Source organism: Sarcophilus harrisii, chromosome 3 (assembly GCF_902635505.1).
Source record: "Sarcophilus harrisii chromosome 3, mSarHar1.11, whole genome shotgun sequence".
In the NCBI taxonomy this organism is placed as follows: domain Eukaryota; kingdom Metazoa; phylum Chordata; class Mammalia; order Dasyuromorphia; family Dasyuridae; genus Sarcophilus; species Sarcophilus harrisii.
Window position 1 is genome coordinate 236046911 of NC_045428.1, and position 72089 is coordinate 236118999.

The window sequence follows — 72089 nt, forward strand, 5'->3', positions numbered from 1 at the left end:
AGACTCATTTTCTTGAGTACAATTCTTTTCACAAACACTACTTAGTCTGTGTGATGCTAAGCAAACTATTTAACTTTTTTGCCTCAGTTTCTTCATCTATAAAGAAGATGGAAAACCACTCCACTTTCTTTGTCAACAAATTTTTAAATGGTATGACAACAATTTAGACAAAAATGAAAAATGGTTGAACGAGAAATCTTGTCTCATTATCTTCCACCACTTTGTTATCATCAACCAATCTGTAGATTTGTGGCATAACACAAGTGAATGTTTGACCACAAAAAGAAAAAAAAACTATACAAGAGAGTCACATACAAAATATGAACATTGTTATGAGATTACTCCTTGGATTGGCCCTGTCTCTTCCTGCCAACTTCACAGTATGTCCAAATCTTAATACTCACTTTGAGATGTCTTTTTTCCTCCATGGGAGTAGTGAATCCAGAAATGAAAAGATGCTTTTTGTAAAATCCTCAAACATTTAAAGTTTCTAATCAACTCAATTACGTAGGGAAACAGAGCATTTTTGCTGCTGAGAAACTGGCTACCTGCCTTTGGAATACTAGGCTCCTTAGGCCAATCTATCCTCAAATTCATATTCTTCAAATTAGTCTTTGGGATGAAAAGTAGAGCTTGGAACTCTACGTGGCATCTAGTATGTGACTACTACATTTTTCATTAATTGAAAATATTTTTAGATGTTCAGCAGAATGATTTCAGAAAGTCCTGGAGAGACTTACATGAACTGATGCTAAGTGAAGTGAGTGGAATGAAGAGAACATTGTAAACAGCAATAATAAAATTATGTGATGATGAACTCTGATGGACTTGGTTCTCAACAATGAGGTGATTCAGGTCAATTCCTACAGACTTGTGATGGAGAGAGCCAGTTGCATCCAGAAAGAGGACTATGGGGGCTGAATGTGGATCACATGTTATTTTCACCTTTTGGTTGTTGTTTACCTGATTTTTTTTTCTTTCTCATTTTTTTTCCTTTTTTGATCTGATTTTTCTTGTGCAGCATGATGAATGTGGAAATATGTTTAAAAGAATTACACATGTTTGACCTATACTGGATTACTTGCTGCCTAGGGGAGGGAATAGGGGTAAGGGAGGGAGAAAAATTTGGAACAAAAGGCTTTGCAAGAGTGAATATTGAAAATTATCTTTGCATGTATTCTAAAAATAAAAAGCTATTATTACAGAAAAAAGAAAATTGTTTTCAGGCAGTAGAAGAAACAGTATAATTGCCATTAGTGATGGATCTTATCCCTCCTACTGGTTGTTAGTACAAAATAGTGTAAAATCCATTACCATATATTGCTGGTAGGCATTATTTCACATTGAAAAAAAACATAAATATTTCTGTATATAACTTGGATTTTTGAACAAAATTCTGTCAGCAGCCATACTCTATTGCCTTTCATGCAAAATGACTGGCTGAAGTCCAAGTTCTATCTCTTTTCTTTTTGTTTAGTTACACTCTCCCAATTAATAACTCTTTAGGGCTGCCTCATGAGAGGAACTCTGAGGATATTTCTTATATCCCCAACCATGAACCCAGGATGGAACACACAATGGGGAGCTGGTTTCTGCTTTATCAACTTTTGGAATAAGTGTTGGGTAGATGGATTCCATCAAGAGGTACTTCACTGCAATCTCAACATCAGTCTGAAATTTGTGTGAATTTTTATGTCACTTGAGTCTCAAGGAGCACTGATTTAGAGAGACAGGATTCCATAGCAAAGATAAAGTATCAGATGTCCAGGGAGGCTAGTTTAATGGAAGGAGGACAGTGACATCTGAGAGAGGCCATAAAACCTGGGTAGAGCGCCAGTCATATTAACAATATACCTCTGGCAACACTATAATCATTTCCCATTACAGAAATGAAATTGTGGCAGAGCCTTCTCAGAAAAAAAGTCATCCTGATCATTATGAGTAGAATGTGGGAAAAGGCATGGAACTTATAGGAAACAAAGGCCATGCTTTCAATAAAAAGTGGCACTGGTATTATAAGAGAATAAAATGCAGAAATAAAATTTTAGAATTGTATATGGAAATAAAGCCATTTCTGAAAAGAAATTGGGAAAGATGTCACTTCATTGGTAATAATGCAATGAAACAAATCTGCAGTGACACAGAGAAGTCATCAAGGTTGAACATCTGTTCTTGATGAAAGGCTGAAATCCAAGTAGAGAATAGTCAAGAAGAAAAAGCAAAATTTTCTAAACCAAGGAAATATGTTTATTAGAAAGTCATAATACATGTCAATAATAGTGTGTGAGAGCTGAGTCAACTTGTTAGGAATGAGATGTGGGACAAGTCTCATTTATGACAGGTGACATTCTGCATCATTTCCCAGAAGAATGTGTCCTGTCAATTCCCTGCCCTGAGGGCTCTGTGAGGATTCCACGACTCTGTTATCCTAGCTTTCCCATATCATCCAGATTCAGAGGCATATGCAAAGTAATGTTCTTTAAGGCCATGAAGTTATCACAAAACAGGGAAGGAAAAAGATGCCATGGCAGCCCAGCATCAAGGGACATTTCAAAACAATCCATATGAATAATATCTTCCATAGCAAAATGGGCAGCAGCAGCCATAGCCACCATAGCCCAGGCCTCCACAGTCACAGTCTCCATAGCCATAGCCTAAGCCAAAGAGGCAGCCATATCCACAGTCATAACTACAGGTATAGCCATAGCCCAGGCCCCCATAGTAGCTGTTGTTGTAGCACATGGTGTCGGGATTCACTGGGTTAGTTGGTTGTTAAGGGTAAGTTATGTGAATTCATATAATACCATCTGCTTTTATAAACCTTTCAGCAGGAAATGTGGTAGATCCAGGATGAATTTGCCCAGGTAAAATCATATTCTTGCAGTTGTTCAATCCTTGACAATACTACCATTACATTAAGGTATTTATTTTATTCCTCTGCATTCATCATTTTTCTGAGCAGACTACCACAATCTCAATTCAGTAAAGTGAAATGATTATAGTGTTGGCAAAGGAATGTTGTTGATGTGACTGATGTTCTACCTAGGCTTCATGGAACTATTCTCTCAGACATCACTGTCTTCCATTACACTTGCCTCTCTGTCCAATTGATACTTCATCATATCTATGGAATCCTGTCTCTCTAAATTAGTGCTTCTTGAGTCTTAAGTGACAAGAGTTCACATAAATTCCAGATTGTGGTGAAGCACCTCTTATTGGAATCCATCCACCCAACATCTATTACAAAAGCAGATAAAGCACAAACCCACCTTCACTATGCCCACCACTGGTTGGGGATATAAGAAATGTCACAGAGTTCCTCTTCTGGGCAGCTCAAAAGTCCTAAAACCAGTGAAAACTTGCAAACACAAAGAAATCTGTCACAAATATGGAGACTTGATGGGAGAAGATCTAAGAGGCAGAGATACACGCATAATACCAAGGGAGATGGACAAGATCACATGCCTCACTTTAGTTTCAAACTGAGAATATAATGGACCAGAGAAAGTCAGAGAGAAAGGATGGAAAGAGGAGAATATTCTGGGTAGCAGCCTTTTTGTACACACATGTTTTACATTGTCTTAATGTAAGAAGATAAGCTAGCACTGGCAAGACCATAAAATGTGAGAAAAGAAATAAAGACTATGAAGTCTGCCAATTTGGGAATGGACAACCTAGAGAAGAGGGGGAAGTGCCAGAAAAAAACTATATATTTAAATCCACAGTGAAGAAAAAGAAGTTGGAATTTACAAGACAATAAATGTGGGAACTGAGATTTTGGGGAGTTCTAAGAAAGAGTCAAAAGAATGCCTATGGGAAATCCACTGGGCAACTGACTGGGGAGAAGATCCAGGTGGGCAAACAACTGAGTCAAAGAGACCAATCAGAAGCTCTTCTGGAGAGGTGTTGTGGGGGCCTTGTCTAAGTGGGTATCTTTGTGATTGGAAAGAAGTATTTCAATATCAGTCATGTTGTGAAGGTAGGGCAGATAATTTTATTAAGCAAAGGTATTTGCTGAAGATCTTGGTTTGAACATTTTGTTCCTGAAAGGGGGAGAGAAATTGAGAAGATGTGGGGTGCTTTGCATGAGGAAAGATGAGGAAATCTCCTTTAGGCTTGGGGATGATTTGAGATATGTATTGGTTACCAAGTTGAAATTGTGTATATTAACTATCGATAGTGTGGATCTGGATCTTATTAGAAATGCCATTATGGATCTGGACCTATGGTAATAAGTGACCAAAAGAATGTCTTGGAATGTCTGAAAGGTAAGGAGATTCTCTCTCATTATTCCAGAAAGCACGGGTAAAAGAAAGAAAAGAGGCAGAAGCTTGGGCTTTAGCCAGTCATTTTGCATGTAAGGATAAGATGGCAGACTAATTAAGAGGATCAAGAAAGAACAACCAGGCAGGACGAGTAGGTCAGACATAGCCAGGAAAATTAATTGGCCAGTGGTCTCAAACCCAAAATAAGACCAAGCAGCAGAAAGATTTGAAGAGGCATTTAGGTTTATTCAGGAAGACATCACTGGACAACTTGGAGAAAGCAGTTTATCTTCAAGGTGAGGGTCAATAATATGATGTTCAGGGCTTTCAAAAATAGTAAAAGAAAAGCAGCTAGAGACCCTGAGAATAATAGCAAAGGCAAAGTCTATTTAATTGTGGCAATCCTGGTCAGTGTTGATAACATAAAGTAGGTAGGATCAGGCATTCCAGCCATTGATAGTCTACTGAACCAGTGAGTTTCAGGAGAAATACTGCTTTGAAAATGAATTGGAACTAAATTATTTTAAATCAAAATAGAAAGTTACTGAGTTCATGGCAAATGAGTTTATCACCAGTTTAAAAAGTATAGTAGAGAGAAGAGGAGATTTTGCCTCTCAGGTTGAGGAGCTCCTCAGAAATCCTTCAGTTGCCCAGAAGAAAATGAGCTCAAATTTGTTGGGCATCCAGAGGTGTGTCATCTTTCCTCTCAGATTCTAATCTTCTTACAACTGCACTTTAAAAGTTAAGATAGCCGCCAAAAAATGCCACCTGATAACCAGAAATCCTAATGTGAGATTTCATGAAGAGGAATTTAAGGGATTAGAGATCAGGAAGATGGAGGTGTTAGTCTGTGTAAGCAGCACTGCTCAGTACATAGCAGGTCTTTGGCTAAGCTGAAGAGCAATCAGAGGAATCTAGGCCACATAATAGAAGATCTTGTGGATCGAGACCTAAGTGAGTCATTTCAAGGACCTCAAACTCTTAGGTTTATAGGATACTCAAAGACTTGTCCTTGCTCTCTTAAGGTATTTTAATGGTCATTACATCATATAAGGAGTAGATCCTTTCTGTTTGTCTCTAAGGAAGCTGATATGTATTCAGAGGAACTATTCTTGCCCTTTGAACTGATTTTTGGATTTGCAAACTATAATGAAATAGTCTTTGCTTCATGAGAGGTGAGAAAGAGAGAATTTCCTTTTCACTGAAGGATTTGTATCTATGGAATTGAACTTCAAAGAATGTTTTCTTACAAAGGATTGGTCAACCCTTTGGAGGCACTTTTTTAAAAAAAATAGTGCTTTATTTTCCCAAATACTTGCAAAGATAGTTTTCAGCATCCATCTATGCAAAACCTTTTCTTTTTCAAATCTCTCTTTCTCTGTGTCTCACTTCCCCCTTCCCTATATAGTGAGTAATCTGATTTGGGTTAAACACGTGCTTTCTTCTAAACATATTCCCATATTCATCAAGTTGTAAAAGAATAATCATATCAAAAAAAGAAAAAAGCACAAGAAAAAAAAACACAAGCAAGCAAACAAACAACAAGAATAAGATGAAAATGCTATGCTTTGATCCACATTCAATATTCATAGTTTTCCCTCTGGATGTGAATGGTTCTTTGAATCACAAATTTATTGGAATTACCTTGAATCACCTCATTGTTGAAAAGAAACAAATCTATCTCAGTTGATCATCATATGATCTTGTTACTGTGTACAATATTTTCTTGGTTCTGTTCACTTCTCTTAGCATCAGTTCATGTAAATCTTTTCAGGCTCTTCTGAAATAAGCCTGATCATCATTTCTTATATAACAATAGTCTTCCAATACATTCATATGCTGTAACTCATTTAGCCCTTCCCCAACTGAGGGTCATCCACTCAATTTTCAGTTTCTTTCCACTACAAAAAGGGCTTCTTCAAACATTTTTGCACATATGGGGCCTTTTCCCTTGTTTACAATCTTTTTGAAATACAGACCCATTAGAAACACTATGCAGTTTGATAGCCCTTTGGTCATGGTTTCAAATTACTCTCCAGAATGGTTGGATCTTTTCACAATTCCCACAAAAATAAATTAGTGTCTCAGTTTTCCCACATTCCCCCAAATATCTATCATTATCTTCTCCTCTTATCTTAGCCAATCTGAGAAGTGTGAAGTGGCACTTCAGAATTTTCTTAATTTGCATTTCTCTAATCAATAGTTATTTAGAGCATTTTTTTTTTCATGGGACTAGTAATGACTTAAATTTCTTTTTCTGAAAATTGTCTGTTCTTTTCCTTTGACCATTTACCAGTTGAGGAATGGCTTATATTCTTATCAATTTGAGTCAATTTTCTATATATTTTAGAAATGAAATCTATCAGAAATATTAGTTATAAAATTTTTTTGCCCAGCTTTCTTCTTTCCTTCTTATATTGGGCTGCATTAGTATTGTTTTTACAAAACCTTTTTTAATTTCATGTGAAATTAAATTCACATTTTCCATTTTGCATGCCATCATGTTCTGTAGTTCTTATGTAAACAGACATTTTTTGGGAAAAATGATGTAACCTTTGGGCAGCGGTGGATACCTTCCCAGACAAGCCCTTCCCAAGTTAAGTGCCTTCATTCAATTGGAGATCTTGCTTAAATCACTCTCCTTTGAAATTGAAGTCTTTTGGGGGTGGCCCAGATCCCCTCCAAGGTGGGGGGGGGGGGGAGAAAGCCTTCCAAACTCCCAGTTAAGTGATTTTATTCAATTGGAGATCTCTGTCTGATGGTCCTTTATTAATTAGCCCAGATAGCTCCAAGCCCCAGGCCAAGATTTGTCCATATAACCAGGGGTTTGTTGGCACACTTTTGCCAAATTCCTCATTAGGAATTGCCCGATAAGAAAGCCTCCTTCTTAGTAAATATTAAAAGTCCTTTTTTTGCCACTGATTTCAGGGTTTGCGAATTCTTTCACATTGGACTTGCATTTCCAAGCAGAGGTGATCTCTTCCCCTATTCCCATACCTTAACATTTAGTGGCCCATACGGGGATACCCAAAAAGCCAGCTGAAGTAAACCCCTCTTTTTTGGTGATTCATTCTATAGCAAGATTAGCCCAAACTCATGGGAAATTTTTGTATTGTCTGGGGCTCCACATCCAGCAGAATCTCTGTCTGGGGATGGCCAGGCTGGAATTCCTGTGACTTGACAAAAAGTCCCCTTAATTGGGGAAAGTTGTTGTCATATCTTTCTCTCTCTCTAAGGCAAAATGGAACAGCTCACTTCCTCTATTTCTAAAGATTCTATTTTAGGCTGTCTCTTAAAAAACAGAGACAAATTCAGCTTGAAAGATTTCAAGACCAAAAAGCTCATTTACTTTTGCAATACTGACTGGCCTAAATACATCTTGAAATGGCCTATTAATGACTCAGTTAATTACAGCACCATCCAGCAACTTGATTTGTTTTGCCAGAGGCAAGACAAATGGACTGAAGTTCCTTATGTCCAAGCCTTTATGGACTTATCTCAAGATCCTAAATTAAGACAGCACTGCAAAATGCTGCTGGTACGATTTACTGCAGGGGAACTGAAGGTAGATAATGACCTTCTAGATGAATCCCTCCTTTTCACTCCTTTACCAGCACAATATGATTCTGTTCCCCACTGCAGTCCTTATCAGGAGACCTGCAAATCCCTTCCAAAACCACCCCCCTCATCAAAATCAGGACCTTGGTTCCCACAATACCTGATCCCTCCTGCCTCCTGAACCAGATTCTGAAGCTTCCCAGCTCCCACTCTTTAGTCCTTCTCATACAAGAAGTGGGATCCCTTTTTCTTCAACCTGATCCTTCCTGCCTACTGAACCAGAATCTGAGGCTACCCCGCCCCGAAGCCTCAGTCCTTCTCCTACAGAGAATGGGACTCCCTTTTCTCCTCCCCAAGAGCCTGATTGAGCCACATCTTCTATTCAGGACCCTGATTTAGTCACCCCTTCTAAACTCTGTCCCTTGAGGGAAGTAGCAGACTCTCGAGGAGATACACTCAGAGTATAGATGCCCTTCTCGATGTCAGATATTTCCCAAATTAAGGAGAAACTGGGCCAGTACTCCGCAGACGTCACCAAGTATATTAAGGGGTTTAAAGCTATTGCCCTCCAATTCTATCTTTTCTGGGGAGATATTGATATCATTATCTCCTCCTCAGCTCTACAAGGGCTGTCTTGTAGAGATCCTAAGGAAATATATTAATCTGGACCCCACTTCTTCAGAGGGGACCACTGTCCTCAGCATGCATTTGATTAACCAATCTGCCCCAGATATTCGGAGGAAATTACAGAAGTTAGCTCTGGGGACCCAAACTCCCAGTTTTTAGAAGCAGTTTTTGGAGTTTTTTGCACACAGGGACCTCTGCTGCAGCAGAGGAGGAGGACCAGAGGGCCAGAGCAAGAAACAAAGAGCAGACCCACTTCTTGGCTGCTGCTATTTCCGGGAAACACAGGAGTTTGTGCTTTAGGTGTAATGGGCAGAAACACTGGGCACACAATTGCCCTTGGGAAAAAACCCTGGCCCTTGCCCTGAATGCAACAAGGAAGGGCACTGGAAGAGGGACTGCCTAGAGAAGGGTAGAGCTGCTGCCTCAAGCCTTGCCCTCCAATCTCCTCGGGACTGGGAGTGATGGGGCCCGGAGTTCAGCCAGGACCCTCCTTACTCTATTCCCACAGCTGAACCCAGGGTTACTTTGGATATGGCAGGTAAGACCATTGATTTTCTTTTTGATACAGGGCCTCTCTTTTGTTTTTGCTCTGGCACTTTGATCCCACTCGATCCTCCCCCCATAAGGTAATGGGAATTGAAGGAAAACTTAAGAATTGTTTTGAGACTTTCCCTCTACCTTGACAGCCTGGTGACCTACTGTTTATGTTGTACTCCTTTCTTATAATTCCCTCCTGTCCTGCTCCCTTATTGGGGAGGGATTTAATGGTGAAATTGGGGACCCAATTTTCTCTTTTCAGACCTCCACGTGACCTTTTGTGCTTTTTTTAAAACTCTCCTATATTCTTTCTGAAATCTGGCCCTACCTAACTTAGAAAAGCCTTTCACTCTATGTTAATGAAAGGCAAGGTCAGGCTTTGGGGATCTTAACTCAGACTCTGGTCCCTGACCCCAGACCAGTGGCCTACTTCTCAAAAAAACTGGACTCTGTCTCCCTAAGATGGCTCTCCTACCTTAGGGCAGTGCCTGCCATGGCCCTTTTAATCGAAGAGGCCTCAAAACTGACCTTGGGACAGCCATTAGAGGTTTTAATTCCCCACCGAGTCCAGAGCATTTTAGAAGCCAAAGGGCACCAGGGGCTCATGAGTGGGATGCTTACTAGATACCAGGTGCTCCTGCTAGATACCCCAGAACTAACTCTCGGGGTTTGCCACACCCTTACTCCTGCCACCCTGCTCCCTGACACTTCCCAACTGAGAAAGATTATTTATAGTTGTGAAGAAGCTCTAGATTCTGTTTACTTCAGCAGATCTGACTTAAAAGAAACTCCGCTTGAGAACCCTGATGGTGAATGGTTTATAGATGGGTCGAGCTTTCTTGAAAATGGGGAAAGAAAGGTGGGTTATCTTGTGGTGACTCTCAATGGCACTCTAGAAACTAAGCCATTGCCTCCTGGAACCTTTGTCCAGAAGGCTGAACTCATTGCCCTAACCAGAACTTTGGAACTGGGAAAGGGAACATCTATACTGGCTCCAAATGTGCTTTTTATATTTTGCATGACCATAGGGCTATATGGAAAGAAAGGGATCTGTTGATAACAAAAAAATCTCCCATTAAACATGCAGCAGAAATTCTACAGCTATTGCAAGCTGTCCACACACCCAGGAAGGTTTCTGTCATATTTTGTGAAGGACACCAGAAGAGAGATTCACTTCAGGCCAAGGGAAATAGGTTTAGAGATTCAGCTGCTAAAGCTGCTGCCCATTCACCCCTGACCATGGCACTTTTAATCCTCCAGATCCCTGATTCTTATACCCCTTCCTATAGTTCACAGGAAAAAAGCCCTTGCAGAATAAAGGGGTTACATCTTTTCTCCCTCTAGCTGGTTTCAAACACCCTTAGACCAACTCTTGATACCAGAGGCAAATCAATGGAAACTGATCTTTGGCCTCCATCAGGCTACACACCTGGGGAGAAATGCTCTCCATTCTCTGGTGAAATACATTTTCACTCATCACAAGCTGGGAGAAGCAATCAGACAGGTCTGCCAGGCCTGCCCAATTTGTTCCCAAGTGAATCCTGAGGGAGCCAGTTCAGAAAAGGGGCACATACCCAGGGGAAGATTGGCAAACAGACTGTGCAAATACTCCCTTGCAGGGGATTTCAAACTGCTTTTGGTTTTGTTATGAGAACTTTTGTTCCTAGCATTTTCTCTCCTACTTTTCTCGATTGTCATTCTAAGGCCTAAGCCAGCAATTAACTCCTTAGCATTCGATGGCCCCCTCCAGTAGTTAACTCCTTCTCAGGCTTTCAGCTAGGGAATTTCAGGCTTTAACTCCATGGGCAGTGGGGGCATTCAGCATTGTTGTGTGGGCTATCAGCATCCTTAAGGCAGCCCACAGATGGAACCTGATGTATTTTTTGCAAAGGCCCCATTCCCAAATGTCATCATCTTCACCCTGGATGACACCCCACTTTTAATCTGCTTCTGAGATCTGTTTTTTCTAGGTTTCAAGCTATGAATTCTCAACGCTCCTTCAGCCTGGAAATCATGGGATGATTGATTGGGACATACAACACCACTTAAATGCTGATGCCACTATTTTCAGATCTCACACTTCCCCTCCTGGCTCGGACCCCCAGTGACTTTAGGGACATCTCTATGACCCTTCCCAGATTGAAGCAGCTATTAAAGATGAGACCTTTGCCCCTTCACCCCAAATGAATTTGGGGGGACTGTTTGAGGGGAGAAAATGATGTAAACAGATCTTTTGGGGGTAGTCTGGATCCCCTTCAGGGGGTACCCAGACTGTCTGTTTAAGTGATTTTATTCAAGTGGAGATCTCTGTTTGATAGTCCTTTATTTATTAGGCCAGACAGCTCCCAGATCCAGGCCAACATTTGTCCATATTACTAGGGGTCTGTTGGCACATCTTTGCCAAATTCCTCATTAGGAATTTGCCCACTAAGAAAGCCTCCTTTTAATTCTTTTGCATTGGACTTGCATCTCCAAGCAAAGGGAATCTCTCCCCCTATTTCCAAACCTCAACAGTTCTTCTTTTGCCATAAATTTCTCCCTTCTCCACAGATCTGAGAGGTAGACTAACCCTTACTCTCCTAAATTGCTTACAGTATAACCCTTTATGTCTAAATCATGAACCTATTTTGGTGTAGGGTTTTAGATGTTTGTTAATATCTATTTCTGCCATACTATTTTCCAGTTTACCCAGCAATTTTGGTCAAGTAGTGATTTCTTACTCCAGAAACTTAACTTTTTGGATTTATCAAACATTAGATTACTATAGTCATTGACTATTAAGCCTTGTGAAGCTAACCTATTCTACTCACCCACTATACTCTTTCTTAGCCATACCAAATAGTTTTGATGATCACCACTTTATAATATAGTTTTAAGTCTGCTATGCCACTTACCTTTGCATGTTTTTTTTTTCATTAATTTCCTTGATATTCTAGACCTCTTGTTTTCTTAGTTATATTTCTTAACTTTATAAAGAAATTATTTGGCAACTTGATTGGTATGGCATCGAATAAGTAGATTAATTTAGGTAGAATTGCCATTTTTATTATATTAGCTTGACCTAACCTTTAGCACTTGATAATCTTCCAATTCTTTATTTTTAACTTAGAGGGATTTTTAGGAAGATCTCCATAAAGTGAGGCTGCTGAGGACATTTCTCTTTAAAATTTACAAATACAAATATAAATGTGACAATTTATGATTTTTGTCAATGCATAGTCATGCCTAAGGACAACTTAGAGTAATGGAAATGCATTTGAAGCTAACAAAGCAGGAAAGTAAAAATCTATTATTATTGACATTTCTAATGTTTCCAACACTGCCTGAAACAGCATTTTAATCAATGAAACCTTAGTAAGTACTGCCTATCTATCACATGGAGTGTTAAATATTGCTTTCTTCCAAAGAACTTCTCTGACATACATGGTTTTGAGGATAATTTAGCCTATAGAGTAAAGAAATCTAAAGATTCTTGCCCCAGCTCCTGAGTAACAAGGCAGATGCTTTTTTCCTGGGTGTTTAAGTTTATTGAAGAGTTTAAGTGCTTCCTGGTTATGTAAGATATTTTTGCAACCATGGGTCCACTGTCCTCATGAAGGGAAAATCTCAATTCAACATCAGTATTTGAGATGGACAGTTGTATAGATGTGGTCCACACTGAAGGTACAAGGTTCCATTAAAATGTTCAGACTGTGAATATGACTGATGCTATGTTCTCTGTGGTATGTCATTTGCTCCTGCTTTGGTCCAGATTATCAGATTTCTTGGTGAAAACAAAATGATGAAAGAAAGCTGCACAAGGGTTTTGTTGTTCAGTAATTTTTTCACTCTTGTCTGAATCTTTGTCACTTCATTTGAAAATTTTTTGGCTGAGAAAATGAAGTCATTTTCCATTACCTTTTGCAGTTCATTATACAAATGAAGAGACAAAGAAAACAAAGTATAGTGGCTTGACCAGAGCCACAGAAACTACTTAAAATATGAGGAGAGATTTGAACTCAGAAAGATGAGTCTTCTTGACTCCATTTCCAGCACTCAATTCACTGCTCTTAGACTAAAAATGGGAAGACAATTTCTGAAATCATCAGGGATCAGGGGACAACTTAGCTCTGGAAGTCATAAACCATGAATATGACACCAAAAATATGTGAAATTTTTGAAACTTTGAAGATAAAAGCCCTATTCATTTATGAGCAAAATATGGGAAAAGGAATGGAGTTTATAGTAGACAAAAGCCAGACTCTAGTAAAGGGGCACTAGTACTATTAGGAAATAAAATGTAAATACTGTAGAAGTCAAATTTTAGAAAGACATTTTCCATGGGAAAAAATGCCTTTTCTGAACAAAAATTAGAAAAGGTGTCACTTCCCTGTCAAAAATGCAATGATACAGAAAAGTACATTAAGGTTGAATATCTATTCTTGATGAGAGGCTGAAACTCAAATAGAGGGAGGTCACAAAGAAAAAGTAAAAAACAACTAAGTTTATTAGAACATTTTGATAGACAACCACCTTTAATGTATCAGAGCTGAATCGACTTGCTGGGAATGAGTTGTTGCTGGAGTATTCACGCTTTTGACAGGTGAGATTCTGCATCATTTCACAGAAGAATGGGTCCTGCTCCTTCTTGGTCCTTGCCAATTTCCTGACCTGAGGAATTTACTGGAATTCCCAAGATCCTGGTGTTGTAGCTTTTCCAGGCAACCCAGGTACAGAGGAAGTCAAAATGTGATGTCATAAGTCCATGGAGTTATCCCAAAGCAGGGAAGGACAAGGAATACATGACAGCCCAGTAGTAGCGGGTATTTCAGTAGAAGCCATAAGAATAATACCTTCCACAGCAAGATGGGCGGCAACAGCCATAGCCATAGCCACCATAGCCAAGGCCGCCATATCCTAGGCCACGGAAGCAGCCACATCCACAGCCATAACCAGAGCCATAGCCATAGCCCAGGCCTCCATAGTAGCCGCCGTAGTAGCACATGGTTTCAGGATTCACTTGGGTACTTGGTTGTTAAGAATAGGCTCTATGAGTATGTATGGTGCCACCTGTTGAAGAACTTTTATACCCTCTCAGCAGGAAATGTGGCAAACCCAAGCCAGAATTGCAAAATTCCTCTTAAACAAATTTCTAGGATAAAATCACATTCTTACAATTGTTTGCAACAACACTTGACAATACCACCAGCACATTAAGGTTTTGTTTTTGTTTTTTCCCTCTGGATTTTTTTTCTCAGCTGACAATACCACAATCTCACTTCCGTAATATGAAACAATTATGATGTTGCCTACCAAAGGAATGTTGTCCTACCCATGCTTTATGAGAGTGCTCTCCCAGATGTCACTGTCTTCCTTCCATTACACTTGCCTCTCAGGCCATCTGACACCTACAGAATCCTGTCTCTCTAAATTAGTGCTTCTTGAGACTCAAGTGACAGTAGAATTCACACAAATTTCAGATTGTGGTAGAACATGTCTTGATGGAACCCATCTACCTAATACCTATTACAATAGCAGATAAAGCACAAATAACCTTTCCAGTGTTTGTTCTGTGTCCACTATTGGCTGATGGTTGAGGAGATAAGAAAAGTCACATAGTGCTCCTCCTTGGATAGCTTAAAAATCTAAAAGACAGTGAGAAATATAAACATAAAGGGACCTTACATAAACATGGAGAGTTGATGAATGAAGATATAAGAGGGAGAGACATCATAGGGGAAATGGACAAGGCATTATGCCATAGATCACTTTCAAACTGAGAATATGATGGATCAGAGATAAAGTATTCTGAGCAAGGTAGACAGCTCATGTATCCAAAGGCAAAGAGAATGTACATGTAGTACCTTGTCTGAATGAAAGAAAATAGGTTAGCAGTGACAAAACTATAAAATGTGGGGAAGGAAATAGAGAGTATAAAGATTGCCAATTTGGGAATGGACCAGCTACAGAAGAGGGTGAAATGCCAAATAGAAGTTATCTGTTTAAATTCTTAAAGAAAGAAAAAAAATTGAATTTACAAGACAATAAATGTGGGGTCTGGACATTGGGGAGCCCTAAGGGAGAAGGAGCCAGAAGAATGCCTTTGGAAAGTCCACTGGGAAGCTAACTAGAGAAAGCATCTAAGTTGCCAAATGTTTGAGTGAAGTAGTTCAATCAGAGTTTCTTTTGGAGTGGTGCTATGTGGGCCTTGTCTGAATGGGAACATTTGTGATTTGAAAGAAGTATTTTTATGCCAGTGATTTTGTGAATATAAGACAGACAAATTCATTCAACTAAAAGGATATTTGCATTGATAGTACAGAGTCATGGCTGTCCCTCAAATTGTAAACCTAAGATTGTGGCTAGATATTGTTGCTTCTGAAAAGAGGAGAGAAGTGAAGAGGTAGGGTGCTGTGCATGAAGCTGGATGAGGAAATCTCTTCTAGACTTGGGGTAATTTGAGATACATATTGTTTATCAAGTTATAATTGTGTATGTTGACTATTGATAATGTTGGTCTGGATTTTACCAAAGAGGTCATTATGGATCTTGACTGGTAGCAGTGAGGGACCAAAAGAATGTCTTGAAAATTCTAGAATAGAAAGAGATTCTTCTCACTTATTATTCCAAAGAGAATGGGCAAAAGAAAGAACGAGACAGAAACTTGAGTTTTAGCCAGTAATTTTGAATGAAAGGACAAGGTGGTGAGCTAATTAAGGAGAACAAGAAAAAATAACCAGGCAGGATAAGCAGTATCCAGCACACCCAGGAAAAGCTTTTGGTCAGCAGTGTTAAAGTCAAGGAGAGAGAAAGTTATAGATGATGTGACTTTTTCTCTTCCCCTGTCAAGAAGAAGCTATTATAAGAATTCTCAAATTATTCTGATTGTATAGAGTGATTGTGAGGAAGAAAATTTTTATCTACCCCCATTATCCATCTCTAACCTTTGGGTATTTTTAAACAATCTTTTGAAATATTGATTAGCATATCTTTAGACAGGTCTGAGACTTGGTCTGCCAGGTAATTCTATCTGGCTCCCTCACATGTCTCTTTGCAGTCCCAAATTTGTTTCTCTGGTTTTTCTGAGAAAAAAACCCCAAAGTTGTATTTCCCATGTAAAAGATCTGATTATGATGAATATCATTGCTAAGTTCATTTTAGGACTGAGCTTACTATAAGATACTCTCTTTCTCTCATAATGCCTTTCTTTTAATGGCACCTTTCTTTTAACTGCTTAGTCTAAAAATAGTCAACTATAACAATCTAGTGTCTGACAAATCCAAAGATCCTAACTTTTGGGATAAGAATACATTATTTGACAAAAACTGCTGGGAAAACTGGAAATTAGTATGGCAGAAATTAGGCATGAACCCACACAACACCATATACCAAGATAAGATCAAAATGGGTCCATGATTTAGGCATGAAGCACGAGATTATAAATAAATTAGAGGAACATAGGATAGTTTACCTCCTAGACTTGTGGAGGAGGAAGAAATTTGTGACCAAAGATGAACTAGAGATCATTATTGATCACAAAATAGAAAATTTTGATTATATCAAATGAAAAAGCCTTTGTACAAACAAAACTAATGCAAACAAGATTAGAAGGGAAGCAACAAACTGGGAAAACATTTTCACAGTTAAAGGTTCTCATTTCCAAAGGCCTCATTTCCAAAATATATAGAGAATTGACTCTAATTTATAAAAAATCAAGCTATTCTCCAATTGATAAATGGTCAAAGAATATGAACAGATAATTTTCAGATGATGAAATTGAAACTATTTCCACTCATATGAAAGAGTGTTCCAAATCACTATTAATCAGAGAAATGCAAATTAAGACAACTCTGAGATATCACTACATACCTGTCAGATTGGCTAAGATGACAGGAAAAAAATAATGATGAATGTTGGAGGGGATGCGGGAAAACTGGGACACTGATGCATTGTTGGTGGAATTGTGAATGAATCCAACCATTCTGAAGAGCAATCTGTAATTATACCCCAAAAGTTATCAAACTATGCATACCCTTTGATCCAGCAGTGCTACTACTGGGCTTATACACCAAAGAGATACTAAAGAAGGGAAAGGAACCTGTGCCAAAATGTTTGTGGCAGCCCTCTTTGTAGTGGCTAGAAACTGGAAAATGAATGGATGCCCATCAATTGGAGAATGGTTGGGTAAATTGTGGTATATGAATGTTATGGAATATTATTGTTCTGTAAGAAATGACCAGCAGGATGAATACAGAGAAGCTTGGAGAGACTTACAGGAACTGATGCTAAGTGAAATGAGCAGAACCAGAAGATCATTATATACTTCAACAACGATACTATATGAGGATATATTCTGACAGAAGTGGATTTCTTCAACAAAGAGAAGATCTAACTCAGTTTCAATTGATCAATGATGGAAAGAAGCAGCCATACCCAAAGAAAGAACACTGGGAAATGAATGTAAACTGTTTACATTTTTGTTTTTCTTCCCGGGTTATTTTTACCTTCTGAATTCAATTCTTCCTGTGCAACAAGAGAATTGTTTGGTTCTGCACACATATATATTGTATCTAGGATATAGACATACTTAACATGTACAGGACTGCTTGCCATCTGCGGGAAGGGGTGGCGGGAGGGAGGGAAAAAGTCGGAACAGAAGTGAGTGCAAGGGATAATGTTGTAAAGAAATTTTTTTCAAAAAAAAAAAAAGATTATTAAAAAAAAACTCTGCTTAGTCTAATTTGCCAGTCAATTGCTTATTCCCACTTCATGGGGTATTTTCTTTCTTCTGTTTAATTGTAAGTTCCCCTGCGGACTTTGTATTTTTCTTTTAACTAAATGTTCTCCCAACTCTATTTCATATTTTCCACTCCTGTAGTCTATCGTATGCCTTCGTTTTGTCTGTAACCTATTCCCCTAAATAAACCTATCTTTTGCCAAAAAGAATTGTGAATTTTAAACTAGGAATTGTTATTCAGCCTCATCAGTAGGAAGATTTTAAGAGGCCTTTTAGGTTTATTTAGTAGCACATCACTGGACAACTTGGTGAGAGTCTTTTTTTTTCAGTGTGAGGGTCAAGGAGATGATGTTCAGGGTTTCAAAGACAGTGAAGAAAGAGCAGCAAGAAACTCTAAATAGTTTCCACAAACCACAATAAAAGAAATGTCTATTTCAATATGGGAGTCCTTGGCTATGCTAAAGATTTAAGATTGATGGGATCATGCTTACAAGCCATTAATAGTCTATTGAAATGGAATTCACAGGAAATCCTGCTCTGAAGCTATTGCTAAAAATGGGTTACTTTTTGTCAGAATTAGAAAGTAACTGAGTCCCTGGCAAATGAGGTCATCAGCAACTGAGCAAGTGTAGTAGAGAGAAGAGAATGAGATTTTTGCCTCTCAAGTTGAGCAGCTACTTAGAGATACTTCAGCTCAGAAGAAAATTAGTTTACCTTGGAGCAGCTCTATGGAGCAGTGATTAGAGCCACCCACCCAGAAGTCAGGAGGACCTGAGTTCAAATGTGGTCTCAGACATTTAACACTTCCTAGTTGTGTGACCCTAGGCAAGTCACTTAACCCCAATTGCCTCAGGGGAAAAAATAGCTCGGCTTTTGGTATGTCATCTCTTCTCCCAGATTCTAATCCTCTAAAAACTGCACTCTAAAGGATAAATTAACCCAATAAGATGTCACATAACAACCCAAAATACCATTGTGACCTTGAGATTTCATGAAGAGGAATACAAAGGATGGGAGCTTAGGAAGATGGAAGTGTTAGTCTGTATATAAGTAACACTGCTCAGTATATAGCTGGTTTTGGCTAAACTGAAGAGCATCCAGAAGAGTACAGACCACATAGCAAGATCTCAAAGACCCATTTCAAGACCTAGCTCTCTTAAGGAATTTTAAAGGGCCTCTACATAGTATAAATAGTAGATTCATTCTGTTTGAACCTAAGGAATATGAAATGGATTTAGAAATAGTATTCTCTCCCTATTAACTGATATTTGTTTTTGCTAATAAAATAAAATATTTTCTGCCTAACTGAGGATTGTCTAAGAGAGAATTTCTCTTTTACTGAAGGATTTATTTCCATGGAATTGCACTTCATAGAAAGTGGTCAACCACTTGGAGATATTTTAGGAAGAAATCAATAGAATGAGGCTGCTGATGGCATTTTTTTTCTTGGAGTTTTCATTTTGGGGTTTCTTTCAGGAGGTAATCAGTAGATTTCTTTCAGTGACTATTTTACCCTCTTGTTCTAGGACATTAAAACAGTTTTCCTTGATGATTTCCTGAAAGAATGTATCTAGATCTTTTTTCATCATTATTTTCAGGTAGTCCAATAATTCTTAGATTATCTCTTCTGGATCTATTTTCTAGGTCAGTTTTTTTTTTTTCCAATGAGCTATTTTACATTTTTTTTTATTTTTTTGGTTTTGTTTGACTGATTCTTGATGTATCATTGAGTCATTTAATTCCATTTGTTTCATTCCAAATTTTAGCAAGTTGCTTTCGTCAGTTAGCTTTTTAATCTCTTTTTGCTTTTGGCTACTTGAACTTTTAAATGAGTTATTTTGTTCATTGGATTTTTTTCCCATTTCATAAATTCTGTTTTTCAATGAGTTGGTTTCTTTTTCAAATCTATTTTGTAAGGAGTTATATGATTTTTCCATTTCACTAAATCTATTTAAAGAGTTTTCTTCAGATAATTTCTGTGTTTCCTTTTCTAAACTCTCCTGCAGAGTCCTCATTTCCTTTCCCCATTTTCCTTCTAACTCTTTTTAAGATCCTTTTTGAATGATTGAAATTTCTTTCAAGTCACAAAGATTCCCACTTAGACAAGGCCCACATAGCATCTCTCCAAAAGACCCTGAGAATGTTCTCCTTGATTCAGTCTTTTGCTTATTCAGGTCCTTTCTCCACTCAGTGAGTGGTTCAGTAGATTTTTCAAGGACATTGTTCAGACTTCCTTCCCTAGGACTCTCCAACCTCCCAGGTCCAACATTTTTTGTCTTGTAAATTCCTCCTGCTTTTCCTTCTCTGAGAATTAAAACAGATAGTTTTAATCTGGAATGTCAGTCTCTTCTTTAGCTGGCCCATTACTAAATGGGCAATCTTCATAGCATTTATTTCCCTTCCCACATTTTATGGTCTTGCCAGTGCTAGTCTACCTTCCTTCATTCAGACTGTGCATGTGCCTTCTGTTTGCTGTTGCACAGACTGGCTGTTCATCCTTCCCAGAACATTCTTCTCTCTCCCACCTTCCCCTCTGACTTTCTCTTGACCATTATGTCCTCAGTTTGAAGCTGACCTGAGGCAAAAGCCCTTGCTCATTTTCCCTAGTATTGTGTGTCTTTGCTTCTTAGACCTGCTCCCATCACCTCTCCATGTTTGTGGCAATATCTTTGTGTTTATATGTTCTCACTGGACTGAAGACTTTAGAGCATCTCAAGGGACTCTTTGGACATTTCCTATACCCCCTGGTATGAGCCTGGGGATAAATACCATGCAGAAGCTTGGAGGAAAGGGATAATTTTTGCTTTACATATTGGGTGGATAGATTCCAAGAGAATCTCCACTACAATCTCAATTCCAATCTGAAAATTGTGTGAATTCTTTTGCCATTTGAATCTCAAGAAGTACTGATTTAGAGAGACAAGATTCCACCAGTGTAATGAACTATCAGATAGCCAGGCAGGAGGAAAGTGTAATGGAAAGAGGATAGTGATATCTGGAGGAATATTGCCATGAAGACTGGGAATGGGATCAGTGACATAAACTACATACCTAGGGAAACAGTATAATTGTTTCATATTACAAGAATGAGATTGTGGCAGAGACTTCTGAGGAAAACAAAGAATCAAGATGAAAAAAAAACAAACAAAATTTTACTGTGCTTATGGTATTGTCAGGGACTAAAGAATTGCAAAAATGTGATTTTACCCTGGCAATTTGTTTAACTGGAATTATACAATTCTGGCCTGGTCTGTCACACTTCCTGTTGGAAGGATATAAAAGTTTCTCTGCAGATGGTGCCATACATACTCACAGAACCTACCCTTAACATCCATCCACTTAAGTGAATCCTGACAACATGTGCTACTGTGGTGGCTACTATGGAGGCCTAGGCTATGGCTGTGGCTCTGGTTATGGCTGTGGATGTGGTTGTTTCCGTGGCCTAGGATATGGATATGGAGGCTGTGGCTATGGAGGCTTGGGATATGGTGGCTATGGCTATGGTTGCTGCCGCCCATCTTGCTGGGGAAGGTATTATTCCTGTGGTTTCTACTGAAAAGCCCCTTGCTGCTGGTATTTCTTGGAATCCTTGTCCATCCCAGCTTTGGGATAACTCCATGGTCTTTTAAGATTCCATCTGCCTCTGCATCTGGGTGTAATGGAAAAACTATCACAAGAGGATCCTGGAATTTCCTTGGAGAACTCACAGAAGTAACAGGACCCATCCTTTTGGGAGATGATGCAGAATCTTATCTGTCCTAAGGGAAACTCCAGCAATAGCTCATTCCCAACAAGATGGCTTTACTTTGATATGCTAATGCTATGTCTATTAAGATTTTCTAATAAAGTTGTTTCTCTGGCTTAGCAAAATTGTTTTTAACTGTCTCTCTTGATTTCCTTCTCTTTGAGTTTCAGCCTCTTAGCAAGAAGAGATATTAAACCTTGATGCATTTATCTCTGATATGATAGATTTCTGTCAATGAAGTGATATCTCTCCCAATTTATGTTCTGAAAAGGTATTACTTCCATGGAAATGTCTTTCTCAAATTTGACTCTGATACTATTAATACCTATGGGCCACTTTACTAAAGACGTGGCCTTTGTCTCCTATAAACTCCATTCCTTCTTCCATGTTTTGCCCAAAAATTCTCAGGGCATTGACCTACAAAGTTTAAAAAAAGATTCATATATTCTTGATGTCATATTTATAGTTCATGACTTCCAGACCAAAGGTGTTTCTGATGATTTTGGAATTGTCTTCTCAATCTTAGTCTGGAAATCTAGGTGGAGTAGTGGATTGAGTGCAGAAAATGGAATCAGGAAGACTCATCTTCACGTGTTTCAATTTGTCCTCACACCCTAAACAGTTTGTGTGACTCTGGGCAAGCCACTTAACTTTGTTTACTTCAGTTTCCTCTCCTGTATAATGGACTGGAGAAGAGAATGGAAAACAATTTTATTTCTAAAACAAGGGAATGGCAACCACAGAATCACTGGTGAGAGATATATACAAAATCTGAACAATGTCATGGAACCTTGCACCTTTGATGGGCATGATTTCTAGTAGTCAACTTCATATCCTGTCCAACTGAAACACTGACCTTGAACTGAAGCTCTCTCCGCCATAAGGATAGTGGGCCCATGGTTGCAAGGATTTACTGCACAACCCATGAACACTTTAACTCTCCAGTAAATTTAAACAGCCAGAGAAAAAAGAATCTCCTTGGCTGCTGAGCAACCTTGCTACACTATGCATTCCTGAGCTCAACAGACTAGATTTTTTTCCAAAATCATGTCTCTCACAGAGTCTTTGGAAGAAAGCAGAGTCTGATATTCAACCTGGTACATAGATGATGATCATAAAATTTTTATTGATTAAAATGTCACTTTCAGGAGAATGTGAAACAATAGAAATGCCAGTAACAAAGTATCATTGCTCAGCTACTTTTTATTAATTTCAAATACACTTCCATTAATCTATATTGCTCTCAGGTATTACTATGCATTGACAAAAATATGTAAGATTTTGTATATAGATACTGGATTTTAGGGGGAAATGCATTCAGCAGCTTCAGTCAATTGTGTTCTGCCTTAAAATGCCTCTAATTAATCCTTCATCAAGAGACCTTTTTTGTATGTCAATTCCATTATGTAAATTCTTCAGGAAAAGGGAAATTCTCTCATTCTTCATTAAACAAAGAATATTTTATTTTCATAAGCAAATTCATGAATCAATGAATGCTATCTCTGAATCCATGTTATCCTCCTTTTTGACAGACAGAAGGGATCTACTATTTACATTATGCAGTGGCCTTTAAAATACCTTGAAAGAGCTAGAATTAATCCTTGAATGTGTGGGACAGTTACCCTTACCCAAAATGAAATCAGAGACTCTCAGGGTAAAAAGATTCAAAAAAAGAGTTTATTATGATCTTGCCAGAAAGGGCAACTCCCAACAGACAAGGTGTCAGTAGCAGAGTGCAAAACACAAACTGCAAAACATAAGATCAAATAGACCAGAAGTCATCTCCCAATCTTTTTTCCCATTGTCTGGGTGAGTCCAGCTTTACTCTCTAAACATGGAAGTTTAAACCAGAAACAAAAGGATATTAATAAATAACAAAGTTCTAATTTAAATTTTCTTAGAGAACTGCTATATAAGCAGATATTCTTGGATGAGAGAATTCTGTTACCTGAATTCCCAAGGGCTTAAATACTAATTAAAAGGTGGGAGGGAAATAAGAGGGGAAATGTTCATCTAAGACAGTTGAACACCTGCAGCTTTTTAATTATAGCTCATTTTGTTATTCCAAAGGCTCAAGTCACAATTAGGGCGTAGTTCAACGCCATATTCCCATGAAAGATTTTCACTCAGTTTATCCCATACAATTTCTACAATTCCTCCTTTCTATTTATTAACCTTTGAAGACATTCTCACACTATTCTTTTTTCCCCCTTTATTCCACTAAACTATTCTTTATTTTTTATTTTAATAGCCTTTTATTTACAGGTTATATGTATGGGTAACTTTACAGCATTGACAATTGCCAAACCTCTTGTTCCAATTTTTCCCTTCCTTCCCCCCACCCCCTCCCCCAGATGGCAGGATGACCAGTTAAAATATAAATTAGATATACAATAAGTATACATGACCAAACTGTTATTTTGCTGTACAAAAAGAATCGGATTCTGAAATATTGTACAATTAGCCTGTGAAGTAAATCAAAAATGCAGGTGGGCAAAAATATAGGGATTGGGAATTCAATGTAATGGTTTTTAGTCATCTCCCAGAGTTCTTTTGCTGGGCGTAGCTGGTTCAGTTCATTACTGCTCCATTGGAAATGATTTGGTTGATCTCATTGCTGAGGATGGCCAGGTCCATCAGAACTGGTCATCATATAGTATTGTTGTTGAAGTATATAATGATCTCCTGGTCCTGCTCGTTTCACTCAGCATCAGTTCGTGTAAGTCTCTCCAGGCCTTTCTGAAATCATTCTGTTGGTCATTTCTTACAGAACAATAATATTCCATAATATTCATATACCACAATTTATTCAGCCATTCTCCAATTGATGGGCATCCACTCAGTTTCCAGTTTCTGGATACTACAAAGAGGGCTGCCACAAACATTCGTGCAATACAGTTCCCTTCCCCTTCTTTATGATCTCTTTGGGATATAAGCCCAGTAGTAACACTGCTGGATCAAAGGGTATGCACAGTTTGATAACTTTTTGAGCATAGTTCCAAACTACTCTCCAAAATGGTTGGATTCGTTCACAACTCCACTAACAATGTATTAGTGTCCCTGTTTTCCCACATCCCCTCCAACATTACACATTATCTTTTCCTGTCATTCTAGCCAATTTGACAGATGTGTAGTGGTATCTCAGAGTTGTCTTAATTTGTATTTCTCTGATTAATAATGACTTGGAGCATCTTTTCATATGGCTAGAAATAGTTTCAATTTCTTCATCTGAGAATTGTCTATTCATATCCTTTGACCATTTATCAATTGGAGAATGGCTTGATTTCTTATAAATTAAAGTCAATTCTCTATATATTTTGGAAATGAGTCCTTTATCAGAATCTTTGACTGTAAAAATATTTTCCCAGTTTATTGCTTCCCTTCTAATCTTGTCTGCATTAGTTTTGTTTGTACAAAAACTTTTCAGTTTGGTATAATCAAAATTTTCTATTTTGTGATCAGTAATGATCTCTACTTCTTCTTTGGTCATAAATTCCTTCCTCTTCCACAGGTCTGAGAGGTGAACTATCCTGTGTTCCTCTAATTTATTTATAATCTCCTTTTTTATGCCTAGGTCACGAACCCATTTTGACCTTATCTTGGTGTACGGTGTTAAGTGTGGATCAATGCCTAATTTCTGCTATATTAGTTTCCAATTTTCCCAGCAATTTTTGTCACAGTAAGTTCTTATCCCAAAAACTGGGGTTTTTGGATTTGTCAAACACTAGGTTGCTATAGTTGTTGACTGTTTTGTCCTTTGAACCTAACCTATTCCACTGATCAACTAATCTATTCCTTAGCCAATATCAAATGGTTTTGGTAACTGCTGCTCTATAATATAATTTTAGATCTGGTACAGCTAAGCCACCTTCATTTGATTTTTTTTTTCATTAATTCCCTTGAAATTCTTAACCTTTTGTTTTTCTATATGAATTTTGTTGTTATTTTTTCTAGGTCATTAAAAATAGTTTTTGGGGAGTCTGATTGGTATAGTGCTAAACAAATAGATTAGTTTAGGTAGTATTGTCATCTTTATTATATTTGCTCACCCTATCCAAGAGCATTTAATATTTTTTCCAATTGGTTAGATCAGACTTAATTTGTGTGAAAAGTGTTTTGTAGTTTTGCTCATAAAGTTTCTGATTTTCCCTTGGCAGATAGATTCCTAAGTATTTTGTACTATCAGTAATTACTTTAAATGGAATTTCTCTTTGTGACTCTGACTGTTGGATTTTGTTAGTGATATATAAGAATGCTGATGATTTATGTGGGTTTATTTTGTATCCTGTAACTTTGCTAAAGTTGTGGATTATTTCTAATAACTTTTTAGTAGAATCTCTGGGGTTCTCTAAGCATACCATCATATTATCAGCAAAGAGTGATAATTTGGTTTCCTCATTGCCTACTCTAATTCCTTTAATCTCTTTCTCAACTCTTATTGCCAAAGCTAGCATTTCTAATACAGTATTGAATAGTAGCAGTGATAGTGGGCAGCCTTGTTTCACTCCTGATCTTATTGGGAGTGGTTGCAGTTTTTCCCCATTACATATGATGCTTACTGCTAGTTTTAAATAGATGATACTCATTATTTTAAGGAAAAGTCCATTTATTTCTATACTCTCAAGTGTTTTTAATAGGAATGGATGTTAGATTTTATCAAATGCTTTTTCTGTATCTATTGAGATGATCATATGGTTTTTGTTAATTTGGTTATTAATATGGCCAATTATGTTGATAGTTTTCCTAATATTGAACCAGCCCTGCATTCCTGGTATAAATCCTACTTGATCATAGTGTATTAACCTGGGGATGATTTTCTGTAGTCTTTTTGCTAATATCTTATTTAAGATTTTAGCAACAATATTTATTAGGGAAATTGGTCTATAATTTTCTTTCTCTGTTTTCAACTTACCTGGTTTAGGTATCAGTACCATGTTTGTGTCATAAAAGGAATTTGGTAGGACTCCTTCATTCCCTATTTTATCAAATAATTTATATAGCATTGGGGCCAATTGTTCTTTAAATGTTTGGTAGAATTCACATGTAAATCCATCTGGTCCTGGGGATTTTTTCTTAGGGAGTTGATTAATAGCTTGTTCTATTTCTTTTACTGAAATGGGACTATTCAATCAATTTACTTCCTTCTCTGTTAATCTGGGAAGTCTATATTTTTGGAGGTAGTCATCCATTTCACTTAGGTTATCAAATTTATTGGCATAAAGTTGGGCAAAATAACTCATTACTTCTCTAATTTCCTCTTCATTGGTGGAAAGTTTTCCCTTTTCATTTTTAAGACTACTAATTTCATTTTCCTCCCTCCTTTTTCTAATCAGATTTACCAAAGGTTTATCTATTTTGCTGGCTTTTTCACAGAACCAACTCTTAGTTTTATTAATTAGTTCAATAGTTTTTTTTCACACTATTCTTAATATATTTCCTCAGCCACTTTGTTCTCAGTCTCCAATCCCTCTGGACTTTTTTTTTCTCCCTCTACTGGTGTCCATCCTAATCTAACTGGACTTCTCTCTCCAGCTTGTTCAATCTTTATCTTGGACCATTAATATCTGTACTATCTTTGTTAATTCCTCCATCCTGTCTCCAATCTAGTTAGCATCTTTAAAGACAGATACAACTTTTGAGACACTCTCAATAGGAATTTAGCCTTCACAGACTGTCTTATTACCGTAAGTTAAGAAGTTAAGCTTTCCTAGATTATCTTGATGGCATATCTTTAGGCAGGTCTGGGACCTAGTCAGCCACCTGACTCCCTGACTCCATCTCTTCAGTTTGCACCTTGGCAACACTCAAGGCTACATTTCCCCCATAAAAGATTTGCTTATAATGAAGTTTTTTTTTTTTTTTTTTTTTGCTAAATTCTCTTCAGGACCAAGATCACTATAAGATACTCTCTCTCTCACAGTGTCTTCCCTCTAGTGTCTAATTAGTGTCTAATTCTGATCACTCTGCCAGATAATGGCTTTCTCCTATCTTATGGAGGACCTTCTTTCATATGCTATCCCAACTCTATTTCATATTTACCATTCCTAGTATCTACTGTATTCCTTCATTTTGTCTGTAACTTATTCCCCCCAATAAATCTACTTTTTGCCAAAGAGAATGGCCATTGTGAGTTCTTCATATGACCAAACCCCCACTTTTGGTGCCTGCCATAACCTGGTGACAAACTCACACCATAGATCACATCAATGAGGACAGTCTAGAATGGGATGTGGTCCAATTTTCTGGTGTCTCTGGCAATTTCCTTCACTACCTGTTCATTATCATCAATTTTCACACAGTAGAACTTTAATTTCTCACAAAAATTTAATTTCCCACAAATTCTACCTTATTCAGCCAACAAGCCTGAAGTCTAGTAATAAATCATTGCCATTGTCATGTGGTTAATAATTATTTTGACCATAGTCTGAAGTCCAAAGAGTCTTTTCAGCATACATATTGGGATTGTATACTCCCAACTCCCATCTGGGGGCCGTCTATCACCCCAACCATTTGTGTCCCCAGTAATTAGAATAGGTAACTTTCACAAATAAAAATGTCTATTCAGATGTGGAGCCAAGATAGTGGAGAGGAGACACATTTTTTCTGAGCTCTCTCCATGACCCTCAAACTAACAACAAATCTAGCCTCTGATCTGCTTTTGGAATGACAGAATACATGAATATTGAGAGTGTATTAAATTACCAGCAAAAGATAATTTCTAAGATATCCAAAAAAGGTCTGTTTCAATTGGGCACAGAGGGAGGGGGGGTCAAGCACAGGCAGGCTGAGCACAGACTCCAAATGTAGGCAGTACACAGTCCCAGGGTGGTGTGGGCTCTGTGCACCCAGAGAATCTACCAGGAAGAATCTACAGCAGAGTTGACTACTCTGTCCTGCTTGCAAGCCAGTAGATCAGCAGATTAGTAATAAGACATCCAACACAAATACAAAAGGCAAATCGTGAACCCCTAAATACCAGAATTTGACAGGACCTGGCCATACCCACTCAGAACTGGAAGTTAGTCAGCACTGACCCAGAGCAGCCACTGCAACCTATAGAAGAAGCTTAGACAATCTCCCCTTTGCCCTAAAAGCAGACCTCAACTTTTAAAAAAATAAATGAGCATAAAAGCAAAAAGAACTCTGACCATACATAGTTTTTATGGTGAAATTTGTTTTTCTTTTTCCATTTTGTCAAATCTATTTTTGTAAGGAGTTATATGCTTTTCCACTTCAATAAATCTATTTTGTAAGGAGTTTTCTTCATATAATTTCTGTGTTTTCTTTTCCAAATCCTCTTACAAATTTCTCATTTTCCTTTCCCCATTTTTCTTCTAGCTCTCTTATAAGATCCTTTTTAATTTCTTCCAAGAGAGCCTTGTGCAATGGGTACAAATTTATATTACCTTTTGGGGCTTCATCTGGAGACCTACTTTTAGTGACCATATGGTGTCCCTGATGATTTCAGAATTGTCTTCAGAATAGTCTGGAAAGCTGGGGGAACTATATGTTAAGTGCTAGAAATGAAGTCAAGAAAACTCCTCTTCATGTGTTCAAATGTGTTCTTATAATCTAAGCAGTTGTGTGACCCTGGGCAAGCCATTTATCTTTTTTTTCCCCAACAGCTCTCTCATTTTATAATGAACTGGAGAAGGTAATGGCAAATTATTTGGTTTCCTTGACCAAGAAATACTTAGAGGGGTGGCAAAGATTCAGACAACAGTGAAAAATGACAAAACAACAAAGTTCTCATCTAGCTGTCTTGTACCATTTTGATTTCACCAAGAAATTTCACAATCTTGACCACATTACAAGTGAATGGCATACTACAAAGATCACAGAAAAAAGATACACAAAGTCTAAACATTGTCATGGATCTTTGTATTTTTATGCTGCATCTCCAATATCCAACTGTACATCTTGCCCAATTCAACCCCTGGCCTTGAACTGAGGCTCTCCCCTACATGAGAACAGTAGATCCATGGTTGCAAAGATATCCTGAATAGCCAGGATTCACTTAAATTTTCTAGTAACCTTAAAAAGCCAGGAGAAAAGATTATCTGGTTGGCTGCTCATCAATCTGGCTAGCCACTTTTGAATTCCTGAGCTCTACAATCTAGACTATCCCCAAAATCATGTCCCTTGGAGAGGTTCTTTGAAAGAAAGCACAGCTTGACACTTCATATAATACATAGATCGTTCTTACTAATTTTTTTTCAGATTAAAGTGCTGTTTAAGGAAGTGTAAGAAACATACTTATATACAACTATATATATATATATATCATGAGGGACATTCCTCCAACAATAACTCATTCTCAGCAAGTTGGCTCAGTTCTTATGTACTTTTATATCTTTTATGACTTTCTAATAAACTTGCTTCCCTGGCTTAGTAAAATTGTTTTTATCTGTCCTGTTTGAAGTCCCTGTGCTTAAGTTTCAGCCTCTTATCATGAAGAGATTTTCAGCCCTGATGTGCTTATCTCTAACCCTGCCAAAGATTAACTTTCCAATGCAATTTTGACAACAAGCTTATACCTCTCCAATTTTTTGATTTGAAAAGACATTATTTCTTTTAAAATCTTTCTCAAATTTACTATTGTATATGTATATTTAGTCCATAATAATAGCTATGGCTCACTTTACTGAAGAATGACTTTTATCTTGTATAGGCTCCATCCCTTCTTCCACTTTCTGCCCACAAATGGACAGGGCTTTTATGTTTAAAGTTTCAAAAAGGTTCATATATTCCTGATGTCATATTCATGGTTTGTAACTTCCAAATCCTAGAAGTCACTGATACTGTCAGAATTTTCTTCCCCATCTCTAGTCTGAAAATATTAGATGAATAGGAGATTAAGTGCTGCAAATGGAGTCAGGAAGCTTCATCTTCTTGCATTCAAATCTGTCCCCATACAGTAAGTAGTTTGTGAGACACTGGACCAGCCCCTTAACATGGTTTGCTATTTGTAATGGGCTAAAGAAAGTTATTTCAAAGGACTTTGCTTTCTAGGCAGTGACATCCTCAGATGGGATGATAAAGATTCAAACAACAGTGGAAAAAAAACTGAACAAAACCTTGTATTTCCACTTTGGTGTAACCAAGAAATCTCATGATAAGTGAATAGTACCTCACAAAGATGACAGAAGAGAGTCATATATATTGAACATTGTCATGTAATCTTGCATGTTTAGTGGATTGAATCTCTAGTAATGAAGTATGTGTCCTGTCTGACTTAAATGCTGCCCTTGAAAACAATATCTTTTTAATTGAATAAACCTCTCTGCTCTATCTTTGCAATCTTAACTGACATTGAAATATTTCTTTCCAATCACAAAGATTCCTACTTAGAGAAGGCCCACAAGACATCTCTCCACAAAAGCTTCTTATTGGTCTACTAGATGCAAAGATGCAGGATACTGGGGCAGAGCCAAGATGGCGGAGAGGACACACATGTCTGTCTAAGCTCTCCCTTACCCTCAAATGATTTTTTTTAATGGAACAGCCTCAGAATTCGTGCTTCACTGTCAAAACCCATGAATATTGGGAATACACCACATTACCAACAGAAGATAATCTTGAAATTCGCCAGAAAAGGTCTGTTTTTGCTCACAGGCAAGAATGGTTAGGCTAGGCACAGCATCAGGCAAGTAGGCAGTGAGCACATGGGAAGCAGCAAATGCTGAACAGACCGAAGTGGGGAGGTGGAGTGTGGTCTTCACCAGTGGAAAATTTGTGGGGAGAAATTTACCATAGTGTCAGCTGCTCTGCAGCAAGCCAGTGGATCAGTGGAGAAGTTATAAACATAGGGGGTTAAAAACTGTGACCCCAAAACACTGGAGTCTCTTGGGACTTGGCCACACCCATCCAGCACCAGAAGGGCTTCAGCACAATCTAAGCACACAACCACTGATCACAGCACAGACACTGACCTCAACGCAGATGCTAATCCCAGTGCAGACTAATCCTAGCATATCCATTGCTGTCCTATTCTGCTTCACTGCTACTTCCTGTTGTCTGTAGAGGAAGTTTGGTAATACCACACTGCTCAAAAAGCAGACTGCAATTATTTTGTTTTGGTTTTTTGTCAAAATGAATAAAAAGGCAAAGCAGATGCTTCAAATCCTGAGGAGACTATAAGCAGATTGTCTTCAGATGAAGCCCCAAATGGTGATATAACCTGGTCCTCATCATGCAAGACTCTCATAGAAGAAATTTAAAAGGCTCTTTAAAAAGAGCTGGAAGAAAACTGGGGAAAATAAAGGGAAGCTTTGCAAGATGGTATGGATAAATCATGTTACTCATTAAAAGATAAGAGTGGATAAAGAAATCAACTCCCTGAAAAACAGAATTAGTGAATGGAAAAAGAAAATACTTCCCTAAAAAATAAAATTGGTGAAATGGAAAAAAAAATCCATAGAACAAAATCCCCCATTTAATAACTCAATCGGACAATTACAAAAAGAAATAAAAAAATTTTTTTTTGTTGTCAGGTGACATCTTATTGGACTACTTTATCCTTTAGAGTGTAGTTGCAAGATGATTAGAATTTGGGTATAGAGATGACGTACCTAAAAATGCCCACTTATTTGAGCTCATTTTCTTCTAGACAACCAAAGATTATCTGAGGAGCTGCTCAACAGGAGAGTCAAAACCTTAATCTCTTTTCTCTAATATACTTTTTCAGTTAAGGACCACTTCATTTTCTATGGACTCAATTACTTTCTCATTTTGACATTATTTTGACATCATATCCAGCTCCAACTTCAGACAAGCATTTCTTTCGAACTCATTGGTTTAACAGGCTATCAATAGATTCAATGCATATCCTGACAATTTCATATTGTCAACACCACCCAATCTTCCACACTTAAGTAAACCTTTACATTACTGTGGTTTGTGGAAACTATTTAGAGTCTCTAGCTGTTCTCCTTTCACTCTTTGAAAGCACTGAACATCACCCTCACCCAATCCTCACCTTAAGAGAAATGGCTCTCTACAATTTGTCTTCCTGAATAAACCTAAAGGCCACTTCAAATCTTTCTGCTTCTTGATCTATCTTTAGGTTAGACAATAGTGGCCAATTACTCTTCCTGGATATACTTGACCCTTCTCTTCCTGCCTGATTATTCTTTCTCATTCTTTTAAACTAGTTCACTATCTTGCCCTTTCATACAAAATGACTGGTTGAAGCTCAAGTTTCTGTCTCTTCTTTTTTCCCCCATGCTTTCTGAAATACTGAGAAAGACAAACCTTATTCCATTTCAGAGTTTCCAACACATTTCTTTAGAAACTCACTGACATAGGTCCAAATTCATAATGGTATCTCGGGTAAGATCCAGGCCCACATTATCAATGACTACACAATTTCAATTTGATAACCAATATTTATCTTAAATATCCTAAGTGTGGAGCAGATTTCCTTCTCCTGCCTCATGCAAAACTTCCTACCTCTTCTTAACATCTTTCTTCCTTTTGGGAACACCAACCTGAAGCCAAGATTTTAGGCTTACAGTGTCAAAGAAATCTCTGACCTCATTTTATCAATGCAAATATCTTTTTTAGTTGATTAAACGTCTCTGCTCTACCTTTACAACCTCATTGACATAAAATAACTCCTTTCCAATCACAGATTCCCAATTAGATAAGTCCCACAAGGTACATGTCCAAAAAAATCTTCTGATTAGGTCTCCTCAATTCAGTTTTTTACCCACCTAAATCATATCTCCATTGACCTCCCCCCCCCCCCCGCAATGGATTTTCCAAAGCCACTGAACAAATTCTTCTTCCCCTAAGTCTCCAACCTCCTAGTCCCCAAATTTGTTATCTTTTAAACTCCAAGTACTTTTCCTGTTCTGAGGATTTAAAGAGATAGATTCTATCTGACTTTTCAACCTCCCTTTAGCTGGTTCATTCACAAATTGGCAATCTTCATAGCCTTTATTTTCTTTCCTGCATTTGATGGTCTTCCCAGTGCTAGCTTGCCTTCCTTCCTTCATACAATGCACAGTATGTACCTTCTGTTTGCCCTTGAACAGCCTGGCTGTTCATACTGCCTAGAATCCTCTCCTTTCTCTACCTTTCCTCTGAATTTCTCTGGTCCATTATACGCTCAGTTTGAAACCAACCTGACACATATTGCCTTGCCCATTTCTCCTAGTATCCAGTGCATCAGTCTCTATAATCTTCTCCCATTAATACTCCATGTTTGTGGCAGATCCCATTGTGCTTAAATGTTTTCACTGACCTTAGAACTTTACATCTACCCCAGGAGAGGTACTCAGTGAACATTTTTCATAACCCCAACCATGAGCCTAGGGACTGGCACTTTGCAAAAACTGGGGATGTGGTTTATGCTTTATCTACTTTTGGAATAGATATTGAGTAGAGAGATTCCATTTAGAGCATCTCCAATATAATCTCAATTCCAATCTGAAATTTGTATGAACTCTTCTAAAGAAGCATTAATTTAGAGACAGGATGCCATAGGTGTGATGAAGTAACAGACAGCCAGGAAGACAAGAGTAATGGAAGGAGGACTGTGATGACCATGAGAGGGCTGCCATGAGGCCAAGTATGGCATCAGTCACATTAACAACATTATTTTGGCAACACTATAATTCTTTCATATTGCAGGAATGAGATTGTGGCAGAGCCTTCTCAGAAAAACAAGAAACTGAAAGGAAAAAGACAAAAACAAAACTATAAAGTGTGGTTGGTGTTGTCAGCAATGAAAGAATTGCAAAAATTTGATTGTACCCTTGTAGTTTGGTTAATGGGAATTATGCAATTCAGGCCAGGATCTGCCACACTTCCTGCTAGTAGGGTATAAAAGTTACTGCACTTATGGTGTCATATACACTCACACAACCTACCCTTAACATTAATCTACCCAAGTGAATCCTGACTCCATGTGCTACTACGGCAGCTACTATGGGGGCCTGGGCTACGGCTGTGGCTCTGGTTATGGCTGTGGATGTGGTTGCTTCCGTGGCTTAGGCTATGGTTATGGAGGCTGTGGCTATAGAGGCCTGACCTATGGAGGCTATGGCTATGGCTGCTGCCGCCCATCTTGCTGTGGAAGATATTATTCTTATGGCTTCTACTGAAAAAATTCCTTGCTGCTGGAATATCATGGAATTTGGGGCTCCTCTTGGCTTTGGGATAACTTCATGATCTTGTGAGGACTTCCATTCCATCTGCATCTGTAGTTGGGTGGCATGGGAAAGCTACTACAACAACAGGGTCCCCATGGAGCCCTCAGGGGAGGGAAGTAGCAAGGGACAAGAAGTCACAGGAGCCATATTCTTGAGAAATGATGCAGACTCTCACCTGTCATGAGGGTGAGTCCTCCAAAAACAACTCATCGCCAGCAAGTTAGCTCAGCTTTCATATGGCATACTGTCTTTTGCAACCTCCTAATAAAAATTTTCCCTGCTTAGTAAAGCTGTTTTTAGTTCTCCTTCTTCACCTCCCTCCCCTTAGGTTTCAGCCTCTCATTAGGAAGAGATGTTTAGCATTGGTATACTTATCTGTGTCATTGCAGATTTTCTCTTCACTTAATTTTTCACCATGAAATAATACTTCTCCAAATTTCTGTCCCAAAAAAGCATTATTTCCTTATTAAATATCTTTCTCAAATGTGACATCTACATTACTTCCATTTTATTTACATTTATATTACCTTTGTCCCACTTTTGTGAAAGTATAGCCTTTGTCCCTTATAAGCTTTATTTCTCCTTCCATCATCTGCCCATAAATGGCTCTTTTCTTCGAAGTTTCAAAAAGATTCACAAATTCATGGTTTATGATTTCCAAGATGTCTCTGATGATTTTAGAATTATCTTCACAAACTCTAGTCTGGAAAGCTAGGTGAAGCACAGAATTGAGTGGTGAAAATGGAGACAAGAAGATTCATTTTCCTGAATTTAAATATGTCCTCATTCACTAAGTAGTTAGTGTGGCCTCTGTGCAAACCATTTAATTTTCTTCACCCTCAGTTTCCTCATCTGCATAGTGGGATGAAGAGTGTATTGGCAAAGAATTTCATTTTCTCGGCCACAAAATCCTCAGAATGGTGACAAAAATTCAGACAAAGGAGAATAGCACTTTGTTTTTGCCAAGAAATCTTAAGCTCTGTACCACAGCATAGGTGAATAACACACCACAGAGATCAAAGAAGAGAGTTATTTACACAATCTGATCATTTTTAAGGAATCTTTTACCTTTAGTTGCCAAATCTCTTGTAGATCTGGTACATCCTAACCAACTCAAACCAGAAGTAGACAAAATCAAAGTAGACAGTCAAACTGACATTAGGTGGTGCCCATTAAAGCACTTAAAGAGAGCTAGCACAAGTTCCTGGATATCCTCTAAACTGAAGAGTATATGTTGAAATTAGTCCCTTAGGTCTTGATCTAGAGGACCTTCTATTGTGTCTGAGCTCCTCTGGATGTTCCTTCGCTTAGCCAAAGACCATCCATGTACTGGATAGTATTCCTTCCCATAGATTTATATTTCCATCTTCTTGAGTTCTAATAATGCCTTTTTATGAAATCTCAGAGTCACAGTAAAATTCTGGTTGGCTTCCTTATGTTTTAGAGTGCAGAATAACGTCTCTGGATATTCAACAAATGAGCTCATTTTCTTCTGTGGAACCAAAGAATTTCTGAGAAGTTCAACCTGAGAAGCGAAACCTTCTTTTCTCCACTATACTTTCCATAGTCTCAGGTACTTTCTCATTTTGTTATCAGCTTTAGGTGAACACCAATATTTCTTCTGAATTCACTGGTTCAACAGACTATCAGACTATTAGCTTGAATGCATGACCCTACCAATCTTATATTATCAGCACTACCAAGAAAACCCTATTGAAACAGATATTGCCTGTACTGTGGTCTAACTCTAGCTGTTTTTTCATTAAAAACCCTGAACACCACATTCCTGACCCTTACCTTGAAAAGAAACTGCTCTTTGCAACATACCCAGTGAAGCCCTCCTGAGTAAATCCAAAGACGTCTTCAAATATTCTTGCTTCTTGATCTCTCTTTGGCTTTGACACTGCTGGCCAATTATTGGATATTTTTTTACTTTTCTTGCCTGATTATTCTTTCTTATTCTTCTTAACTAGTTCACCATCTTATCCTTTTATGTAAAATGATGAATAGAACCCTAAATTCTGTCTCTTTAATTTCTTGTAGGTATGCTTTTTAGAAGGATAAGAGAGAATAATTCCCTTCCATTTCAGAGTTTCCAAGTAATACATTTGGAAACTCATTACACAGGACCAAATTTATGATAGCATCTCTGTTAAAAATCCAGACCAACATTATCAATAGGCAATATATACAATTTCAACTAGATAACCATTACATATTTGAAATCATCCCAAGTCTAGAACAGATTTTCTCACCCTACCTGAAGCAATGCCCTCCCCCCACCTCTTCTCAACTTCTTTCAACATCAAGTCAAGATTTTAGGTTTACATAGTCATGGATATTCCTCACCTTGCACCAACAAGAAAAACTGTGAAAAATGACTGAACAATAAAATTCTTTCTAGCTGTTTTCACCATTTTGTTTTCATCAAGAAATCAAGAACAAGTTAATAGCACACCCCAAAGATTATAGAATCATAGTAATATACACAGTCTGAACCTTATCAGTGAATCTTGCACATTCTGTGAGCAGAATCTTTAGTAGCTAACTGTAAATTCTGTCCAATTCAAATCCTGACTTTGAACTGAGACTCTCTTCTCCTACATGAGGACAGTGAATCTATGGTGGCAAGGGTATCCTGTATTAACAGGAAACATGACCCCCCGCCCCAGACAACTTAAATACCCAAGAGAAATAGCATTTACTTGGCTGCTGAGCAGCCTACCAACCAACCTTTGGATTTCTCAACTTCACAGACTAGATCCTCCCCCAAATTATGTCCCTCACAGAGGTTCTTTGGAAGAAATCAGAACTTGACACTATCCTGTAGATAGGCAGTCCTTACTAAATTTTTCTTGCTTAAAATTTTATTTCAGGAAATGTGGGAAACACTACAAGTGCCAATAACTCTGAATCTTTGTCTCCTGCTTTTCCTTAGTTTCAGATGCATTTCCATTTCTATATTGAAAAAGCAGGTAAATTTTTGTGTTTCCCCTGGATTTAAGAGGGAAATGTCCTCAACAGTATTACTCTATGGATATCTTCCTAAAAATACCCCAAAAGGGTTGACCAATCTTTTATGAAGGACAATTCCAGGGATACAAAGCTTTCAATAAGTGAGAAATTCTCTTTTGGTCAACCCTCATTAAACAAAGCATATTTTATTTTCAATAGCAAATACAAAAATCAGTTGATGTAGGACAATGCTGTCTTTGAATCATTGTTATCCTCTTTTTTGACAAACAGAATGGGTCTATTACTTACACTATATGGTTATGTTAAAACATCTTAAGAGAACTAAGACAAGTTTCTGAATATCCTCTAAACCTAAGAGTCTGAGTTCCTTAAAATCGAGTCATTTAGGTTTTGACCTGGAGTTGCTTCTTCCACGTAGTCTGGTCTCCTCTAATTGCTCTTCAGCTTACCCAAAAACTGAAAATTGTCTGTCCACATCCCTGGAACATTTATCAATTGGGGAATTGCTCAGCAATTGTAATTTCCACTTGATAATGCATAACAAAGTCTAGAAGAGATATCCTAATCCTATCTCATGGAAAACCTCTTCTCAACTTCTCTCCTCATTTCAGAAGAAGCAACATTCCTAACTCTGCTCTATCAATGCAAATAGCTTTTTCACAGAATCAGCTTCTCTGGTCTACTTTCAAAACATTACTGACATTAAAATAACTTCCAATAAAAAAGATTCCCACTTAGACAAAAACTACACAGCACCTCTCCAAAAGACCTTCTGAATTGTCTCCTTGAATCAATCATTTGTCCAGTGGATTTTCCAAAATCATTCTTGTGAGTCTTCCTCCCAAGGACCCTTCAAAGTCCCCAAATCCATACTTGTTGTGTTGTAAATTTCATCTACTTTTCTTCCTCTGAGAATTTAAATATCTTCTCAATGTTATTTCACCCTCTTCTTTAACTGACCCATTCCCAAATGGGCCATCTTCAAAGCCTTCCGATATTTTTGGGTCTTGCCAGTGCTAGCTTACCTTCTTTCATTCAGACAATGCCTTCTCTTTACTTTTGTATGTACACTTGTCCACCCAGGCTAAAAAACTCTCCTCTTTCCATTCTTCCCTTTGACTTTTTCTGGTCCATTTTATTGTCAGTTTGAAATTAAGCTGAGGCACATGGTTTTGCCCATTTCCCTTAGTATCCTGTGCCTCTGCCTTTGAGATTTTCTCCCATCAACTCTCTATATTTGTGGCAAGGCCCTTTGTTTTGTTTTGTTTTTATTTTTGGTCTAAGAACATTTGTGCTTCCCAAGGAGAGGAATTCTGTGGACATTTCTTATAATCCCAAACATGAGTCTAGGAGTGGGGGCAGTGCAAACAAGAAGGAGGGGTTTTTTGCTTTATCGATTTCTGGAATAGGTGCTGGGTAAATGGATTCCATCAAGAGGTGTTTCATCACAGTCTAAATAAACTCCAATCTAAAATTTGTGTGAATTCTTTTGTCACTTAATTCTCAAGAAGCACTACTTTAGAGACAGGATTCCATAGCTGTGATGAAGTGTTAGACAGCCAGTATGCAAGGATAATGGAAGGAGGACACTCATTTCTGGAAAAGCATTGTCATGAAGTTTGGGAGGATATCAGTAACAGTGAGAACACAAGTTTGGCAGCATAATAATGGTTTTATATTACATGAATGGGATTGTGGCCGAGCCTTTTCAGGAAACCAACGAATCAAGAGGAAAACACAACAAAAACAAAATCTTAATATGTTGTTTGTGTTGTCAAAGACCAAACAATTGAAAGAATGTGATATTACCCTGGCACTCTTGGTGAATAGAAATTATGCAATTCTGGCCTAAGTCTGTCACACTTCCTGCTTGAAACAGTATAAAAGCTCCCGTGCAGATGGTGTCAAACATTCTCACAGGACCCACCTTAAGCAATCAACTACCCAAGTGAATCCTGACATCATGTGCTACTATGGCAGCTACTATGGGGGCCTGGGCTATGGCTATGGCTCTGGTTATGGCTGTGGATGTGGCAGCTACTGTGGCCTAGGCTATGGCTATGGAGGCTGTGGCTATGGGAGACTAGGCTACGGTGGCTATGGCTATGGCTGTTGTCGCCCATCTTGCTGTGGAAGGTATTATTCTTATGGCTTCTACTGAAAAAACCCTTGCTGCTGGATTACCAAGGAATTCTTGTCCTTCCCTGCTTTGAGTTAATTGCATAGTTCTTTAAGGACATTGCATTCCTTCTGTACCTGCATCTGAATGGCATGGAAATACTCCCACAATCGGACCTAGGAATCCCCAGGAGCAATCATGACTGGCAAAGTGCAGGTACCATGAAGCAGAAGGACCCATGCTTCTGGAAAATGATGCAGACTCTCATCTGTCAAAAGAGAGACTCCTCCAACAACACTCCATTCTCAGCAAGTTGGCTCAGCTCTTATACACTACTGGCTCTTTTATGACATTCTAATAAACTTGTTTCTTTGGCTTAGTAAAACTACTTTTTACTTGTCCTTGAACTCCCTCCACTTGTGTTTTAGTCTCTCATTGTGAAGAGATGTGCAGACTTGATGTGCTTATGTGTGTCATTGTAAGGATTTGCTCTCCAGTGCATTTTTGGCAACAAGCAGATACCGCCCCAAATTTCTGTTTAGAAAAGTCATTGTTTCCAGGTAAATGGCTTTCTCAGTTTTGATTATTACAGGTCTTATATCTTAGTCCATTCAAATATTTATGCCCTATTTTACTGAAGGAGTGAGACATTGTGCTCTTTAAACATCATCCCTGCCCTCATATTTTACCCATAAATGGACAGGATTTTTATCTTCAAAGTTTCAAAAAGATTCATATATTTTTGGTGTCATATTCATGGTTTGTGACATCCAAATCCAAGATGTCCCTGGTGATTTCAGAATTGTTTTTCCAATGTTAATTTGGAAAGCAAGGTAAAGCAGTGGATAGAGTTCCAGAAATGGGGTCAAGATGAGTCATCTTCACACATTAAAATCTGTCCTCATACCCTAAATGGTTTGTGGGATGTTGGGCCTGCCCCTTAAATTTGTAATCCTCGATTTCCTCATCTATCTAATGGGATGCAGAAGGTTATATCAAATAACTTCATTGTCTTAACCATGAAATCCTCAGATGCAGTGACAATGTTTCAGACAACAGTGAAAAATGACTAAAGAACAAACCCCTTGTCTAGTTGTCTTTTTCCACTTTATTTTCACCAATTATCTCCAGATCTAAAGCACAGTACATGTGAATGGCATACCACAGTAATCACAGAAGAGAACCATATACACAGTCTGAACATTGTCAGGTAACCATATATCTTCAGTAAGCTAAATCTCTAGTAGCCAACTGCATATTGTGAAGAACTCAAACACTGCCCTTGACCTGAAGCTATCCCATACATGAAAGCAAGGAACCCATCCATGACTGTAAGGATGTTCTCCATAACCAGGAAATACTTCAACTCTCCAGTCAACTTAAATACCCAGGAAAAGACAGCATTTATAAGGTTGCTCAGAAGCCTGCCAAACAATCTTTTGATTTCTCATTTACACAGGCTAGACTTTCCCCAAAATCTTATAACTCAAAGAAGTTCTTTGGAAGAAGCTAGAGCAGTAATTATTAAAATTCTCTTTCAGGAATTTTGGGAAACACTAGAAAGGCCAATGCCAATGGAGCTTTGCTTTCTTGATCTTTGTTAGCTATAAATAAATTTCCATTACTCTATGTTGCTTATAGCCATGTCAGTTCATTGACAAAAATGTAAGTAAGCTTTTGAATTTGCAGTACCTTTTAGAGGAAAATGCCCACAGTAGCCTCACTTCATGAAGATCATTCTCAAAAAAAAAAAAAGGCTCCAAATGTTGCCCAATGTCTTGTCATGAAGCATCCCATGAAAGTCAATTCCATGCATACAAACATTCAGTAAAAGAAAAATTATCTCTTGTTCACTCCTCATTACTCAAAAAATACTTCATCTTCTTTAGAAAATGCAAAATTCAATTTAAAGGGGGAGAATGTTATATTTGAATCCATGTCATTCTCTATAGGCAAAATCAGAAAGGGGAGTACTACTTTCTATGTGGTGACCATTAAAACATGGTAAGAGAGCTAGAACACGTCCCTGAATATACTTTGCCCCCAAGAGTCTGAGTTCCTTGAATTGAGTCACTTAGCTCTTGGTCTTAAGTTCCTTTTCCCATGTAATCTGGAGTCCTCTGAATGCTCTTCAGTTTACCCAAAAACATTTGCATTTCTCTGCTCTAATCCCTTATGTCCCAAGGTCAAGGTAGGATTTCTGGTTATCATGTGATAGCATATTGGGTTAGTTTATAGTATAGAGGGTAGCTGTAAAAGTATTGAATAAGGCAGAGGAGAGGACACTCTTATGGCTGCCCTGACCAACATGAGCTCATTGATCTCCTGAGCTACCCAAGAATGTCTCAGGATTTGCTCAACCCAATAATAAAAATCTCATTCTCTTCTCTCTTCTACACTTTTCCAATTGGTGACCACTTAATTTTCCAGGAGTTCAGTTATTTTCTTAAATTGACCTAAAATAGCCCAAGTTCCAGATGTACACTGTCATTTCTCCTGAACTCACTGGTTCAGTAGGCTCTCAATGGCTGGATTGTATGAAGCTTATCAACCTCATATTCTCAGGAATGCTCAGGATTCCCACATATAACTAGACCTTGCTTTTACTGTAGTTCAAGGGATCTAATCAGTGCTCCCCTTTCACTATCTTTGAAAGTCCTGAACATCACATGCCTAATTCTCACTTCAAGAGAACCTGCTCTCTCCAAAATCTCCAATAAGGTACTCTGAAAGTAAACCTAAAGGCCTCTTCAAATGTTCCTGCTGCTTCATTTCTCTTTGACTTTGATCCTACTTTTCAACTGCCATTTGTAGACTTGCTTGACATTTCTCTTTCTGCCTGATATTCTTTATTGTTCTACTTAATCAGTTTGGCATCTTGTCCTTTCATGCATAATAACTGGCTGAAGTTCAGGCTTCTGTCTCTGTTCTTTCTTTTTTTAACCCTATGCTTTCTGGAAGTATCACTTTCCCTTCCAGAGTTTCCAAGCCATTCCGTGGTCACTCACTGCAACAGGACCATATCCATAATGGCATCTCTAGTAAGATCCAGAGCCACATTATCAATAGTCAATGTACACAATTTCAACTTGATAACCTATATATATATATATATATAAATTTATCTCATCTAGAGATTTCCTCATCCTGTCTCATCCAAAGTCTCCTACTTCTTCTCAACTTTTCTTTTTTCTAGAGTAACAACCTGAAGCCAATATCTTATATTTATAGTGTCAAGGACATCCCATTTCCTGTGCTATCACTACAAATATCGTTTTTAGTTAAATAAACTTTACAACACCAGTGATATCAAAATACTTCTTTCTAATCACAAAGAATCCCACTTAGACAAGGCCACAGAGAACCTCTCCATACAAATCCTCTAAATCAGTCTTCTCGACTCACTTGTTTGCTTATCCTGATTCTCTCTCCACTCAGCTTCCCAGTGGATTTTCTAAAAACATTCATCTGACACCTCCACCCCTAGAACTTCCCAAAGTCCATGTTGCCTAATAAATTCCACCTACTTATTTTTCCCTGAGGATTTGAATAGGTAGCTTCAATATGGAATCACCTTCTTAGGTAGCTGACCCATCCCAAAATGGCAGGCTTCATAGACTTTGTTTCCCCTCCCCATATTTTATATAGTCTTGCCAGTACTAGCCTACCCTCTTTCATTCAGACAGTGGACAGCAAGTACCTTCTCTTTGCATTTACACAGACTGACTACCCATCCTGCCCAGAAACCTCTCTTTTATCCATCCTTGCCTTCAGAATTTCTTTGGTCCAAGTTCTCCCTGGACTTAGGACATTAGAACTGCCCCAGAAGATGGAAATGGTGGACAATTCTTCTAACCTAAACCATTTGCACAGTGCATACACTAGGCAAGGGATCTATGTTTTGTCAGCTTTTGGAGTAGATGCTAGGTTGATGAATTACATCAAGAGGTACTGATCTAGAGAGAAAGGATTCCATAGCTGTGATGAAGTATCATGTGGTTAGGAGGCAAGTACAATAGGAAGAGGACCCTGATGACCAGAGAATGCTGCTCTGGAATCTGAGAAGGGCATCACTCATATTCACTACATAATTTTGGCAACACTATAATAAGTTTGCATTGTTTGAATGAAATTGTGGCAGAGAATTCCCAGGAAAACAAGCAATCAAGAGGTGGGGAAAAGAGAAATAAAAACCTTAATGTGTTGTTTGTGTTGTTAGGGACCAAACATTGAAAGAATGTGATATTACCCTGGCAATTTGGTTAATGGGAATTATGAAATTCTGGCCAGAGTCTGTCACACGTCCTACTGGAAGGGTATAAAAGTTCCTGTGTAGATGGTGCCATACATACTTACAGAACCTGCCCTTAACATCCAACCACTCAAGTGAATCCTGACACCATGTGCTACTATGGCAGCTACTATGGGGGCCTGGGCTATGGCTACGGCTCTGGTTATGGCTGTGGATATGGCTGCTTCCGTGGTCTAGGCTATGGCTATGGAGGCTGTGGCTATGGAGGCCTGGGCTATGGAGGTTATGGCTATGGCTGTTGTCGGCCATCTTGTTGTGGAAGGTTTTATTCTTATGGCTTCTACTGAAAAAAAAAAAGCTTGCTGCTGAATTCTCAAGGAATTCTTTTCCTTCCTTGCTTTGGGTTAATTTCATGATCTTTAAAGGGCATCACGTTCCTTCAGCACCAGCAGCTGGATGATATGGGAAAGCTCCCTCAACAGGTCTTGGAATCCTCATGGAGCAATCAGGGCTGGCAAGGTGTGCATACCAGAAAGCAGCAGAACCCATCCTTCTGGAAAATGAGGCAGACTCTCGCTTGTCATAAGAGAGACTCCTCCAACAACACCCCATTCTCAGCAAGTTGGGTGGGTTCTCATATACTACTGTGTCTTTTATGAGATCCTAATAAACTTGTTTCTTTGACTTAGTAAAACTGTTTTTGACATGTCCTTCTGGAACTCCCTCTACTTGTGTTTTAGCCTCTCATTATGAAGAGATGTTCAGCCTTAATAAGCTTATCTATGTCACTGCAGAGGATTTGCTCTCCAATGCATTTTTGGCAACAAGCAGATACCTCCAAATTTCTGTTTGCAAAAGTCATTGTTTCCATATAAATTTTGCTCTAATGGCCTTTATGCACTATAAGCTTCATTGTTCTCTCACATTTTGTCCATAAATGGACAGGGTTTTTATCTTCAAAGTTTCAAAAAGATTCACATATTTTGGTGTCATATTCATGGTTTGTGAATACAAATCGAAGATGTCTCTGGTGATTTCAGAATTGTTTTTCCAATGTTAATTTAGAAAGAGAGGTAAAGCAGTGGACTGAGTTCCAGAAATAGGGTCAAGAAGACTCATCTTTACACATCAAAATTTGTCTTCATACCCTAAGTAGTTTGGGGGTTGCTGGACCTTCCCCTTAAGTTTGTATCCCTTAGTTTCCTCATATGTATAATGTGATGTAGAAGGTTATAGCAAATGACTTCATTTTCTTGGCCATGAAATCCTCATATGCAGTGATAATGCTTCAGTCAATGGTGAAAAAATGACTAAACAACAAAACCCTTGTCTAGTTGTCTTTTACCACTCAATTTTCACCAAAATATCTCAAGATCTAAAGCACAACACAAGTGAATGGCACACTACAGTGATCACAGAAGAGAATCACATACACACTGAACATCCTCAGGTAACCAATACCTTCACTAAACCATATCTTTAGTTGCCAACTGCATATTGTGAATAACTGAAACACTGCCCTTGAACCGAAACTCTCCCATAGATGAGAACAATGGATCCATGTTTGCAAGGAGGCCCTGTATAACCAGGAAATATTTGAGCTCCTCCTTAAGTACCCAGTAAAAGACAGCATCTACAAAATTGCTCAGCAGGCTGGGAAACTTTTGATTTTTCAATTGCTCAGGCTTTCCCCAAAATCTTTTAATTCAAAGAAGTTCTTTTGAAGAAACTAGAGCAGTAGTTACTAAATTTTATTGATTAAAATTCTCTTGCAGGAAGTTCGGGAAACACTAGAAAGGTCAATATGAATGGATCTTTGCTATTCTGCTCTTTGTTAGCTATAAATAAATTTCCGTTATTCTTTGTTGCTCAGTTATGACAGTTTATTGAAAAATATACATGTAAGGTTTTGAATTTCCAGTAGCTGTTAGAGGGACATTCCCTCCATACTCTCACTCTATAGAGATCTTTTTTGTCAAGGAAACATCCAATGTTTCTCACTGGTCTTAGGATATTAGACCTGCCCCAAAAGAGGGAAATGATGGACACTTCTCATAGCCCCAATCATGAGCCAGGAATGCACACAGTGAAAACTTTAGGGAGGTGGTTTGTGTTTTGTTAGACATGGAATAGGTATTGGATGGATAGATTCCATCAAGAGGCACTCTACTACAATCTCAACTCCAATCTGAAAGTTTCATGAACTCTTCTGTCACTTGAATCTCAAGAAGCACCTGATTTAGACATAAAGGATTCCATAGCTGTGATGAAATATCAGCTGGAAAGGAGCATGTATAATAGAACGAGAACCTTGAAGATTAGGAGAGTGCTGCCATGGAATCAGGATAAAGCATCAGTCAAATTCAACAACACAATTTTGGCAACACTAAAATAGGTTTACATTATATGAATGATAATATGGCAAAGCATTCCCAGGAAAACAAGCAATCAAGAAGGGGAAAAAGCAAAACAAAAGCTTAATATGCTGTTTGTGTTGTGAATGACCCAAGAATTGAAGAATGTGATGTTACTCTGGCAATTTAGTGAATGGGAATTCTAACCTGAGTCTATCCCACTTCTTGGTGTACAAATGTTCCTGTACAGATGGTGCCATACATACTCATGAAACCTACCCTAAATAACCACCCACCCAAGTAAATCCTGACACCATGCGCTACTATAGCAGTTATTATGGAGGCCGGGGCTATGGCTATGGCTCTAGTTATGGCTGTGGATGTGGCTGTTTCCACAGCCTAGGCTATGGCTATGGAGGCTGTTGTTATGGATGTTATGGCTATGGTTGCTACCACCCTCCTTGTGGTGGAAGATATTATTTTTATGGCTTCTATTGAAAAACTCTTTCATGCTGGACTTTCAAGGAATCTTTGTCCCTCCTTGTTTTGGAATAATCCTAGGGTTTCTATCTACCTCTACAGCATATGGCATGGAAAAGCAACCACAACAGGATCTTGGGGTTTCTATGGAGAACTTAGAGCAAATAAGTAGCAAGGACCAAGAAGCAGCAGGATCTATTCTGGGAAAAATAGCAGATTCTTACTAGTCATGAGAGATTCTCCTCCAATAACATTCTGAGCAAATTATCTCAGGTCTCATACACTACATCTTTTTCAACTTTCTAATAAACTTGTTTCCCTGGCTTAGAAAAAACTAATTTTACCATTGTCCTTGAGCTCCCTGTACCTGGGTTTCAGTCCCTTGAAGAGATTTTCAGCCCTGATGTACTTATCTATTTGCAGAGGATTTACTCTGTAATGCATTTTTGGAAATAAGCTGATACCTCTCCAAATTTTTGTTCACAAAAGGCATTATTTTCCCATAAATGTCTTTTTCAAATTTGATTATTACAATATTTACATTTTAATTCATTTAAAAAACCTATGACCCACTTTACTTAAGTAATGATCTTTATCCACTATAAGCTATATCCCTTCTCTCACATTGTGCCCATAAATGGACAGGGTTTTTATTGCCAAAGTTTTAAAAAGGTTCACATATATCATGGTTGTGTCTTCCAAATGCAAGATATCTTTGGTGATTTCAGGATCGTCTTCCCCAGTACTAGTCTGGAAAAGCTAGGAAATGCAGTGGATTGAGTGTCAAGAAATTCAGTCAAGAAGATACATCTTCCTGTGAGGAAAACTGTCATTCACTTAGTAGTTTGTGTGACCCAGAGTAAGCCACTTAATACTTCTCAACTTATTTCCTTCTTTCAGGAGTCAATCACAATGATGTTGTGAAGGTAGGGCAAACAATTTTATTTGACCTAAAAGATATTTGCATACATTAAAAGAACTTGATTATATGTTTTTACTCCAGAAAGGAGAGGAAAATTTGAGAAAAGAGGTAGGGGGTGTTGATTGAGATGGTATTGGTATAATCTCTTCTAGACTTGGGTAACTTTGAGATATCTATTGGTTATCAAGTTGAAATTGGGGTTGTTGTGCCATTCCCCAACTGATAAATGGTCAAAGAATATGAACAATTATCAATCAAAGAAATTAAAATAATTTGTAGTCATGAAAAAATGCTCTAAATCACTATTGATTAGAGAAATTCATATTAAGACAGTTCTGAGATCCTGCTTCAAACCTCTCAGGTTGGCTAAGATAAGAGAAAAAGATAATAATGAATGTTAGAGTGGATGTGAGAAAACTTGGACACTAATACATTACTGATGGAGTTGTGAACTGATCCAACCATTCTGCAGAGCAATATAGAACTATACCCAAAAGGTTATCAAACTGTGCACACTCTTTGATTCAGCAGTGTCTCTATTGGGTCTGTTTCTCAAAGAGATCATAAAACAGGGAAAAGGACCAATATGGGCAAAAATGTCTGTAGTAGCCCTTTTTGAAGTGACAAGGAACTGGAAATTGAGTGATGCCCCTCAGTTGGGGAAAAACTTAATAAATTACAGTATATAAATATAATGGAATATTATTGTTTTGTAATGATGAGGAAGCTGATTTCAGAAAAGCCTGGAAAGACTTACATGAGCTATGCTAAGTGTAGAGAGCATAACCATAACCAAGAGAACATTCTCAGTAACAACAAGATTGTGTGACGATCAACTGTGATGGACATGGTTCTTTTCAACAATGAGGTGATTCAAAACAATTCCAATAAACTTGGGATGGAAAGAGATATTCACATCCAGAGAAAGAAAGAAAGAGACTGAATGTGAAGATAAGTGTAGTATTTTCATCTCTCTGTTGTTGTTGCTTGTTTTTTTGCTTATTTTTTTCACATCTTGTGTTTTTTTTTTCTCTTTTGCTATTTTTACACATCCTAATGAATATGGAAATATGTTTAGCATAACTGCACATGTTTAATCTATATTGAATTCCTTGCTGTCTTGAGAACAAAGGAAGAGGGAAAGAAAAATTTGGAACACAAGTTTTTACAAAACTGCATGTTGAAAAGTATCTTTGCATGTATTTGGAAAAATAAAATTTATTTTTTTTAAAAAGGGGCTTGACCACAATCTCAACTTCGATCTAGAATTTGTGTGAACTCTTCTATCACTTAAAACTCAAGAAGCACTACTTTTGAGATATAGGATTATATAGCTATGATGAAGTATCAGATATCCAGAGAGAAAAGTGTAATGGAAGGAAGTCAGTGAAGTCTTGGAGAGTACTGCCATGAAGACTGGATAGGGCATCAGTAACATTAATAATATACCTTTGGCAACAATAAAATCATTTCACATTAGAGGAATGAGATTGTGGCAGAGATTACTCAGAAAAACAGCGAATCAAGAGACAAAAGATAAAAGAAACTCTTAAATAACTGGTGGTATTATCAGAGACCAAACAATTGTAAGAATGTGATTTTACACCAGCAATTTGACTAATGGTAATAAAGCAATTCTGCCCTGGGTCTGTCACATTTCCTGATGTAAAGGTATAAAAAGCTCCTATGTAAATGGTGCTATACATACTCACAAAACATACCCTAACAACAATCTACCCAAGTGAATCCTGACATCATGTGTTACTATGGCAGTTACTATGGGGGCCTGGGCTATGGCTATTGCTCTGGTTATGGCTGTGGATGTGGCTGCTTCCGTGGCGTAGGCTATGGCTATGGAGGCTGTGGCTATGGAGGCCTGGGTTATAGTGGCTATGGCTATGGCTGCTACCGTCCATCTTGCTGTGGAAATTATTATTCTTATGGCTTCTACTGAAAAATCCCTTGCTGGACTGTCAAGGAATTGCTCATCTCTTCTTTGGGTTAATTCCATGGCTTTGTAAGGACCTCACATTCCTTCTGTACCTGCATCTGGATGGCATGGGAAAGTTATCACATCAGGGTCTTGGAATCCTCATGGAGCCCATGGGGCAGGGAAGTGCCAGGGACCAAGAAGTAGCAGGACTTGTCCTCCTGCTAAATGATACAGACTCTCATTTGTGATGAGGAAAACTCCTCCAACAACAACTTATTCTCAAAAAATTGGCTCAGCTCTTATATACATTATTGTGTCTTACAACTTTCTAATAAACTTATTTCCCTGGCTTAGCAAAGTTTTTTTTGTTTTGTTTTGTTGTTGTTTTGTTTGATTATGGCCCTCTTGACCGCCCTGTCCTTGGGTTTCATGATCTCTTCAGGAAAAGATTTCAACCTTGATATACTTATTTGTGTCATTGCAGAACATTTCCCCTCCACTGCATTTTGGCAATGAAATAAAACCTCTCCCAGTTTCTGTTCAGCAAAGGCATTATTTCCATTCCAAATGTCTTTCTCAAATCTGACTTCTGCAGTACTTAAGATTTCATTCTCTCATAATACTGATGGCTCACCTTACTGAAGGCATGGCCTTTGTCTATAATAAGTTCCATACCTTCTCCCACATTCTGTCCATAAATAGGGTTTTTATCTTCAAAGTTTCAAAAAGTTCCACATATTCTTGGTGTCATATTCATAATTCATGATTTCCAGCTCCAAATTATCCCTGATGATTTCATAATTTTCTTTCTAATCTTAGTCTGGAAAGCTATGTGAAGTTGTGGGTTGAGTACTGGAAATGGAGTGAAGAAGACCCATCCTCCCAAGTTCAAATCTGTCCCCATCAAAAATCTGTCCTAAACAGTTTGTGTAGCATGAATAAACCATTTTGTTTCCATCAGTTTCCTTAACCATATATTGCGCTAGAAAAGGTAATGGCAAATGATGTTTTCTTAGCCAAGAATTCCTCAAAGTGACAAATATTCAAACAGAGAAAAATTATTGAAAACCAAAATCCACTTGTTTTTCACTTAGAAATCTCAAGATCTGTAGCACAGAACAAGTGAACAGCATACCAAAGACTACAGAAAAGAGTCACATATATAAGTCTAAAAAATTTCAGCTAACCATGACCCTTCAGTAGACCAAATCTCTAGGAGCACATCTTGCCCAACTCAAACAATGCCTTTGAACTGATGCTCTCTTCTATAGTAGAGCAGTTTACCCATAGTGGCAAGGATGACCTGTATAACCAGCAAACACTCAACTCTCTAGTCAATTTAAGCACCCAGGAGAAGCGAGCATCTGTTAAGCTATTCAGCAGTCTAGCTATGAACTTTATCATGTACCTCATGGAGGTTCTTTACCAGAACCTAACACAACACCTGGTACATAGGTGGAACTTACTCAATTTTTCTTGATTATAATTCTGTTTCAGGTAGTTTGGGAAACACTACAAATGCTAATACCTAGGGATTCTTATTTACTTGCTGTTTGTTAGTTTCAAATGTCTTTCCTTACAATGTATTGAATATAGGCATTATTGTATATTGAAAAAAAAAGCATATAAATTTTCGATTATCTGTTGGATTTTAAAGGAAATATCCTTAGCAGCCTAAGTCAATTGATTTTTTTCCTAAAAATATCTCCAAACAGTTGTGATGATAAATTCTATGAAGGTCAATTCCATGGAAATAAATCCTTCAGTAAAAGAGAAATTCTTTCATGTACAACCCCTTATTGGGCAGAGAATGTTTTGTTTTCTTTAGTGAAGCCAAAAATCAGTTTAGAGGGGAAGAATATTATCTATGAGTCCATTTAAAAATTCTTAGGGACAAACAGAAGGGGTCTAATATTTATACTATGTGGTGGCCATTAAAACACCTTAAAAGACCTGAGACAAATCCCTGAGTATCCTCCAAATGCAAAAGTCCAAGTTCCTTAAAATGAGTCTTTAGGTCTTCATCTAGAGGACGTTCTATCTTATGGTCTGGACCCCTCTGGAATAACTTCAGCTTAGCCAAAGATCACCCATGGGTAACCCAAGAATTTCTCAGGAGTTGCTCAACCTGAGTCAAAACCTCATTCTTTTCTCCCTGCTACAATTTCTTAGTTGTTGTCTGCTTCATTTGCATTGGACTCAATAACTTTCTAATTTTGACATAAAATAAACCAGTTCCAGCTCCAGTTCCAGAGGAGTATTTCTTCTGAGCTCACTAGTTTGATAGGCTAGCAATAGTGTAAATGCATGATTCTACCAGTCTCATATTGTCAGCACTGCCAGTTGCCTTTGAATTAGATATTGCCTTTAGCGCAGTTTAGGGAAAAATTCAGAAGTATCTATCTGCTCTTTTTTTCATTGTCTTTGAAATCTCTGAACATCACATTCCTGACCCTCACCTTCAAGAGAAACTGTTCTCTGCAATTTATCCAGTAATGTTCTCCTGAATAAACCTAAAGGCCTCTTCCAACATTCTTGTTTTTTGATCTCTCTTTGGCTTTGACACTCCTGGCCAGTTACTCTTCCTAGATGTACTTGACCCCACTTTTCCTGTATAACTATTACTTCTTATTCTTCTTAACTAGTTCATTAGTCTGTCGTTTCATACAAAATGGCTGGTGAAGACCAACTTTCTATATCTTTTCTTTTTTTCTTTCTTTTATGAATGTTCTTTCTAATAATAAGAGAGAAGAACCTCTTTCCATTCCAGAGATTCCAAGCCATTCCTTTGGACACTCACTGATACAGGTCCAGATCCATAATACCATCTCTGGTAAGTTTCAGAGTCACATTATCAATAATCAATATAAAAAATTTAAACTTAACAACCAATATATATGTCAAATCATCCCAAGTCTAGAACAGATTTCCTCATCTTGCCTTATGCAAAGCCCCCATCTTTTCCTCAACTTTTGTCCTCCTCTTGCAAGAGCAACAATATCCAGCAAAGATTTAATTTTATAGTGTCATGGACGTATCTGACCCTGAACTATCAATGCAAATGTCTTTTTAGTTGAATAAACATGTCTGACTACTTTTACAACATCAAGAGAATACAAATACCTCTTTTTAATCACAAGATTTTCACTTGGACAAGGTCCACACAGAACCTCTCCCAAAGAACCTCAGATTGGTTTTCAATCACTTGCCTACCAGATCCTCTTTCCACTCAGTTACCCATGGATTTTCCAAAGGCATTCTTCTGACTTCTCCTCCTCACCTAGAACTCCCCAATCTCACAGGCCCTACACTTATTGTCTTGTAAATTCCAACTATTTTAACTTCTTGAGGATTTAAATGGCCTCTCTCTGGCATTTCATTCTCTTCTGTAGCTGGCCCATTCCTAAATTGGCAGTCTTCATATCCCTTTTATCTTCTCCATGTATTTAATAGTCTTACCAGTGTTAGATGACCTTCCCTCATTCAGACAATGTACAACATATGCCTTTTGTTTGCCTTTGCAGTGACTGACTGTCCACTGTGCCTAGAATACTCTCCTCTCTCTTACCTTAACCTCTGTCTTGCTCTAGTATATTATATTATAAATTTGAAAACCACCAGTGGTGCACAATCTTGCCATTTCCCCAAGTATCCTGTGCTCAGCCTCTGAATTTCTTTCCCATCAACTTTCCATATTTGTGGCAGGTTCCTTTGTGTTTACATATTTTCACTGGCATCAGGATGTCAGTGCTGCCTGAGAAGAGTGACTCTGTGGACATTTCTTATAACTCTGACCATAAGCCTAGGTGTGGACACAATGGAAAAACTGGGGAGATCATTTTTGCTTTATCTGCTTTTGGAATAGGTGTGGGGCGGTTCGATTTCATCAAGAGGGGGTTTCAAATTCAGTCTGAAATTTGAGTAAAATTCAATCTCAAGAAGCACTAATTTAGAAAGGCAGAATTCCATAACTATGACAAAGTATCAGATGATCAGGGAAGCATGTATAATCAAAAGACAACACTGATGTCTTGGAGAGGGCTTCCATGTAGGGCTTCAGTCACCTTAACAGCATACTTGTGGCAATGCCATAATGTTTCCCAATACAGAAATGAGATTGTCAGTAGGGCCTTCACAGGAAATAAATGAGCCAAGAGGAAAAAAAACACAAACAAAACTTTAATTTGCTGGTGGTATTGTCAGGGACCAAATAATTACAAGAATGTGATTTTACATTGGCAATTTGTTAATGGTAACTATGCAATTCTGGCCTAGGTCTGCCACGTTTCCTGCTGTAAAGGTATAAATGTTCCTGTGCAGATGGTGCCATACATACTTACAGAACTTGCCCTTAACATCCAACAACTCAAGTGAATCCTGACACCATGTGCTACTATGGTGGCTACTATGGGGGCCTGGGCTGTGGCTATGGCTCTGGTTATGGCTGTGGATGTGGTTGTCTCCGTGGCCTAGGCTATGGCTATGGAGGCTGTGGTTATGGAGGCTATGGCTATGGAGGTTATGGCTGTGGCTGCTATCGTCCATCTTGCTGTGGAAGATATTATTCTTATGGCTTCTACTGAAAAACTCCTTGCTGCTGGGATGTCATGGAATTTTTGACCCTCTCAGCTTTAGGATGATTCCATGGCTTTTTAAGGACTTCATATTCCATCTGTGTCTATAGCTGGGTGATGTGGAATAGCCACAACAGGGTCTTGGAATGCCCATGGAGCCCTCTGGACATGAAAGTGTTAGAGACCATTAAGCTTTCAGGACCCATCCTTCTGGGAAAAGATGCACACTCTCTCATCTGTTATGAGGGAGATTCCTCCAACAACTTCTTCCCTGCAAGTTGGCTCAGCTTTCATACACTATTGTGTCTTTTACAACTTTCTAATAAACTTGTTCCCCTACTTAATTAAATTGTCTTTGCCTATTTTGCTTGACCTTCTTGTATTGAGTTTTAGCCTCTCATCATGAAGAGATTTTCAGCCTTGATGTGTTTATTTGTGTCATAGCAGATTTATTCTCCAATTCAGTTTTGCAATGAACTAATACTTCAAATTTCTATTCAGAAAAGGCATTATTTCCATATGCAATATCTTTCTGAAATTTGACTATTGCAATACCTACATTTTATAATATTCTTATATTCTTATAATATTCTGCTCCACATTCCTTAAGGAATGACCTGTGTCCCCTGTCAGCTCCATTCCTTCCCTCATATTCTGCCTACAAATGGACAGTGCTTTTATCTTAAATTCTCAAAAAGATTCACATATTCTTGTATTATATTCATGTTTTATGCCTTCCAGATCCAAGGTGTCCCTGATGATTTCAGAACTGTCTTCCTAATCACTAGTCTGGAAAGCTAGATGAAGCAGGGGATTCAGTCAAAAAAACAAACAAACAAACAAACAAACAAAACGGAGTCAGGAAAACATATCTTCATGTGTTCAAATCTGTCCTCATATACTAAGTAGTTTTTGTAGCAATGGGCAAATCAATTAACTTTCTTTGCCTCAGTTTTCTCATAAGTATAATGGGATGAAGAAGATAATGGCAAAGTACTATTTTTGGGGCCACAAAATCCTCAATTGGGGTGAAAAAGTTTCAGATCACAGTGAAAAATGACTGCACAACAAAAAACCTTTCCTAGCTATCTTTCACCTTTTTGATTTCACCAACAAATCTCAAGCTCTGTAAAACAGAAAAAGTGAATAGAAGACCACAGTGATCACAGAATAGAGTCGTGTATGCAGTCTGAACATTTTCATGGTGCCTTGCATCTTCACTGGGCCCCATCTCTAGTACCTAATACTACATTCTGTCCAACTCAAAGACTGACCTCAACTTGAGGCTCTCTCCTCAGTGGACCCATGGTTGCAAGGATATTCTTTATAATCACCAAACACACAAACTCTCTAGTCAACTTAAACATCCAGAAAAAAAAAACACCATCTGCTTGACTGTTCAGCAGCCTGGCTACCTCACCTTCACAGGCTAGACTTTCTTCAGTATCATATACCTCATAGATATTCTTTGGAAGAAAGCAGAGCTTGATACTCCTTCTTGTACATATGTGGGACTTACTGAATTTTTGTTGATGAAAATTCCATTTCAGGCAATGAAGGAAATACTAAAATTGCTAATAACAATTGCTAATTGTTCTCCTGTTGGCTGTTAGTTTCAAATGAATTTCCATTATTATATATGCTCATAGGCAGTTTTGTGCATTGAAGAAAAGCATATAAGTTTTTTTTTCTTATTATCCATTGGATTTTAGGGGGAAAATGCCCTCAGCAGCCTCTGTCTATTTTTTCCTAAAAAATGCCTCCAAAGATTGACCAATACTTGTCAGAAGGCATTCTGTGAAGGCCAATCCCAAGGTCTTTCCTTCAGTAAAAGGGAAATTCTCTTGTAGACAACCCTCATTTAGAAAAGACAAAAACTAGTTGAAAGGGATATAATGCAATCTCTGAATACATATCATCCTCCTTAGGGACAAACAGAAGGGGTCTGCTACTTACATGATGGAATGGCCATTAAAATATACCTTACGAGAGCTGACAAGTCTCTGAGTAGCTTAAAAACCCAAGAGTTTGAGGTCCTTGAAATGAGTCACTTAGGTCTTGATCTGGAGGACCTTCTACTACGTGGCCTGAACTGCTCTGGATGCTCTTCAGCTTAGCTACAGACCACTCATGTATTAAGCAGACTGCTTATACATAGACCATCTTCTATCTTCCAGAACTCTAATCCCTTGTATTCCTCTTCATGAAATTTCAAAGTCACAGTAGGATTTCTGAATGTTATATACCTTATCCCTTACAGTGTAGCTGTAGAAGGATAAGAATTTAGAAGAGGTGACATGCGTCTGGATGCCTAAGAGATGAGCTCATTTTCTTCTTGACAAGAAAAGAATTTCTGAGGAACTGCTTGACCTGAGAATCAAAACCTTATTTACTTCAGTCTACTCCATTTTTTAAGTTGATGACCTCATTTGGCATGGATTCAGTTACTTTCTAATTTTGACATGAAATAAATCAGTTCAGCTCCAGACCAGAGTTTCTCTGAACCCAATCATTCAACAAGCTATCAATAACTTGAATGCATGAACCTACCAATCTCATATTGTGAGCACTGCCAACAACTCCCATACTTAAATAAATATTGCTTCTCTATGGTTTGTAAAAACTGTTCAAGGTCTCTAACTGATCTCCTTTCTCTTTCTTTGAAAACCCTGACCATCACATTTCTGATCTTCATTTTAAAGAGAATTGTTGACTGCAAATTGTCCAGTGATGTTCTCTTGAATAAAACTAAAGGATTCTTAAAAATTTTCCTGCTGCTTGATCGTTTTTTGATTTTGACACTGCTGGCCAATTACTCCTCCTGCGTGTCCTTTCCCTGCTCTTTCTGCCTGATTGTTCTTTCTTGTTCTTCTTAACTAGTTCACCATCCTAGTCTTTTTTGAAAAATGAATGGTTGAAGCCAAAGTTTTTGTCTCTTTTCTATCTTTTACTCATGTTCTTTGAAATAGAGAGTAAAACACCCTTCCATTCCTAAGTTTCCAAGCTATTTCTTTGGACACTCACTGACATATATCAAGATCTATAATGGCAACTCTGTTAACATCCAGACCTACATTATCAATAGTCGATACATGTAATTTCAACTTGAAAACCATTACATATTTGAAATCATCTCAAGTCTAGAACATATTAACTCATCCTACCGCATGAAATATCTCTTAATTCTTCTCAACTTCTCTCCTCCTTTCAGTAACAATAAAGCTTAGCAAAGAAACTAAGTTTATAGTTTCAGGAACATCCCTGACCCTGCATTATCAAAGCAAATATCTTGGTAATGGAATAAACTTGTCTGCCCTACTTTCACAACATTACTGGCATAGAAGTATTTCTTTCCAATCACAAAGATTCCCACTTAAGGCCCACAGTCTTTCTCCAATGGAGCCTCTGGTTGGTCTCATCTCAGTCCTCTGCCCACCAAGATCATCTCTCCACCTATGAATTTTCCATAGCTTTTGTTCAAATTCTTTTCCCCCAAAGACTCTCCAACATCCCAACATTTTTTTGTCTTGTAAACCCCAATTCCTTTTCCTTCTTTAAGGATTGCAAGAGATAGTTTCTATTGGGTTTTTTACCTTTTCCATAGCAGGTCCATTCCCAAATTGTCAAACTTAATATCCTTTCTTTCACTGTCCACATTTAATGATCTTTCCAGTGCCAACCTACTTTCCTTCATTCAGACAATGGTATGCGCCTCTGTTAACCATTGTAAAGACTGGCTGGTTCATTATATTCTTAGCTTGAAATTGATCAGACACATGGTCTTGAACATTTTCCCTCATATCCAGTGCCTTTACCTCTGAGATCTCCCATCAACTCTCCATGTTTGTGGCAAATCCCTTGTGTTTACATATTCCCCCTGCCCTTAGGACTTTAGAGGTGCCCAAGAAGAGGCATTTAGTAGACATTTCTCATAAACATAACTATGAGTTTAAGGGCTAGCACCTTGCAAAACCTGGGGAAGTGTCTTTTGCTTTATCTGCTCTTGTAATAGGTGTTAACTGTGTAGATAGATTGCATCTAGACCATCTTCACCACAATCTAAATTCCAATTTGAAATTTGTATGAATTCTTCTCTCACTAGTGTCAAGAAGCACTAATTTAGAGAGACAGGATTTCATTGGTGTGATGAAGTATCAGATAGTCCCTCCCTGCTTTTGGCTAATTCCATCATCTTGTAGGGACATCACATTCCATCTGTATTTGCATCAGGGTTGCATGGAAAAGCTACAGAGAGGATCTAGGAATCCTCATAAAACACTCAGATCAGCAAAATTGTAGGGACCAAGAAGCAGCAGGACCCATCATCCTAGGCAATGATGCAGAATCACATTAATTCTAAGGGAGACTCCTCCAACAACTCATTCCCAGAAAGTTGGATCAACTCTGATACATGAAGGTTTATTGTCTGTCAAGACTTTTTAATAAACTTATTTTCCTAGCTTAGCAAAATTGCTGTTATCTGTCCTTCTTGATTTCCTTTTCCTAGGTTCAGTGTCACATCAGGAAGTGATATTCAACCTTGATGCATTTATCTATCTCATTGTAGAAGATTTGTTCTGCAATTCGTTTTTGGTAGTTAAGTGATCTGAAAAGACATTATTTCCATGTAAAATGTCTTTATAAAAATTAACATCTACATTATTTACATTTTAATACCTTTATAATTTAAAAACCCAATAATAATGTAATATTTAATAATATCTATACCCACTTTACTGAAGACACTGCCTTCTCTCCTTATAAGCTCCATCACTTCCTTTTTCTTCCTCATGGGCTGTGTGACTGGGCAAGCTGCTTAACTTCATTTGCCTCAGTTTTCATCTGTATAATGAGCTGGAAAAGATAATAATGATTGATTTCATCAATTCTATAAATATTCTTTCAGTGAAAGGGAAATTCTCTATGATTGCACCCATTAAACAAAGACTATTTTATTTTCATTAGCAAATAAAAAAATCAGTTGAATAGGGACAGAATGCTTTCTCTAAATCATTGTTATCCTCCTTTTTGACAAGCATAAGGGGTCTATTACATCATGTAGTGTCCATATACACTTTTTTCTTGTACTCAATTAGTCACCATCTTATACTTTCATATAAAAAGACTGACTGAAGCCCAGGGATTTATGTCTTTTATTTCTTTAACCATTCTCTCTGGAAAAATCACAGAGAAAATTGTCCTATTTTTCCAGAATTTCCAAAATATTTCTTTGATCACTCACTGACCTAGATTCAGATCCATAATGACCTCTCTGGTAATGTGGAGTAATACCCACATTATCAATAGTTAACATACACAATTTTTTTATTTTAATGACATTTTATTTTCCCAAATACATGCAAAGATAGTTTTCAAAATGTACCTTTGCAAAATTTTGTGTTACAAAATTTTCTACCTCTCTCCTCCTTTCTCCCTTCCCAAGATAGAAAGCAGTCTCATATAGGTTAAAGATGTATAATTCTTCTAAACATAATTTCATATTCATCATGCTGCACAAGAAAGAACAGATCAAAAGAAGAAAAAACACAAGAAAGAAAAAAAAGACAAGCAAACAAACAGTAGCAAAGGTGAAAGACTATGCTTTGATTAACATTCAGTATCCATAGTTCTCTGTTTGGATGCAAATGGCACTTCCTATCACAACTCTGTTGAAATTGCTTTGAATCATTTCATTGTTGAAGAGAACCAAGTCCATCATACTTGATCCTCACATAAGCTTCTTGTTACTATGTACATGTTTCTCTTGGTTCTGCCCTCTTCACTCAACATCAGTTCATGTAAATCTTTCCAAGCTTTTCTGAAACCAGCCTGTTTATCATTTCTTATAGAACAATAATATTCCATCACAATCCTATACCATGACTTATTTAGCCATTTCCCATCTAATGGGCATCCAATCAATTTCCAGTTGCTTGCCTCTACAAAAAACGTTGCTACAAACATTTTTGCACTTGTGAGATCTTTTATGGTTTCTTTGGCATACACACCCAGTAGAAACAATGCTAGATCAAAGGGTATCTACAGTTTGATAGCCCTTTGTCATAGTTCAAAATTGCTCTCCAGAATGATTGGATCATATCACAACTCCACCAACAATGTGTTAGTGTGCCAGTTTTCTCACATCCCCTCCAAAATTGATCATTATCTTTTCCTCTCATTTTAACCAATTTGTGAGGTGTGAAGTGGTACCTCAGAGTTGTCTTAATTTTCATTTCTCTAATCAATACTGATTTAGGGAATTTTTTCATATGACTAGAAATTGTTTTAATTTCTTTGATTGAAAATTGTTCATATCCTTTGACTATTTATCAACTGGAGAATGGCACAACAACCTCAATTTCAACTTGATAACCAATATATATCTCAAATTGCTTCAAGTCTAGAAGAGATACATTAATCCTATGTCAGTCAATACCCCCTACTTCTTCTCAACTTCTCCCCTCCTTTCAGGAGTAACACTATCCAGTGAAAATCTTAGGTAAACAATATCAAGGACATCCATGACTCTTCACTATCCGTGGAAATATGTTTTAAGTTGAATAAACTTGTTTGCCCTACCTTCACAATAACACTGTCATTGAAATACTACTTCCAATCACAAAGATTCCCACAGAGCACCTGTCTAAAAGACCCTCTAAACAGGTCTTCATGGTTCAATCTTTTGTTCATCCCAATCTTCTTTCCACTCAGCAACCAAATGGATTTTCCAAAGCCATTCTTCAGACTCTTCTATTCCTAGAATCTCGCAAAGTCCCAGGTCCTATACTTGTTATGTTGTAAACACCAACTGCCTTTTCTTCGCTGAGGATTTAAGTAGCTTTTATCTGGCATTTCACTCTATTCTTTAACTGGCCCATTCCCAAATTGGCAATCTTCATACTCTTTATTTCCCTTTCCATATTTTAGGATCTTATCAGTGCTAACCTTCCTTCTTTCATTCAGACAATGCAGGACATTTGCCTTCTGTTTACCTTTGTATAAACTGGCTGTCCACCCTGCCCCGAATAGTCTCCTTCCTTCATCTTTCCCTCTGACTTTCTCTAGCCCATTACATTGGATATATCATCCACAATACTGATTTGAGGCACATGGCCTTGCTTATTTACCCTAGTATCTTGTGCTTCTGTCTCTGAGATCTTCCTGAATTAATTCTCCCAAAGGGAGGGACTCTGTGGACATTTTGTATAACCCAACCATGAAATTAGTAGTGGACCCAGTGCAAAGAATGAGGAGGTGTTTTTTGCTTTATCTGCCTTTGAAATAGGTATTGGGTGGATTTCATTAAAAAGTGCTCCATCATAATCAGAATAACCAATCTGAAATCTGTGTGAACTCTTCAGGCACTTGAGCCTCAAAAAAAAAATTAATTTAGAGAGACAAATTATATGGGTGTGATGAAGTATTATATGGTCAGGAAGACAAAGTGTAATGGAAGAAGGTCAGTGACATCTGGGAAAATGCTACCCAGGTACAGTAGGGCATCAATAATAGTAATAGGATATCTTTAGCAACACTATAATTATTTCATATAACAGGAATGAGATTTTCACATAGTCTGCTCAGAAAAACAATGAAAGAAGAAGAAAAAACATAAAAACAAAATCATAATGGGTTGATTGTGTTGTCAGGGATAAAACAATTGCAAGAATGTGATTTTACACTGGCAATTTGGTTAATGGGAATTATGCAATTCTGTCCTGGGTCTGCCACACTTCCTGCTGGAAGGGTATAAAAGTTCCTGTGCAGATGGTGCCATACATACTCACAGAACTTACCCTAAACAACCACCCACTCAAGTAAATCCTGACACCATGTGTTACTACGGTGGCTATTACGGGGGCCTGGGCTATGGCTATGGCTCTGGTTATGGCTGTGGATGTGGTTGCTTCCGTGGCCTAGGCTATGGCTATGGAGGCTGTGGCTATGGAGGCCTGGGTTACAATGGCTATGGTTATGGTGGCTATGGCTATGGATGTTGTCGCCCATCTTGCTGTGGAAGGTATTATTCTTATGGCTTCTATTGAAAAGTTCCTTGCTGCTGGACTGTCAAGGAATCTTTATCCCTCCCTGCTTTGGGCTAATTCCACGACATTATAAGGACTTCACATTCTTTCTGTGTTAAAGCTTGGTGGTATGAGAAAGCTACCACAACAGGGTCTTAGAATCCTAATAGAGCCCTCAGGGCAGGGAAGTGGCAGGAACGAAGAAGCAGCAGGACCTGTACTTCTGGAAAATGGTGCAGATTCTCACCTCACAAGGAAGACTCCTCCAACAACTCATTTCCAGCAAGTTGGCTCAGCTCTCATACACAATTGTGTCTTTTCAACTTTCTAATAAACTTGTATTCTTGGCTTAGTAAAACTCTTTTTACCTGTCCTTCTTGAACTCCCTGTACTTGGGTTTCAACTTCAGAAGATGTTCAGCCTGATATACTTATCTATGTTATTGCAGAAGAGTTATTTTCCAATGCATTTTTGGCAACGAGTCAATACCTCTGAAAATTTCTATTCAGAAAATGCATTATTTCCACATAAAATGTCTTTCTCAAATTTGACTATTGAGGGACTTATATTTTAGTCCATAATACTACCTATGCTCCACTTTACTGAAGGAATGACCTTTGTCTCCTATAAATTCTACGTCTTTTCTCACATCCTGCCCACAAATGGACAAGGATTTTATTTTCAGTTTTAGAAAGATTCACATATTCTTAGTGTCATATTCATACTTTGTGACTTTCAAATACAAAATGTTGCTGATGATTTTAGAATCGTCTTTCCAATCATAGTCTAGAAAGCCAAATAAAGCAGTGAATTGATTCCCAGAATAAAGAAGATGAATCTTAGTAAGTTCAAATCTGTCCTCATACCTTAAGTAGTTTGTGTGATCCTGAGAAAGCCAATTAACTTCATTTGCTTTCTTTTCCTCATCTGTATGACCAGAGGAGATTATGGCAAATAACTTCATTTTCTTGATTTGGATTATCCTTCACAGAGGTTCTTTGGAAGAAATTAGAGCTTGACACTCCACCTGATGTATAGGCAATGATTACTAAATTTTTATTGCTTAAAATTTTGTTTCAGACACTGTGGGAAACACAAGAAATGCCAATAACTATGGATCTTTGATCTCCTTCCTCCTCTTTGTTAGCTTCAGATGTATTTCCATTTCTCTACATTGCTCATAGGCATGACTGCATTGATAAGAAGCAGTTTAATTTCTATATTTCCACTAGCTTTTAGGGGGAAATGTCCTCAGCAGCCTCTCTCTGTAGAGATCTTCCTAAAAATATCTCCAAATGGCTGACCAATCCTTTCTCAGGAAACATTCTTTGAAGATCAATTCCGTGAATACAAAGCCTTCAGTAAATGGGAAATTGGTCAACCCTCCTCAAACAAAGAAATTTTATTTTAGTTAGCAAATACAAAAAAACAGTTAATATGGGCAGAATACTTTCTATGAATCTATGTTATCCTACTTTTTGAAAAACGGAAGGGGTCTGCTATTTACACTATGTGGTAGCCATTAAAACATCATAAGAAAGCTAAGTCCCTGGATATTTTCTAAACCCAAGAGTTCAAGTTCCTTGGTTTCAATTACCTAGGCCATGATCTGGAATTACTTTTCCCATGTAGTCTGGACTCCTGTGGATGCTTTTAGCTTAGCCAAAGACCATCCATGTCTTGAGCAGTGCTGATCACAAACAGACCAACATTTCCATTTCCCTCCATTCTAATCCCTCGTATCCCAAGATAACAACAGGATTTCTGGGGCTAGCTCTTATTGAGCTACCTCTTCTTTTGAGTGAAGTTATAAGAGGATGAAGATGGGAGGAGAGGACACACTTATGAATATGATCTGAGGTAATTGATCTCCTGAGCAACTAAAAAATTTCTGAGGATCTGTTCAATCTAAAAGTCAAAACCTCATTCTCTTCTCTCTACTAAACTTTCTCAATTATTGAACACCTCATTTACGATGGGGTCTGTTACTTTCTCATGCTGATATAAAATAACCTAGCTCCAAGTCCATAATATTTCTCCTGAACCCATTGATTCAGCCAGCTATCAAGAGCTGCATTGCATATTCTAACCAAGTCCATATTCTCAGGGTTGCCAAGACTACCACATTTAAATAGACTTTTCCTTTTCTGTGGTTTATGGGATCTGTTCGGTGCTCTCCTTTCACTCTCTTTGAAAGTCAATAACTTCACATTTCTGAGACCCAACTTGAAGAGAAACTGCTCTCTACAAGATCTCCAGTGATGTGCTCCAGAATAAACTTAAAGACCTCTTCAAATATTACTGCTGTTTTGACACTTTGGCTTTGACACTGCTTTCCAGATGCCTTTTGTAGTTTTGCTATCACTGTTCTTCCTGCCTGATCTTTCTTGGATTCTTAACTAGTTCACCATCTTCTCTCTCTCTCTCTCTCTCTCTCTCTCTCTCTCTCTATATCTATATATATATATATATATATATATATATATATATATATATATGACTGGCTGAATCCTAAGCTTCTATCTCTTTTTCTTTTACATTTGTCCCCTGAAGAATGAAAGACAAAAACTTGCTTTCATTTCAAAGTTTCCAAGCCATTCCTTGGTCACTCATTGTCACAGAACCAGATCCAAAATGGCATTTCTGGTAACATGCAGACACATTATCAAGAGTCATTATACACAATTTCAACTTGATAACTGATACATACCTCAAATCACCTTAAGTCTAGGGAACATTTCCTCATCCTATCTCATGAGAAGCCCCTACCTCTTCTCAATTTCTCTTCTACTTTCAGAAACAACAACATCAAGCCAAGATCTTAGTTTTATAATGCCAAGGACACCCCTGACCTATCAATTCAAATATCTTTTTAACTGAATAAACTTGTCTATTCCACTTTCACAACATCAATGGCAAGAAGGAAATACTTTTTTCCAATCTCGATTAACATAGACAAGGCCCACACAACATTTTCTCTTAGTACCAGCCCCCCTCACCACCACCACCACCATTGTCTTGTAAATTCCAACTGTTTTCCTTCTCGCAGGATTGAGATAGATTTTATCTGGTTTTTCTGCTCTCTGTAGTAGCTGGCCCATTCTCAAATTAGCAATCTCCAAAACCTTTATTACCTACTTTGCATTTTATGGTCTTGCCAGAGTTAGCTTACCTTCCTTCATTCAGACAATGCATGTCATGTGTCTTTTGTTTGCCTTTGCACTGAGTGGCTATCCACCCTGCCCAAACTACTCTCCTCTCTTCACTTTTCCTCTCTGACTTTTTTTGGTCCATTATATTCTCAGTTTGAAACCCACCTATTGCACATGGCCTTTTCCCCCAAGTATAGTGTCCCTCTCTGACTCTGACTTCTCTCATCAACTATGTTTAATGGTAGGTCCCTTGTGTTTACACATTCTCACTTGCCTTAAGTCTTTAGAGCTACCCTAGAAGAGGGACTCTGTGGATATTTGTTATAATCCCAACCATGAGCCTAGAGGTTGACACAGGGCAAAAACTACCTGTTTTTGGAATGTGTGTTGGATATAGGGATTCCATCAAGACCATGTGCACCACAATCTCAATTCCAATCTGAAATTTGTGTGAACTCTTCTGTCACTAGAGTGTCAAGAAGCACTAATGTAAAGAGAAAGGATTCCATAGGTGTGATGAAGTATCAGAAGCCAGAGAGGCAAAAGTAACCAAGAAGGATAGTGAAATCTGGGAGAGTGCTGCCATGAAGCATAGGTAGGGCAACAATCACATTGACAACATAATTTTAGAAAATAATCTATTCATATTACAGAAATGAGATTGTAGTAGAATCTTCTATGGAAAAAAAGAATGAAAAGGAAAAAAAATTAAGGTGTTGAAGGCGTCAGAGATGAATTGCAAAAATGTGATTTTACCCTTGGAATTTGGTTAATGGTAATTATGCATTTTTGGCCTGAGTCTGGCACACTTCCTACTGCCATAAAATTCCTGTGCAGATGGTGCCTTACATACTCACAGAACCCACTCTTTCCTGGGTGTGCTTGACCCTGCTCTTCCTACCTGTTTGTTACTTCTCCTTTCTCCTTCTCCTTCTTCTCCTTTCTTCTTCTTCTCCTCCTTTCTCCTTCTTCTTCTCCTCTTCCTCATCATCATCCACCTTCTCTTCCTCCATTTCCTCCTCCTTCTTCTCCTCTTTCTTCTCCTCCTCCTCCTGCTTCTCCTCTTCCTCTTTCTCTTTCTCCTCCTCCTCTTTTTCCTCCTTCTCCTCCTTTTGCTCCTGCTCCTTCTTCTCCTTCTCCTCTTCCTCTTCCTCCTCCTTCTCCTTTTTCTCCTCTTCCCCCTCCTCCTCATCCCTCTTCTCCTCCTCCTCCTCCTCCTCTTTCTCTTCCTCTTCCCCCTCCTCCTTCTACCTCTCTTCCTTCTCCTTCTCCTCCTTCTCTTCCTCTGCCTTCTTCTCCTTCTCTTCTTCCTCCTCCTCCTCCTCCTCCTCTTCTTTTTCCTCCCCTTCCTCCTCTTTCTTCTCTGTCTGCTCCTCTTCCTCATGCCTCTCCTCAATCCTCCCCCTTTCTCCTCCCCTTTCTCTATTGCAACCCTCCCCCAACTTTTCCCTCTCCCTCTTCCCCAACCTCTTCCTCCTCTTCCTCTTCTTTCTTCTTCTTTTCCTTGTTCTTGTTCTTCTTCATGTATGTCTTCTATGTCTTCTTCTTCTTCATTATTCTCATCATCATCATCATCTTGTTCTTTAATATAAAATGACTGACTGAAACCCAGATTCTGTCTCTTTTCTTTCCTTTACCAATACTATCTAGAATGAGAGAGAAAAATCTCCTTCCATTACAGTGTTTCCAAGGCAATCTTTGAGACTTGCTGAAACAGGTCCAGATCCACAATAGCATCTCTCATAAGATCCAGACCCACATTATCAAAAGTCAATATAAAAGTTTTTACCTTGATAAGTATTACAAATTTCAAATCATCCCAAATCTAGAACAGATTTCCTTTTTCTGCCTCATTGCAAAGCTCCCTATCTCTCTTCAACTAGTCTCATTTTTTGGAGCAACAATATCTAACCAAGATCATAGTTTTACAGTGTCAGGAATATCCCTGTCCCTGTATTACCACTGCAAATATTGTAATTGCACACTTTTATCTGCCCTACATTTACAACATTACTGGCTTTGAGATATTTCTAATCACAAAGATTCTCACTTAGACAAGGCCCAAAGAGCATCTCTTTAAAATAACTTCTTATTGGTCAACTTGACTCAACTGGCTGTCCAACCAGATCCTCTTTCCCCTCAGCTGCTCAATGGATTTTCCAGACTATTTCTCCTCTAGGATTTCTGAAAATCCCAGGCTCCATACTTGTTATCTTGTCAACTCCAATTGCCTTTCCTTTTCTGATGATTTAAAGATATAGCTTCTGTTTTGCATTTCACCCAATTCTTTAGCAGGCCAATTACAAAATTGGTAGTCTTCACACTTTTTTATTTATATTCCTTAATTTCATGGTCTTCCTAGTGTTAGCTAACATTCCTTCATTCAGATTATGAATGGCATATGTCTTCTATTTGTTTTTGCAAAGAGTGGCAGTCCAGCCTGCCCAAAAAACTCTCCTCTCTCCTAACATCCCCTCTGACTTTTCCTAATTTATTATACTCTCAGTTTGAAACTCACCAGTGGTACATGGGCTTGCTCACTTCTCCAAGTATCCAGCGCCTCTGCCTCTAAAATCTTTTCTCATAAACTCTCCCTGTTTGTGGCAGGTTCCTCTATGTTTACATGTTCTCACTGGTCTTAGGACCTTAGAGCTTCCCAAGGAGAAGCACTCTGGACATTTTGTAAATCCCCAATGTTAACCTCATGGCAGGAACAGTGCAAAAACCAGGGAGGTGGATGAATTCCATTAAGAAAGTCTCCTCCACAATCTCAAATGGAATCTGAAATTTGTGAGAACTCTTCTGTCACTGGAGTCTCAAAAACCATTAATTTACAGAAAGGATTTCATAGGAGTGATGAAGAATCAGATAGCAAGGGAACCATGTATAATAGAAGGAGGATGCTTAACAAATACAAAAATCGGTTAACTGGGGCAGAATGCTTTCTCTAAATCATTGTTAACTTCCTTTTTGACAAACAGAAATGGTCTACTACTTACACTATGTGATGGCCATAAAAAACCTTAAGGCAACTAGGATAAATCCCTGAATATCATCTAAACCCAAAAGTCCATGTTTCTAGAATTGTCATTTTCAATGTTAATCTGGAGGAACTTCAACCATGTGATCAGCTTAGTAAAAAACCACCCATGTACTGAACAGTGCTGTTTACATACAAACCCAACACTTCCATCTCCCTGAACTCCAATCCCTTGTATTTCACTTCATGAAATCTCAAGGTTGCAGTAGGATTTCTGGTTGTCAAGTGACATCTTATTGGGCTATCTTGTGCTTTGGGATGCAGTTGTAAGAGGACTAAAATCTGGGGGAAGAGATGGTGTAAATTCTGGGCTAGCTCCCTGGAGGCCTCAGGGTCAGCCAGAGTCAGGATAAGCAAAAGCCCTTGGTCTTTAGGGGGAAGAATGAAGGAGATGGACAAAATTGCCAGTTTTGCTAAGGATTTAGAGTCCAGAATCTCCACACTTTTCTCCTCTCCATCCTGCAACCAAGTGAAGTCTGGCTTGTCTCATTCCACCCTCTAATCCCTCCTACGATTATCTGTATATACCAAAAGATTGAGCCAGCACTGGATAGTGAGAAAGGCCATTTTTCCAAACATATGCTAATAGAGTTATTGTCCAATAGGTAATTAGCCTTAAGTGCTTGGTTGTCTGATTCAAGCACACCTTTTAAGAGTTTCAGCCTTTTACAAGATAGCACATATCTGGATGCCCAACAGACTTGAATTTATTTTCTTCTGGACAACTGAAGAATTTCTGAAGAGCTGCTTAACCTGAGAATCAAAACCTCATTCTCTTCTCCCTGCCACATGTTCTCATTTGGTATGCAACTTATTTACCATGGACTCAGTTACTTGCTCAGTTTGACATAAAATAATCCAGTGTCAGCTCCACTTCCAGAACAGTATTTCTTCTGAATTCACTTAATTAACAAGCTATTAATGGTTTGAAAACATGATCTTACCAATCTCATATTGTCAGCACTGACAAGGATTTAAATACATATTGCATTTACTGTGATTTGAACTGCTCTCTGCAAGTTGTCCAGTGTTGAGTAAACCAAAAGGCCACTTGAAACTTCCCTACTGTTTCATCACCCCTTGCCTTTGAGAATGGCCAATTACTCTTCTTAGATGAGCCTGACTTTGCTCCTCCTGCCTTATTGTTCTGTCTTTTTATTTTTATCTTCTTTTTGTTCTTTTTGTTGTTCTTGATCTCATCCTTATTCTTCTTGTTCTTGTTCTTCTACTTGTTCAAATTTTTCTTCTTCTTTCTTCTCCTCCACATCCTTCTCCATCTCTTTCTCTTCTTATTCTTGTTCTCCTCCTCCTCCTTCTTCTTCTGTTTTTTTTTCTTTTTCCTCTTTGCCCTCTTCTCTTTTTCTTGTCCTTCTGCACCAAATTGGCATTTCATATAAAATGTCTAGGCTAAAGCCCAAACTTCTGTCTCTATTTTTCTTTAACTCATGCTATCTAAAATAAGAGAGAAAAATCACCCACAAGTCAATTCTTTGGACACTCACTAACAAAGAAACAGATCCACAATAATATCTCTTTAAGATCCAGATCTGCATTATCAAAAGTCAAAATAAAAAATTTCATCTTGATAACAAATACAAATTTCAAATCATCCCAAGTCTAGAACAGATTTCCTCATAGTTTCTTATTCCAAAGCTTCCTATATCCCTTCACCTTCTCTCCTCCTTTTAGGAGCACAAATATCTAACCAAGTTTGTAGGTTTACAGTTACAGAGACAACCCTGTCCCTCCAATTCCAGTGCAAATATTCCTGTAATTGAACAAATTTGTCTGCCCTACATTTACAACATTACTGGCATTGAAATAAGTCTTTCTAATCATAAAGACTCTCACTTAGACAAAGCCCATGCAGCAAATCTCCAAAAGAGTTTATGATTGATGTCATTAATTCAATTTTTTGTTCATCCAGATTCACTTTTCACTCAGCTGCCAAATGGCTTCTCCAAATGTACTGCTCAGTTTCTTCTTCCTCTAGGACTCTTGAAAGGCCTAGGATCACTTGTTATCTTATAAACTCCAATTACTTTTCCTTTTCTGATAATTTAAAGATATAGCTTCTATCTGGCACTTAGCTCTCTTCTCTAACTGGCTCACCCCAAAATTGGTAATCTTCATACATTTTATTTTCTATTCCTTAATTTCACAGTCTTTCTAGTGTTAGCTAACATTCCCTCATTCAGATTATGGATGACATGTGTCTTCTATTTGTCTTTGCACAGACTGGCAGTCCAGCCTATCCAGAAAACGCTCCTCTCTCCTAACTTCCCCTCTGACAGTTTCTAGTCCATTATACTCTCAGTTTGAAACCCACCAGTGGTATATGGGCTTGCTCACTTCTCCCAAGTATCCAGTGCCTCTGCCTCTAAGATCTTCTCCCATCACCTCTCCATAGTTATGGTAGTTCCCTCTGTATTTATATGTTCTCTCTAGTCTTAGGACTTTAAAGCCCCACAAGGAGAAGGACCCTGTTGCCATTTCTTATATTCCCCAATCTGAGGTTACTGGAGAACACAGTGCAAAAACAGGGGAGGTAATTTCTGCTTTATCTGCTTTTGGAATAAATGTTGAGTGCATGGACTCCTTCAAGAAAGTCTTTATCATAATCTCATCTCAAATGAGAAATTAGTATGAAGTCTTCTGTCACTGGAATCTCAAAAATCATTAATTTAGAGCAAGGATTTCATAGCTGTAATGAATAATCAAACAGTGAGGGAACAATGTATAATGGAAGGAGGATGGTGACATTTTGGACAGCGATGCCATGAATTTTTTGTAGGGCATATGTCATATCCTTTAGCATACCTTTGACAACATAATTGTTTCACATTACAGGAATGACATTATGGCAGAAAAGCAATGAATCAAGAGAAAAACAAAAACAAAAACAAAACATTAAGGAGCTGGTGGTGGTGTCAGAGACCAAAGAATTGTAAGAATGCAATTTTACCTAGGTAATTTGGTTAATGGAAATGATGAAATCCTGACCTGACTCTGCCACATTTCCTGATTGAAGAGTATAAAAGTTGCTGTGCAGATGGTGCCATACATACTCAAACCTTATCCTAAAAACCCATCCACCCAAGTGAATCTTGACACCATGTGCTACTACGGCAGCTGCTATAGGGGCCTGGGTTATGGCTATGGCTCTGGTTATGGCTGTGGAGGCTGTGGCTATGGAGGCTATGGCTATGGAGGCTGTGGCTGTGGAGGCTATGGCTATGGAGGTCTGGGCTATGGAGGCTATGGCTGTGGCTGCTGCCGTCCATCTTGCTGTGGAAGGTATTATTCTTATGGCTTCTACTGAAAAACCCCTTGCTATTGGGCTGTCAAGGAGTCTATAGTACCAGAAGGACATCATCTTCCATCTGTGTCTGCAGCCGAGCTACATGGGAAAGCTACTGCAACAGGTTTAGCATTTCCATGGCACACTCAGAGCAACGACATGGCAGTGACCAAGAAACAACAGGACCCTTCCTTCTGGGAAATAATGCAGACTCTCACCTGTCATGAGAGTGAATTCTCCAACAACTCCTTCCCAGCAAGTTGGCTCATCTCTCATATGTTACTGGTTTTTTTATGACTTTGCAATAAACTTACTTCTCTTGCTTAGTAAAGCTATTGTTACTTGTCCTGCTTGATC

At 38.1% G+C, this 72089-nt stretch overlaps 3 protein-coding genes across 3 annotated transcripts in view; all 3 read left to right on the top strand.

The window, feature by feature from the left end:
- The first annotated feature begins 21061 nt into the window (after positions 1-21061).
- On the top strand, positions 21062-34557 carry LOC105750213 (keratin-associated protein 20-2-like). The gene is made up of 2 exons (XM_012547313.1): positions 21062-21234; positions 34377-34557. The coding sequence occupies exons 1-2, from the start codon at positions 21062-21064 to the stop codon at positions 34555-34557; spliced, it is 354 nt and encodes a 117-aa protein (XP_012402767.1).
- A 4987-nt stretch (positions 34558-39544) lies between these two features.
- LOC105750212 (keratin-associated protein 20-2-like) lies at positions 39545-44299 on the top strand. Its single transcript, XM_023501406.1, has 2 exons — positions 39545-39717; positions 44119-44299. The coding sequence occupies exons 1-2, from the start codon at positions 39545-39547 to the stop codon at positions 44297-44299; spliced, it is 354 nt and encodes a 117-aa protein (XP_023357174.1).
- Positions 44300-71294: 26995 nt separating this feature from the next.
- The window catches only part of LOC105750211 (keratin-associated protein 20-2-like), an 830-nt gene continuing 35 nt past the window's right edge, over positions 71295-72089 (top strand). The window contains exon 1 of the mRNA XM_031964160.1: positions 71295-72089. This exon is cut by the window's right edge and continues 35 nt beyond it. Within this exon, the coding sequence (XP_031820020.1) occupies positions 71484-71753 (270 nt within the window). The 5' untranslated portion in view covers positions 71295-71483 and the 3' untranslated portion in view covers positions 71754-72089.

What these genes read in the sequence shown, in the direction of transcription:
- LOC105750213 (XM_012547313.1), top strand. Translation starts at nt 21,062, where the DNA reads ATGTGCTACTGTGGTGGCTACTATGGAGGCCTAGGCTATGGCTGTGGC. An exon ending in CGCCCATCTTGCTGGGGAAG is followed by an intron (nt 21,235 to 34,376) that starts GTATTATTCCTG and finishes CTACTACGGCAG; the next exon opens with CTACTATGGGGGCCTGGGCT.
- LOC105750212 (XM_023501406.1), top strand. Translation starts at nt 39,545, where the DNA reads ATGTGCTACTATGGCAGCTACTATGGGGGCCTGGGCTATGGCTATGGC. An exon ending in CGCCCATCTTGCTGTGGAAG is followed by an intron (nt 39,718 to 44,118) that starts GTATTATTCTTA and finishes CTACTATGGCAG; the next exon opens with CTACTATGGGGGCCTGGGCT.